At 50.6% G+C, this 67,871-nt stretch overlaps 3 protein-coding genes and 1 pseudogene across 3 annotated transcripts; 3 read left to right on the top strand and 1 right to left on the bottom strand.

The window, feature by feature from the left end:
• Positions 1-14,085: 14,085 nt before the first annotated feature.
• LOC133362063 (protein Wnt-5b-like) lies at positions 14,086-23,636 on the top strand (annotated as a pseudogene).
• Positions 23,637-26,443: 2,807 nt separating this feature from the next.
• LOC133362062 (cyclin-dependent kinase 4-like) lies at positions 26,444-33,613 on the top strand. The gene is made up of 8 exons (XM_061581029.1): positions 26,444-26,619; positions 28,993-29,282; positions 29,805-29,934; positions 30,423-30,596; positions 31,042-31,151; positions 32,244-32,294; positions 32,770-32,968; positions 33,321-33,613. The coding sequence occupies exons 2-8, from the start codon at positions 29,071-29,073 to the stop codon at positions 33,420-33,422; spliced, it is 978 nt and encodes a 325-aa protein (XP_061437013.1). The 5' UTR covers positions 26,444-26,619; positions 28,993-29,070; the 3' UTR covers positions 33,423-33,613.
• Positions 33,614-35,775: 2,162 nt separating this feature from the next.
• LOC133362061 (probable RNA-binding protein 46) lies at positions 35,776-37,215 on the bottom strand. Its single transcript, XM_061581026.1, has 2 exons — positions 36,481-37,215; positions 35,776-36,299 (listed from the first exon to the last, which is right to left on the bottom strand). Exons 1-2 carry the CDS (start codon positions 37,145-37,147, stop codon positions 35,776-35,778), a joined length of 1,191 nt encoding a protein of 396 aa, XP_061437010.1. The 5' UTR covers positions 37,148-37,215.
• A 13,726-nt stretch (positions 37,216-50,941) lies between these two features.
• On the top strand, positions 50,942-58,891 carry LOC133362060 (inward rectifier potassium channel 13-like). Its single transcript, XM_061581025.1, has 3 exons — positions 50,942-51,014; positions 53,616-54,235; positions 56,452-58,891. The coding sequence occupies exons 2-3, from the start codon at positions 53,698-53,700 to the stop codon at positions 56,997-56,999; spliced, it is 1,086 nt and encodes a 361-aa protein (XP_061437009.1). The 5' UTR covers positions 50,942-51,014; positions 53,616-53,697; the 3' UTR covers positions 57,000-58,891.
• The last annotated feature ends 8,980 nt before the right edge of the window (positions 58,892-67,871 follow it).

The raw sequence follows: 67,871 nt of genomic DNA, 5'->3' as shown, positions 1-67,871 counted from the left end.
ACAGACACACACGCACACATATATGCAGACACACATGCACGTACAGACACACGCACACACATACATGCAGACACACACCCACACGTACAGACACACGCACACATACATGCAGACACACACGCACGAGGGGGAGGGGGCTGGAGGGGAGGAGGCGTCTCACCGCTGCGGGATCTCCGTCTGCAGCTGCGACGCCTGCACCATCGCCTCCATCCACACGCGCATCCCCTCCGGCGAGTCGGCGCCAAAGCAGTAGGTGCGCATGCCGGCGTGCCGCGCCTGCCACACGAGTCAAGCGGCGCCCCCCCCCCCCCCCCAGGAAAGGTCATTTATGAAAGTGCGCGGAGGGAGGGAGGGGGGGCAAAACGACGTCGCCACGGTGGGCAAACGACGCAGCGTGGCCTTGCGAGCAAAGCGCAACGGCGATCGTTAGAACGGTCAGGACGTGTGGTGGCGGGGGGTGGATCTATCCAGTGTTTCTCAACGTCCACTTTGAGCGAAGCAGACGGCACGTGGCGATTACTGCGGTTAATACCGCACACACGCTAGACACGCCCCCCCGCTAGACACGCCCCCCGCTCGCCCAGCGTACCTTGAAGGCGAACTTGCGGTTGATTTTATCATCGGCTTCCACGGGATTCACCTGGAAGCTGGGCAGGGAGATGCTGCCCAAGACACCCTCCTCCTTGTCGTCTGCGCTCCACCACGGCGGGGGGCCACGGGGCGGGTGGGGGGAGGGCGGAGTCAGCGTGGGTGGGAGGGCGCGGGGCGGAACGTCGGACGTCGAGGCGAGCGGGCCCGCCCACCCGAGACGACTCGGGGTGACGAGGTGGTAAGGGATCGGGTTGGAGAGGTCAGGGGTCAGAGTGCACCGCTCACCTTTGTAGTAGAACAGGCAGAAGTCGGACAGCACGAACCAACGCTTCTTCCACAGCCTCATCCCCGCGCTGTCCTGCGGTGCCGACAGCCACAAAGCCGCTGCCTTAGGTCGAGACTCCTCTACGCGAGTCTGTGGGTCTCTGTGTGGTGAGTCTGTGGGTCTCTGTGTGGTGAGTCTGTGGGTTTCTGTGTGGTGAGTCTGTGGGTCTCTGTGTGGTGAGTCTGTGGGTCTCTGTGTGGTGAGTCTGTGGGTCTCTGTGTGGTGAGTCTGTGGGTCTCTGTGTGGTGAGTCTGTGGGTCTCTATGTGGTGAGTCTGTGGGTCTCTGTGTGGTGAGTCTGTGGGTCTCTATGTGAGTCTGTGGGTTTCTGTGTGAGTTTGTGGGTCTCTGTGTGGTGAGTCTGTGGGTCTCTGTGTGGTGAGTCTGTGGGTCTCTGTGTGATGAGTCTGTGGGTCTCTGTGTGGTGAGTCTGTGGGTCTCTGTGTGAGTCTGTGGGTCTCTTGGTGGTGAGTCTGTGGGTCTCTGTTTGCGAGTCTGTGGGTCTCTGTGTGCGAGTCTGTGGGTCTCTGTGTGGTGAGTCTGTGGGTCTCTTGGTGGTGAGTCTGTGGGTCTCTGTGTGATGAGTCTGTGGGTTTCTGTGTGGTGAATCTCTGTATGATGAGTCTGTGGGTCTCTGTGTGAGTCAGTGAATCCACCCCACCTGCTTGTGAAGCCAACCCCGGATCATGACGGGCGCGTTGGGGTTCCGCTGGATGGAGTGCGAGCGTTTGCCGAAGTTCTGCAGCTTCCTGGAGCCCTTGGCGTTCTGTGTCACACGCAGGAACGTTCCGTCACCACCACCACCACACGATCGCACGCGCACGTACACACACACCTACACACACCTACACACACACACACGTACGTACACACACACACACCTACACACACACCTACACACACACACACACGTACGTACACACACACACACCTACACACACACGCACACACGTACACACGCACACACACGTACCCACACACACGTACCCACACACACGTACACACACACCTACACACACACACGTACACACATACCTACACACACGCACACACGTACACACACACACGTACACACACACACGTACACACACACGCGTACACACGCACACACGTACCCACACACACACGTACACACGTACACACACACACACGTACACACACACACGTACCCACACACACGTACCCAAACACACACGTACACACACGTACACACACACACGTACCCACACACACGTACCCACACACACGTACACACACACACGTACCCACACACACGTACCCACACACACGTACCCACACACACGTACCCACACACACACGTACCCACACACACATGTACCCACACACGTACCCACACACACATGTACCCACACACGTACCCACACACACACATACCCACACACACGTACACACACACACGTACCCACACACACATGTACCCACACGTACCCACACACACACATACCCACACACACGTACACACACACACACATACCCACACACACATGTACCCACACACGTACCCACACACACGTACCCACACACACACGTACCCACACACACATGTACCCACACACACGTACACACACACACATACCCACACACACGTACCCACACACACACGTACCCACACACACATGTACCCACACACACGTACACACACACACGTACCCACACACACACGTACCCACACACACGTACACACACACGTACCCACACACACGTACCCACACACACCTGAGGCACGGGGCTGGGGGGGGCGCCCCCCCCGTCGTGCTCGCCCCCTGCCGGGTGGCCGGACATCGCGGTGGCGGTGGTGGAGCTCCTGCTGGACACGCTGAGTGGGCGCGCAGGCGCCGCGTCACAAGCCACCAGCACCAGCAGCGCCGCCTCCTCCTCCTCCCCTCTTTCTCCTTCTCCTCCGCCGCCTCCGCCCAGCTGATGCTGCTGCTGCTGATGATGATAGATCTGTTGTTGCTGTTGCGGCGGCAGCTGCTGCTGCTGCTGTTGTTGTTGCTGTTGTTGCTGTTGTTGTTGTTGCGGTGGTTGTGACGATTCGGATATCCTGGGGGAGAAGTAGCGTGACACGGACGTCAGCAGAGACCACACCAAGTTGATGCCGCGTGACAGGGCGGCGGATGGGTGGGCAGCCAACGAGCAGTCGGCCGAGTGAGTGGATGGGTGAGTGAGCAGGTCGGTGGACGAGTGGATGAGTGGGTGAATGGGTGTATGGGTGGGTGAGTGAGTGGGTGAGTTGGTGGATGAGTGAGTGGGTGGGTGAGTGGATGAGTGGGTGGATGAGTGAATGAGTGGGTGGATGAGTGAGTGGATGAGTGAGTGGATGAGTGAGTGGATGAGTGGGTGGATGAGTGGGTGAACGAGTGGGTGGATGAGTGAGTGAACAAGTGGATGGGTGAGTGAATGAACGAGTGAGTGGATGAGTGAGTGAACGAGTGGGTGGATGAGTGAGTTAATGAGTGGGTGGATGAGTGAGTGAACGAGTGGGTGAATAAGTGAGTGAATGAGTGGGTGGATGAGTGAGTGAACGAGTGGGTGGATGAGTGAGCGAATGAGTGGGTGGATGGGTGTATGGGTGGGTGTGTGGGTGAGTGGGTGGGTGAATGGGTGGATGGGTGAGTGAGCAGGTCGGTGGACGAGTGGGTGAATGGGTGGGTGGGTGAGTGGGTGGGTGGGTGAGTGGATGAGTGGGTGGATGAGTGAGTGAACGAGTGGATGGGTGAGTGAACCAGTGGGTGGGTGAGTGAGTGGATGAGTGGGTGGATGAGTGAGTGGATGAGTGAGTGAACGAGTGGGTGGATGAGTGAATGAATGAGTGGATGGATGAGTGAGTGAACGAGTGGGTGGATGAGTGAGTGAACGAGTGGGGATGAGTGGGGGGGGATGAGTGAGTGAACGAGTGGGTGGATGAGTGAGTGAATGAGTGGGTGGATGAGTGAGTGAATGAGTGGGTGGATGAGTGAGTGAACGAGTGGGTGGATGAGTGAGTGAACGAGTGGGTGGATGAGTGAGTGAACGAGTGGGTGGATGAGTGAGTGAACGAGTGGGTGGATGAGTGAGTGAACGAGTGGGTGGATGAGTGAGTGAACGAGTGGGTGGATGAGTGAGTGAACGAGTGGGTCAATGAGTAAACGAGTGGGTGAATGAGTGAGTGAACGAGTGGGCGGATGAGTGAGTGAACGAGTGGGTGGATGAGTGAGTGAACGAGTGGGTGGATGAGTGAGTGAACGAGTGGGTGGATGAGTGAGTGAACGAGTGGGTGGATGAGTGAGTGAACGAGTGGGTGGATGAGTGAGTGAACGAGTGGGTGGATGAGTGAGTGAACGAGTGGGTGGATGAGTGAGTGAACGAGTGGGTGGATGAGTGAGTGAACGAGTGGGTGGATGAGTGAACGAGTGGGTGAATGAGTGAGTGAATGACCGGTGTAAATTCCACGCTCCCATGGCAGACACCTTCCTCAGCAAGGGCAAGGGACTGCATGTCCCTCCTCTCCCCCGCCCTTGACGCACCGCTCCGCTCTTCTTCCTTCTCAAGGTGTCAACTTGCGTGGCCCGCCGCAGTATTTCACTGCCTCCCCGAGGTGGCCATTTGAAATATTCGCTTCGCTTGTTTTCACGGCATTTGTGAGATGGTGGGTGGGGGGTCCGTGCTGCCTCGGCTTTACACAGCTCTGTGTTTATATATTATATATATAATATATATACAGCTCTGTGTTTATATATTATATATATACACAGCTCTGTGTTTATATATTATATATAATATATACACAGCTCTGTGTTTATATATTATATATATACACAACTCTGTGTTTATTTATTATATATATAATATATATACAGCTCTGTGTTTATTTATATAATATATACACAGCTCTGTGTTTATTTATTATATATATAATATATATACAGCTCTGTTGATTTATTATATATATATAATATATACACAGCTCTGTGTTTATATATAATATACAGCTCTGTGTTATATATATATACACAGCTCTGTGTTTATATATAATATATACACAGCTCTGTGTTTATATATAATATATATACAGCTCTGTGTTTATATATAATATATACACAGCTCTGTGTTTATATATAATATATATACAGCTCTGTGTTTATATATAATATATACACAGCTCTGTGTTTATATATAATATATACACAGCTCTGTGTTTATATATAATATATATACAGCTCTGTGTTTATATATAATATATACACAGCTCTGTGTTTATATATAATATATATACAGCTCTGTGTTATATATAATATATACACAGCTCTGTGTTTATATATAATATACACAGCTCTGTGTTTATATATAATATATACACAGCTCTGTGTTTATATATAATATATACACAGCTCTGTGTTATATATAATATATACACAGCTCTGTGTTTATATATAATATATATACAGCTCTGTGTTTATATATAATATATACACAGCTCTGTGTTTATATATAATATATATACAGCTCTGTGTTTATATATAATATATACACAGCTCTGTGTTTATATATAATATACACAGCTCTGTGTTTATATATAATATATACACAGCTCTGTGTTTATATATATATATACACAGCTCTGTGTTTATATATAATATATACACAGCTCTGTGTTTATATATAATATATACACAGCTCTGTGTTTATTATATATATATATTACACAGCTCTGTGTTTATATATAATATATACACAGCTCTGTGTTTATATATAATATACACAGCTCTGTGTTTATATATAATATATACACAGCTCTGTGTTTATATATAATATACACAGCTCTGTGTTTATATAAAATATATACACAGCTCTGTGTTTATATATAATATATACACAGCTCTGTGTTTATATAAAATATATACACAGCTCTGTGTTTATATATAATATATACACAGCTCTGTGTTTATATATAATATATACACAGCTCTGTGTTTATATAAATATATACACAGCTCTGTGTTATATATAATATATACACAGCTCTGTGTTTATATATAATATATACACAGCTCTGTGTTTATATATAATATATACACAGCTCTGTGTTTATATAAAATATATACACAGCTCTGTGTTTATATATAATATATACACAGCTCTGTGTTTATATATAATATATACACAGCTCTGTGTTTATATATAATATATACACAGCTCTGTAGTTTATATAAATATATACACAGCTCTGTGTTTATATAAAATATATACACAGCTCTGTGTTTATATATAATATATACACAGCTCTGTGTTTATATATAATATATACACAGCTCTGTGTTTATATATAATATATACACAGCTCTGTGTTTATATATATATATATACACAGCTATGTGTTTATATATAATATATACACAGCTCTGTGTTTATATAAATATATACACAGCTCTGTGTTTATATATAATATATACACAGCTCTGTGTTTATATAAAATATATACACAGCTCTGTGTTTATATATAATATATACACAGCTCTGTGTTTATATAAATATATACACAGCTCTGTGTTTATATAAAATATATACACAGCTCTGTGTTTATATATAATAGACACAGCTCTGTGTTTATATATAATATATACACAGCTCTGTGTTTATATAAATATATACACAGCTCTGTGTTTATATAAATATATACACAGCTCTGTGTTTATATATAATATATACACAGCTCTGTGTTTATATATAATATATACACAGCTCTGTGTTTATAAAATATATACAAGCCTGTGTTATATAAAATATATACACAGCTCTGTGTTTATATATAATATATACACAGCTCTGTGTTTATATATAATATATACACAGCTCTGTGTTTATATAAAATATATACACAGCTCTGTGTTTATATAAAATATATACACAGCTCTGTGTTTATATATAATATATACACAGCTCTGTGTTTATATATAATATATACACAGCTCTGTGTTTATATATAATATATATACACAGCTCTGTGTTTATATATAATATATATACATCGGTAACCTACAGCCCCCTTGGTCCATCCACTGCTGGATGACGGTGGGTGCGCGGGTAGGGGGCGGGTGGGGGGGGGGCGGGTAGGGGGCGGGTAGTTGGGCGGGTGGGGGCGGGTAGGGGGTGGGTAGGTGGGCGGGTAGTTGGGCGGGTGGGGGGCGGGTAGGGGGCGGGTAGGGGGTGGGTAGGTGGGCGGGTAGTTGGGCGGGTGGGGGGCGGGTAGGGGGCGGGTAGTTGGGCGGGTAGGGGGCGTGGGGGGGAGGGTAGGGTGTGGGTAGGTGGGCGGGTGGGGGGGGTGGAGGGGGGGGGTGAGTGGGGTAGGCGCCACGTCACCGAGGACGATTATCCGGTCCGGTCCTGCGTCGGCTCAGCCTCAAAAGAGTTCCTCGACATGGCCGCTGGGGAGACAAAGGTGGCCGGGCGTGGTGCCGGCCACCCTGTCCCACGTGCGTCGTGCCGGCCTCTGTAGGCGCCGCTTCTCGCTGACGGCACTTGCCCCGACAGCCTGCTGAGGCTATAACACGGGGGCTGGAGGGGGGCTGATTTTCGTCTCTGTCGCGTTGTGTGGGAATGGCAAAAGGGCCGGGGGAATGGATGTCATGGAACTACTTCTGAATGTCACTTGCGCGTGGCCTTGCACGCGCCGCGGCTGGGATTTGGCCAAATATCTCGCGCGAGGCTCTCGGTCGTCCAAAGTCGATTCCGTGAAAGATTCGCAAAAGCTGCGTTTGGTCGTACAGGCTCGGTCCGGATGTCTTGTGACCTTCCCGCACTATTCACGCAGCCCGAACATCGTCGACAAGTGACAGTGGAACGCTGCCGACGAGAACGATCGCTGTTGTGCATCACAACAACAACAACGACGACGACGGTTGTGGAGTGTACACAGCAACAACAACAACAACAACGCAACAACCATCCTCACCTTTGGTGTTTAACGACTTGAAACTTCAACATTATCCTCGGTGTGGCCCAGTATCAACACCAGACAAAATTAGTTTGCACCTCGCTTCTCTACTCTTTGGTTCTGTAGGTGAAAATAAAACAAATTGTAATAAGAAAATAGAATAACATTTTTTAAATAAAAAATAGAATAAAATAGAATAATAAAATAGAATAATAAAATAATAAATATTAAATGAAAATAACAAAAATCGAGTTATTTTTATTATTTTATTAATCTAATAATCTAGAATTACCTCGCTTCTCGCTTCAAACGTCCACGCGAATCGCCGTCTTCATCCATCCAAAGCCATCACCTCCACCACCATCACCTCCACCACCATCACCTCCACCACCATCATCATCACGACACCAGAATGGTGAAGTTTGGTCAAACACAACTCGGCCAAATCGCCTCCTCGACGGGAGTCTCGTCTTGTTGGGATCGCTCGCGAAACGTCGAACTTCAGAGCGCAAGCGAAACGCCGGTGGATTTCGACCCTTGGGCGTTCTGCTCCACGCCCTGTCCGCTCCAAGCCCCGTTACGACTGCGCCTCTTCTGCTGAGTCACCGTGAAAGTTCCACAAGTCGCGATGACGCCCCCTCCACCCCGCACCCCCCAGTGGCTGTCACAACGAAACTCTTGAGCGCGCGGCAGTCGCGAGACACCGCCCACTGCTCCCTCCTCGAGACGAGCTCCCCGCCCCCCGCTGGGAGCTCAGCCGTCGTGTCAACACGGCTGGTCAATGATTCACTTGCTGGATACACACACACACTGATGATGTAACACACACACTGATGATGTAACACACACACTGATGATGTAACACACACACTGATGATGTGACACACACACTGATGATGTAACACACACACTGATGATGTGACACACACACACACGCACTGATGATGTGACACACACACTGATGATGTAACACACACACTGATGATGTGACACACACACACACACACTGATGATGTAACACACTGATGATGTGACACACACACTGATGATGTAACACACACACACTGATGATGTGACACACACACTGATGATGTAACACACTGATGATGTAACACACTGATGGTGTAACACACACACTGATGATGTAACACACTGATGATGTAACACACTGATGATGTAACACACACACTGATGATGTGACACACACACTGATGATGTAACACACACACACTGATGATGTAACACACTGATGATGTGACACACACACTGATGATGTGACACACACACTGATGATGTAACACACACACTGATGATGTGACACACACACACACACTGATGATGTGACACACACACTGATGATGTAACACACACACTGATGATGTAACACACACACTGATGATGTAACACACACACACTGATGATGTAACACACACACTGATGATGCAACACACACACACACTGATGATGTAACACACACACTGATGATGTGACACACACACACACACTGATGATGTGACACACACACTGATGATGTGACACACACACACTGATGATGTAACACACACACTGATGATGTAACACACACACACTGATGATGTAACACACACACTGATGATGTGACACACACACACACGCACTGATGATGTAACACACACACTGATGATGTGACACACACACTGATGATGTGACACACACACTGATGATGTGACACACACACTGATGATGTGACACACACACTGATGATGTGACACACACACTGATGATGTGACACACACACTGATGATGTGACACACGCACTGATGATGTAACACACACACTGATGATGTAACACACACACACTGATGAGACACAGAGAGACACGAGGTGAGACACAGAGAGACACGCGGTGAGACACAGAGAGACACACACAGACACAGAGAGACACACACAGAGACACAGAGACACACAGAGAGAGACAGAGAGACGCAGAGAGAGACACGCGGTGAGACAGAGAGACACAAAGAGACACACAGAGAGACACACACAGAGAAACAACAACAATCGCCATTCGCCACTAAGTGGCGGTGACGTCACCACGACGCTTGTGCCAGGCCATGTGCACCTTGAGGCCACGTGAAGTGTCGAACGCCCGCTGGCAGGAGGTCACGGGGCAGACCCACACACGTACACACACACACGTACACACACGCACACACACGTACACACACACATGCACACACACACACGTACACACACGCACACACGCACACGCAATTAGTTAAGCGGTGCAAATCAAACTGTGGTCCTTATCCGCTCTACCAATTCCACTGTGACCGGGGCATTGCTCGCCTATCCGAGCTACCAATTCTCACCTCCATTCAAAAATTTTGTTTAATGTGTTGCAACTTTTAAAACCTCGTTTTATAAACGATTATGACACCGCTATAACATTTGTCCCACGGTCAATCAATCACCACCACCATCACCACCATCACCACCACCATCACCACCATCACCACCACCATCACCATCATCACCACCACGATCATCACCATCACCACCATCACCACCATCACCACCACCATCATCACCATCACCACAATCATCACCACCATCACCACCATCATCACCACCAGCACCATCACCACCATCACCACCATCATCATCACCACCACCATCACCACCATCACCACCACCATCACCACCATCACCACCACCATCACCACCACCATCACCACAATCATCACCACCATCACCATCTCAACCATCACCAACACTACCATCACCACCATCATCACCATCACTACCATCACTACCACCATGACCACCACCATCACCACCATCACTACCACCACCATCACTACCACCATCACTACCACCACCACCACTACCATCACCATCATCACCACCATCACCACCACCACCACCATCACCACCACCACCACCATCACCACCACCACCACCATCACCACCATCATCACCATCATCATCACCACCATCATCACCATCACTACCATCACTACCACCATCACCACCATCACCACCATCACCATCACTACCACCACAACCATCACTACCACCATCATTACCACCACCACCACCATCATCACCACCATCACCACCATCACCATCATCACTACCATCACAACCACCACCATCACTACCACCACCACGATCACCACCATCACTACCACCACCACTACCTTCATCATCATCACCACCATCACAACCACCACCATCACTACCACCACCACGATCACCATCACCACCATCACCACCACCATCATCACCACCATCATCATCACCACCATCATCATCATCACCACCATTATCACCACCATCACCATCACCACCATCACCACCACCACCACCATCACCACCACCATCATCACCACCATCATCATCATCACCACCATCATCATCACCATCACCACCATCACCACCATCACCACCACCACCATCATCACCATCATCACCATCACCACCATCACCACCATCACCACTACCACCACCATCACCACCATCACTACCACCACCACCACCATCACTACCACCATCACTACCACCACCATCACCACCATCACTACTACCACCACCACTACCATCACCATAATCACCACCATCACCACCACCACCATCACCACCATCACCACCACCATCACCATCACCACCATCATCACCATCATCATCACCACCATCATCACCATCACTACCAATACTACCACCATCACCACCATCACCATCACTACCACCACAACCATCACTACCACCATCATTACCACCACCATCACCATCATCACTACCATCACAACCACCACCATCACTACCACCACCACGATCACCACCATCACTACCACCATCACTACCACCATCGCTACCACCACCACTACCATAACCATCATCACCACCATCACAACCACCACCATCACTACCACCACCACGATCACCATCACCACCACCATCATCACACAGACACACAGAGACACACACACACACAGACACACACAAACACAGACACACACAGAGACACACACAGACACACACACAGACACATGACGCTTGTGCCAGGCCATGTGCACCTTGAGGCCACGTGAAGTGTCGAACGCCCGCTGGCAGGAGGTCACGGGGCAGACCCAGCAGGTGCCACGGGTCGACTGACCGAGATGACGAAGAGGACTGGCTGATGCACCACCTGTGCCCCCTACTGTACCAACTTGCTGTGCTTTAGCCACCCGGCACTCCGCTCGTTGTTGTGAGCGTCGCTCCTCCACCCTCCGTTGTTGTTGGAGGGCGACTGCCTCCAACTGCCCAGTAGCGTCCTTCACGAGCCTCCTCTACTGAGGCCGATCTTGACACCACTGATACCGGTCATCGGCAAGTCCACTCAGCTCCACGTCCTCCTGTACCACATCACTCCATCTCTTCTCTAACCCGTGCCGCGCCCGTTTAGCCCCCTCGATCCGGCCGAACAAAAGCTGTTTAGGCATGCGGTGGCTGGGCATGCGGGCTACATGACCCAGCCAACGCAGCCTTGCCTCCCTGAGGAGCTCACCGATGGGACTTTGCCCAGATCTTTCAAGGATTTGTGAGCTCCTCACACAATCCAGCCTGCTTAAACCCAGGATGGATCGTAGGCAGGCCAGCCTAAATGTTTCCAACTGGCGAAGATGCTCCATTAGGGGTGTCCACGTTTTGCAAGCGTAGAGAAGGGATGGAATGACTGTGGCCGAGAAGACCTGAAGCTTCGTGCGGAGCGACAGACCAGGTAGCTTCCACACAGCGTTACGCAACCGATGAAAAGATATTGCCGCTCGACTGATTCGGAGTGAGACCTCTGCTGCTAAACCGGAGCCGGTCATGAGAAACTCTCCAGTCTCTCCACAACTGCCCCATCACCGATTGTGAGTTGTGGGGGTGGAGTATCCGATGGTACAAAATACCCTGGCAGGTGCTTCGTTTTGGTGGTTGCCTGCCAGCAACGGGGAGTGCTTGTGAACTGAGCAAAGTAAATAAAAGGACCGATTCCCATAGCCGCCTCCCGAGTGTTGTTACACAAGGTAAGAGTCCCAGGGTCTCGCTAGCCGGCCCTCAGTCTTCCACTGGCTCTTCTGGCCTCAACTCGTGGCCACAACTCACTCCCTTGGCTCCTGCTGCCTTTCATACGTCTCCCACCCGAGGGGCGGGGTCCCGTGGGATCCCAGGACACCCGTTGGGAGGGGTGCGGGGGATTAAGACGCCCCACAGCCCCCTGCAGGTAAGTGGTGGCTGCTAGCCGGGGTGTGCATTCCTTACATAACACCATTACATGCTGTTTTGATTTAAAGCTTTCGTGACTGCAGGGAAATGTTTTATTGTTTTATATTTATATTATATTTTGTTTATATATATTATTTCCCTTCTACGTGCCTTTATTATTTATATTATTTTATTATTTCCCTTCTATGCGTCTTTATTATTTATATTATTTTATTATTTCCCTTCTACTAGACTTTATACTTTTTTATTTTATTATTTCCCTTCTATGCGACTTTATTATAAATATTATTTTATTATTTCCCTTCTACGTGACTTAATCATTTATATTATTTTATTATTTCCTTTCTACGTGACTTTATCATAAATATTATTTTATTATTTCCCTTCTACTTGACTTTACCGAAAGAACCAAGAATATATATATACCATTACATGCTGTATAAAAGGCAAAGTCGTGTGTGTGTGTGTCTGTTCAAAATGTTTAGCGTACTTCCCGAAATGCAACACACTGGAAATTTGCCATGCGGGTACTTTGCAGACTGTACACCATGCACACTTTATAAAAATACACTTTTGTTTTTTTGGGGGAAAAAGAGGGGCGCGCAATAATGCATCGATTTTTTGCACAGCAAGTGAGCTGTGACGTCACATACCTGTCATGTCACCCAAATGCGCGGCTGGGGAGGGGAGATAAAATAAATAATAAACTCGGCTACAAACTTTGAAGTTGCCACGTGTCTAGCTCCCATACTGTACACAAAGTCAAACGTTTAAAATTAAACTTTGTATTTTGGGGGGTGACCACGAGGTGTGTGACGTCACCCGCATACAGGAAATGGCGAGAATCGATATCTGATGAGCGTTTGTGGTATCGATTCAACGGGAATAGGCCGATTCTAAAGGAATCTACGACCTTCGATTCCTTCTCACGATTTAAAGAATCGAATCTTGGCGCGCGCGCGTGCGTAAGTTTTAATTTTCACAGCGCTCGTTGGGGTTTTATTTTTAATTAGCGAGGTAATTATCAACGTTTTATTTTCATTTGTATATGTTGTGTTTTTAAGTTTTAACAAGTTTATAAATAGATTTTTTCCCCCTGCAGGAGGGAGCTGTCTCTACCTGACTGGTCACATTCAATGCGTGTCGTGGTGATGATGCCGGTCGGCTACAGAGCTCACCAGAGTGACAACCCCAGTCGGAGTTCATCACGATCACGGTGGCTAGGAGACAGAGGTGGGACAAAGTCATTGTTATGCAAGTCCAAGTCGAGTCTGAAGTCATCAAATTCATGACTCGAGTCTGACTCGAGTCCAAGTCACATGACTCGAGTCCACACCTCTGCTAGGAGATGTTCACTCCCTCGCCTGGTGGACAAGTGGTCGTGGGCTCGATCCCGTGTACAAAGCGAGGGAGTCAACATCTCCCAGCCACCGTGACGATGATGAGCGTGAGACTTGAAAACTAGAAATATACAGCAGCAGCAGGCATCGTCAGGGTCGGGATCAAACCCACGACCTCCTGCATACCAGGCGAGGTAGTCAACATCTCATAGCCACCGTGACGATGAGAGAGAGAGACGCAAACTCCAAATATATGGCAGCAGGTATCATCAGGGTCGGGATCAAACCCACGACCTGCATACCAGGCGAGGGAGTTAACATCGTTTCCACCGGTTCACTTCTGCACAGCGCCGATGGCCATGAGGATGAGGAGGAGCTGTTCCTGGCCGGGTCTCTGCGCCTGTCGAGGCTTCGTCTTCGCACAGCTGTGGGCAGTCTCGGCCGCTTCCTGGTGGTAACCGCTGGCCGCTGTCTTCCTCCTCACGGCTGCGATGAGCGCAAGTTTCTAAGTTCATTGGTTTCTGAGCGGCCTCCTGACCGTCTTGTATTTTACACACCCCGTACAGTCGTTCAACACCTAGTAGCGGCAGGGCTTTCGCGACCAATGTCATCCACAATAGAGACGTTTTTGGTGTTAGATCGCGTAAATATATAAATGTTCTTTGGTTCTTTCGGTAAAGTCGCGTAGGTAGAAATAAAATAAACTGAAACAAATCACGACGTTTCGATCGCAACACAAGCGAACTTCGTCGGGGGGGGGGGTGACAACCAGAGCGAGACAATGCTGAAGTCGGCGGGAGAGCTGCCGTGGCAAGAGGTTATATAGTAGTGTAATGTGAGGATGTATCCGGCTCACTGACGTATCACAACTCGTCACGGTGATTGGCTCTGCCGGTCCTGGTTTACAGCCAATGGGGGGAAGCCTGGGGCCATGGCCCTGACGTGATGGAAAGGTGACAGCTGCAAGTAGATGATTGGTTCTGCTGGCTTTGGCCTCAGCCAATGGGGAGACGAGTCAGGGGCGTGGCCCTGACGTGATGGAAAGGTGACAGCTGCAAGTAGATGATTGGCCCTGCTGGCTTTGGCCACAGCCAATGGGGAGACGAGTCAGGGGCGTGGTCCCGGGAGCCTACGAGGGAGCCTGGAATATTCCACGGAGGCTAACCAGGATTGGTGGAAACGTACCACGTGACCCGAGTATTAAATAGGGGGGGAGAGGAACGGCACGTGGTCAGAACGGGAACGAACGGAGGAAGGGGGCCACGCGGGAGCGGGGCTCCGGGTTGCCACGTGGTCCAGGCTGCCACGTGGTCCAGGCTGCCACGTGGTCCAGGCTGCCACGTGGCAGTGCGTCTCTCTGTCTGTCCCTCTCACGCTGCCTGTCAGCAGTGTGAAGGGAAGCTGTAATGCAAGTTGAATAAAAGACGGATTCTAGAAGTCGCCTCAACGACTTTTATTACATAGGTAAGAGAGGGGGGAGGAGGAAAGGGGGGAGAGAGATAGGGGGGGTGGTAGGGTGAGGGGGGGGGGCGCGTGAGTGCTAGGGAAAGAGGACGTGAGGCTGTGGGGGGGGGGGGGTGTGGGCGGGGCTGGCAGTAAACCGGCAGGTACGATGGAAACAACAACAAGTGAAGGCATTACCTGGTTGATAACATCCTTGCAATGATTGTTCAATTTGTATCCATCTTCTCGGTTTAAGTTTTGTCTATGTTTATATATCTGGATGGCTTCATGCACAAACCTTTCATAGTAGCCCGAAGGTTTGCAGAGTAGCTTGGTCTCGGAAAAAACAATATCACGCGAGCCCACGGCGTTATAGCAATGGTCAGCTACGGCAGAGGTATTGGTTCTGCCGTGTTTCAGATCTGCCTTGTGTTCGCGAACACGGTCCGAGACATGACGTTTTGTTTCCCCAATGTAACTGCTACCGCAGGGCATTGCATGTCAAGAATGACCTCCTTCACAGATGGGATTAGATCACGTATTTTGGTATTTTGACCTGCATACCAGGCGAGGTAGTCAACATCCCCTGGCCACCGTGACTCCCCCCCACCCCCCCGTCCCTTGCAGGTTGCTGCCCCTGTGGACCCCGCTCTTCGACCGCTCCGACTCTCCGCTGCTGTGCACCGCGGCGCCGGGTCTCTCCCCCGGACAGCGCAGCCTGTGCCGGCGGCACTCGAACCACGCAGAGGAGGTGGCCAATGGCGTCCAGCTGGCGCTCGATGAGTGTCGGCACCAGCTGCAGGCCTGGCGGTGGAACTGCACCACGCCCGGCGCCGAGGACACTCTGGGCCCCGTGGCTCAATCTGGTAAGGGGATCGTCAGGCCGGGTCGGAGCGAGCGTCGGAGCCTCTGCCGGCAACATAAAGGTTTAAAATAGCATGGGCGGGGCAGCTGATGTCAGTGATGGTGGTAGTCGTGGGCAACGACGGCGCTGGTGGTGGGTTTCCACCAATCGGAGGGCTGCCTCGCTTTACTCGCCACCATCCGACACGGCCACTTAGCGAGGTCTAGTGTCGTGTAAGCAGAACGTGGCCAATCCCCTTGTTTCAGACTGAAGTAGAATGTCTCCACAATGCTGGCTGTCGCCCAGAGGTCACAAACGGATATCGGGTACCCGGTTGCGACCTCTGCTGTCACCTGATGACGCTAGTTGTTGTTGTTGTTGTTGTGGTGGTTGTTGTGGTTGTTGTTTTCCCAGCGAAACATCACAATACTCGAATTGTAAATGTTGCAGTGAGTTTACTCTTCAACACACAGCAACCGGTCAGTGCTGTACTAGTGCAATGAGACAAAAACGTGCAGAGTGCTTCTTATTCATTTCTCACACTTGGGCACAAACACTGGGCGATATATATAGACACGTTTCTACGTGGCTACACACAGCCGACCTTTCTAGACAGCCCCATCGTCGGCGTCTAGCTACACGTAGCGATGACGACGACGACGATGACGATTGGAGCTGTGCAGAGGATCGGCCAGGATCCCGCGACAGCTCCGAACCTTCGGTTACGTCCCCCCTACCACACACTTCCCGGCGTGGCTAGGCCCCGACTCCGGCCATGCCCCCTTCTAGAACCTTCTAGCAAGTTCCCGGAGCTTCCCTACTGACCCCGCCTGTTACCTTGAACCCGTGGTTGGTTATTATATTACGCGCCCATACTCGTGATTACCCGTCCTGGCCCACAGGTGGCGCCCTGTCGTCGCACTCGTAACGAATTCGCCACGTTCTGTTTTTCGTGCCAAATCCTTAACCTATGGGATGCGTCGGCGGGAGTGGCGGTTCTAATGACGTGACGTTTCTATTTCGGCAACGGTCTACACTAGAAAATAGACAGTCGATCAAATTGTTTTGTCGGCGGGGCTGATTGGGCTCTTCGGGGTGGTCGGTGTGGGGGGGGCTCCAGGCTCGCGCGAGGCCGCCTTCGTCTCCGCCCTGATCGCCGCCGGAGTTGTCCACGCGGTGGCGCGCGCCTGCCGCCAGGGGGCGCTGCCGGGCAGCTGCGACTGCGTCGATGCGGCCGCGGCAAGTCTGCCGCGTGGCGCCCAGCCGGGCTGCGGGGACGACGTCAAATACGGATACCGGTTCGCCAGGAAGTTTGTGGACGAGAGCGAGCACGATCGCAGGCGGCATGGAGGAGGAGGGGAGTCTCGGCTGGAGCTCGTCCAGATGAATTTGCACAATAACAAGGCCGGCCGGCTGGTGAGTCGGCAAATGGGTAGATGTGTAGACGAAAATTTAAAAATTAACCCGTAAAAACAACGTTTTTCACTATAAATCCTTTATATGTGTGGCGGCTAGAGTCCTCTCGTCCTCTGGCTTGAGATGGCTGCCACCTATGGGTCAGATGATTGTCTGCCAGTATTAAGCAATTGGTAATTAAATATTTAATTTGTTTTCCCTAAACAGTGTAAAATTTTGGAAAAAAAAATTCACGAACATTAATTGTCTCGCACAACGAGTCTGTGTGCAAAATGTCAGCTCGATTGGATCACGGGAAGTGGGTTAAAAAACGACCGAAAGATTTGCACGGTCGTAAGCAAGCAAGCAAGCATGCAAGCGAACTTAATATAAAGGATTTAAAAATCGCCCTGTTGGGCACGCTGAGGAGAGGCTTGCGCAGACCCAATGTGGTTTTAGGCCAGGGTGGCCCCGTCTGCTACAGCAGAGGTGTAGGGAATTCCAACAAGACCTACATCTCTGCTTTATTGACCTGGTCAAGGCCTATGATACCATCAGTAGGTCTGGGTTGTGGGTTTTTATTTGTGCTTTCAGTGTCCTTGACTCATGATGGTGAGCGGGCCTGGGAAAAGCTGCGTGGCGATGTTCTCTGGCTCCCACATAACTTAAAAAATTATTTTTGACCATGTAGTTCGTGAAGCCTTCCATGGCTGTAACGGGAGAATTTCCATCGGGTAGAGTGGGAGGGTGATCGACGCCCGGGTGCGGTCAAGGGATGGCTCCCTATTGCTCAACCACGTTATGTATGCCGATGATCTGGTGATTGCTGCTCACTCGGAGGAGGAGATGGAGACGCTGCTGCTGAGACTGGAGCGTGCCACTAAGAGGTGGGGCCTTACCATCAGCCCCACCAAAACTAAGCACCTGCCTGGGTAGTTTGTACCATTGGACACTCCACCCCCACAACTCCCAATTGGTGATAGGGTAGTTGTGGAGAGAGTGGAGAGTTTCCCATACTTGGGCAGTGGTACATTGGCCAGTCATCTCCGTCAGTCGACCCATGACACCTGGGTCTGTCCCATGACCTCCTGCCAACGGGCATTCGACACTTCACGTGGGCTTAATGTGCACATGGCTTGGCACAGGCGCCGTGGTGACATCACCGCCACTTATTGGCGAATGGCGTTTGGTAGTGATGATTGTGGTGGTGACGATGATGATGGTGGTGGTGGTGCTACAGGCTGTGTACAATCTGGCGTACACGCAGTGAAAGTGCCACGGGTTGACTGGCGCCTGCACGCTCAAGATCTGCTGGCCACAGCTCGCAGACTTTCGCAAAGTTGGAAACTTTCTCAAGGTGAGCTCACGACTGCATGGGACTGCACCCTGAGGAGGGGTGGGGGTGGGTGGGGTGAGGTGGGTGAGTGGAGGTGGGGTGAGTGTGGGGTGAGTGTGGGTGGGTGAGTGTGGGTGGGGTGAGGTGGGTGAGTGTGGGGTGAGTGTGGGTGGGTGAGTGTGGGTGGGGTGGGTGAGTGTGGGGTGAGTGTGGGTGGGGTGAGGTGGGTGGGGTGAGTGTGGGTGGGGTGACTGTGATGTGGGTGGGGTGGGTGGGTGAGTGTGGGTGGGGTGAGTGTGGGTGGGTGAGTGTGGGTGGGGTGAGTGTGGGTGGGGTGAGTGTGATGTGTGGGTGGGGTGAGTGTGGGTGGGGTGAGTGTGATGTGTGGGTGGGGTGAGTGTGGGTGGGGTGAGTGTGATGTGTGGGTGGGGTGAGTGTGGGTGGGGTGAGTGTGATGTGTGGGTGGGGTGAGTGTGGGTGGGGTGAGTGTGGGTGGGGTGAGTGTGATGTGTGGGTGGGGTGAGTGTGGGTGGGGTGAGGTGGGTGAGTGTGGGGTGAGTGTGGGTGGGGTGAGGTGGGTGGGGTGAGTGGAGGTGAGTGTGCGTGGGGTGAGTGTGGGTGGGTGTGGGGTGAGTGTGGGGTGAGGTGGGTGGGGTGAGTGGAGGGGAGGTGAGTGTGGGTGGGGGTGAGGTGGGTGAGTGTGGGGTGAGTGTGGGTGGGGTGAGGTGGGTGGGGTGAGTGTGGGTGGGGTGAGTGTGGGCGAGTGTGGGGTGAGTGTGGGTGGGGTGAGGTGGGTGAGTGTGGGTGGGGTGAGGTGGGTGAGGTGGGGTGAGTGTGGTGGGGTGAGGTGGGTGAGTGTGGGGTGAGTGTGGGTGGGGTGAGGTGGGTGAGTGTGGGGTGAGTGTGGGTGGGGTGAGTGTGATGTGTGGGTGGGGTGAGTGTTGGTGGGGTGAGTGTGAGGTGGGGTGAGTGTGGGTGGGGTGAGGTGGGTGAGTGTGGGGTGAGTGTGGGTGGGGTGAGGTGGGTGAGTGTGGGGTGAGTGTGGGTGGGGTGAGGTGGGTGAGTGTGGGGTGAGTGTGGGTGGGGTGAGGTGGGTGAGTGTGGGGTGAGTGTGGGTGGAGTGAGTGTGATGTGTGGGTGGGGTGAGTGTGGGTGGGGTGAGTGTGAGGTGGGGTGAGTGTGGGTGGGGTGAGTGTGGGGTGAGTGTGAGTGTGGGTGGGGTGAGTGTGAGGTGGGGTGAGTGTGAGGTGGGGTGAGTGTGGGTGGGGTGAGTGTGAGGTGTGGGTGAGTGTGAGGTGGGTGGGGTGAGTGTGGGTGGGGTGAGTTTGGGTGGGGTGAGTGTGAGGTGTGGGTGAGTGTGAGGTGGGTGGGGTGCGTGTGAGGTGTGGGTGAGTGTGAGGTGGGTGGGGTGAGTGTGATGTGTGTGTGGGGTGAGTGTGAGGTGGGTGGGGTGAGTGTGATGTGTGTGTGGGGTGAGTGTGAGGTGGGTGGGGTGAGTGTGATGTGTGTGTGGGGTGAGTGTGAGGTGGGTGGGGTGAGTGTGATGTGTGTGTGGGGTGAGTGCGGGTGGGTGGGGTGAGTGTGATGTGTGAGCTGAGTGTGGGGTGAGTGTGAGGTGCGAGTGATGAGGCTGAATCAATGGGAGGGTTACAGACGTGGGGGGGGGGGGGGGGAGGTCCCTAGCAGCTCAGGGTGCTGCCCGCATTCACTCAACCTTCACCACCTCCACCACCACCACCACCTCCACCACCACCACCTCCACCTCCACCACCACCACCACCTCCACCACCACCACCATCACCATCACCACCACCTCCACCACCACCATCACCACCTCCATCACCACCACCATCACCACCACCACCACCCCCATCACCACCACCACCACCAGCACCACCACCACCACCACCTCTACCACCACCTCCACCACCACAACCTCCACCACCACCACCACAGCTAAATAAAACACGGCGGATCCTCTTCCTCCTCCTCACCCCCTGACGACGACGGTGACGATGGCGGCTGCAGGAAAAGTACGACGCAAGTTCCGCCGTGCGGCTGGTGACCCACAACTGGATTGCTCGTTCCGGGGGCGGCGGCGGCGGCGGTGCCGGTGCCGTTACCGGTGGCCGCGAAAGCGGCAAAGCGGCCCGCTGGCCGCGCCTGCACCTGGAGCCGGTGGACGAGGCGTTCGTGGCGCCCACTCCGAGCGAGCTGGTGCACGTGCACGGCAGCCCCGACTACTGCGAGCGCGACGATGCCCGCGGCGTTCCCGGCACGGTGGGGCGGCGGTGCGACTTGCGCTCCAACGGCACCGGGGATTGCTCGATCATGTGTTGCGGCAGAGGGTACAACACCGTCCGAGGTGTGACCTCCCCCCCCCCCACCGTCGCCGCGACCCGAAAATAAACTCAAACTATTCGTTAAGAAGCTTCTTGGTTCTTTCGGTAAAGTCACGTAGAAGGGAAGTAATAAATAATAAAAATAAAACATAATAAAATTATTCTCACGACGTTTCGGCCACAACGCAAGCAGCCGTCCTCAGGTGAAGACCAGGTCCGTCGAGGCGACAGCGTCTGAATGAAGCAGCACACAGACGCTGTCGCCTCGACAGATGTGTTTTTCACCTGAGGACGGCTGCTTGCGTTGTGGCCGAAACGTCGTGAGAATAATTTTATTATGTTTTATTTTTATTATTTTATTACTTCCCTTCTACGTGACTTTACCAAAAGAACCAAGAAGATGAATCCCTGCAGTCACGAAAGCTTTAAATCGAAATTTATTCATTAAGAAGCTACGAAACTATTTTATGTTTGACCAGGCAAGTTCCGCCGAGCTGCGTAGATCCAGCCACAGACGATAGGTCGACCAAGTGGCTCGTCGCGTAGAAACGCACAGCGTCCAAATACTCTTAAATCGCCTGATTTTCAACGTGGAGGGAGAAGCGGAGGACCCGGAGACAAATCCACGTGACCTACGGGCAGAGAGAGACACGCAAATGCAGCATCAGCGGGCATTGTCAGAGTTGGGATCGAACCCACGACCTCCTGCACAACAAGCGAGGGAGTTAACATCTCCTAGCCACCGTGATGATGATGAGAGAGAGAGAGACGCAGACTCCAAATATACAGCAGCAGCAGGCATCGTCAGGGTCAGTGCAATGTCTCATATCCTACACTACTTAACTAGGACAAGCGTGCACTACTTGTGCTCGGATAACGACAGACACCCTCTCTTTCCACACTGTCCCTGTACTACTATACACTATCACTCTTGACTTAAAGCTTTCGTGACAGCAGGATTTAATATTCTTTGGGTCTTTCGGTAAAGTCACGTAGATAGGTGAAAAAAAATCACTAAAATAAACCAAACGGTCGCTTGTGTTGCGATCGAAACGTCGTAGTTTTTTGTTACTTTTATTATTTTTTTAGGCCATCTACGTGGCTTTAGCGAAAGACCCCAAGGATACTATTCTTCGCTCCGTTACACTACTATGCTATACAGTACACTATACACTACACTACTATACACTACACTATACACTACACTATACACTACACTATACACTACACTATACACTACACTACACTATACACTACACTATACACTACACTATACACTACGCTATACACTACACTACACTATACACTACACTATACACTATACTATACACTACACTATACACTACTACACTACACTATACACTACACTATACACTACTATACACTACACTATACACTACACTACACTATACACTACACTACACTATACACTATACTATACACTACACTATACAGTACACCACGCAATGAAATAAAAAATGCATTTCTTTAGAACTGCTTTCTGTGAATCTTAGGTCGCTCTAAGGGATATCTACGGAAGTTGCCAACGTCTACGGAGAGAAGTGCACGGAGACTTTTGTCACCTCGCGACGGCGATTGCAGAATCGCGATAAAAACCTCGTGGGCAAAACGACAATGTCCGACGTTTTGCACTCTCGCCTCTGCTGTGTTCCCCTCCCAGTGACGGTGGAGAAGCGGTGCAGATGCAAGTTCCGGTGGTGCTGCTCCGTCAAGTGCGAGCGGTGCCCGCAGACCGTTGACCAACTCTCTTGCAAGTAGACAAGTAGACTGCAGCCGCAAGCTGCCGGGGTGGCCTCGGCTGGAGATCGACTCCAGTCGGGGTTCAGCCGAGTCCTGCCGGGTTCGGTGATCCATTCAAAGTTGTGAGGGTGCCAGCACCACGGCATCCAGCACTACACTATACACTACACTATACACTACACTATACACTACACTATACACTACACTATACACTACACTATACACTACACTACACTATACCTACTATACACACAATACACTACTATACACTACACTATACACTGCACTATACACTACACTATACACTACACTATACACTACACTATACACTACACTATACACTTACAGACTACTAACCTACACTCTACACTGCACTATACACTACACTATACACTACTATACACTACACATACACTGCACTATACACTACACTATACACTACACTAACACTACTATACACTACACTAACACTGCACTATACACTACACTATACACTACACTATACACTACACTATACACTACACTACACACTACTTACACTACACTATACACTACACACACACTACACTACACACTACACTATACACTACACTATGCACTACACTATACACTACATATACACTACACTATACACTACACTACTATACACTACACTATACACTACACTATACACTCTAACACTACACTACTATACAACAACATACTATACACTACACTACTATACACTACACTACTATACACTACACTATACACTACTATACACTACACTATACACTACACTATACACTACACTATACACTACACTACTATACACTACACTACATTATACACTACACTACTATACACTACACTACTATACACTACACTATACACTACTCTACACTACTCTACACTACACTACTATACACTACACTACTATACACTATATACACTACACTGCTCTCTATATGTTACATGTTGATATACATGACATCTTGATGTGACGTGAGGCAGACAACGATGCTAGTACCTGCCTCCATTCCCGTTCTGTATCGGCCAAGAGTTTTCGTAGCTGTGAATTAAAAGTGTTTTGCATGTTCCGTCAAACAAAATCCTCAGGTTTCTATCTCATCGTTTTGATATCGCGATGGATTCAAAGTTGACGTCACTCGGGTAACGACGGCGGTCAACTGCACCGGTGCCGCGGTTTGGGTTGGGCTGTAGCAGGATGGAATTAATCCGTGACAGAATGAATGACGCATTCAAGTTCAAGTACTAGGTGTAGCCCTGTGAGCCATTCGGCTCTTGAATCGGGTGCAACCGCAACAAACAAAAAAATAAAAATGAACAAAAAACATCTTCAAGTGAATATGTGACTAAGTGCAAACAGAAAATCCAAGAAAAGACAGCAACATATTGCAGAAAAAGCACCGTACACCAACGCTGTCTGCAAAAATCCCAGTGGGATGCAAGTCAAACAACCAACAACAACAACCACAAGACAACTTAGATCAAGGCCATCAGTCTAACTCTGTACTACAACAAACAACAACAACCACAAGACAACTTAGATCAAGCCCATCAGTCTAACTCTGTACTACAACAAACAAACAAACAACAACAACAACCACAAGACAACTTAGATTAAGGCCATCAGTCTAACTCTACTACAACAAACAACAACAACAACCACAAGACAACTTAGATCAAGGCCATCAGTCAAACTCTGTACTACAACAAACAACCAACAACAACAACCACAAGACAACTTAGATTAAGGCCATCAGTCAAACTCTGTACTACAACAAACAACAACAACAACAACCACAAGACAACTTAGATCAAGGCCATCAGTCTAACTCTGTACTACAACAAACAAACAACAACAACCACAAGACAACTTAGATCAAGGCCATCAGTCTAACTCGGTTAATGCCGGGGAGGAAGCCAACCGGAGTCAATGGGACGGCCTAATATGGGGGTCTTTGTCGATCCACAAATCTCTTTAGATCGAGAAATCTCGGTGCCATCCACAAATCGTCAGTTTCTCGTTCAGAAATCACGTGGCGGGAGTCACTTTTAACGATAAAACATTTGTATTTCAAATATCACTGCTTGATCCACGCTCCATCGCATAGACCAACACACTCTAAATGTCAGAGCTCAATCACTGCTCGCTCCTGGGCCTCCCCTAGGTCGACTCAGCATCAATCGAGAGCCTGGTGCGGTGTGTAGCAGTGAACATCGCCACGGGAGAGACACAGGCGGCTGGGCGTGGTGCTTGGCCACCCCCCCCTCTCGTGTCCCCCACTCGCGAGCAGCTCTTGTCTGCTGGGGGGGGGTACAGGGGGGTACGGGGGGTGTACGGGGGGGGGTACATCACTTACACACACACTGAACTCTGCACGTATAAAGTACTGTGCATATATATAGACATTTTTGATTTAAAGATTTCGTGACTGCAGGGATTCATGTTCTTGCTTCTTTCGGTAAACTCACGTAGAAGGGAGATACACAATACAATATAAAACAATAAAAATTAATTAAATTAAATCGCGACTTTTTCGCGGGCAACACACACGGACGGAAGCTTGCGTTGCCTCCGAAACGTCGAGATTTAATTTAAATTTCAAATTTTTTCACCTCCGTGACTTTACCGAAAAAAACACAGAGTATGCGCATATACTCTTTGCTTATTTCTATTTTCTATTTAAAATCTTCACCCACGTGACTTTACCGAAAGAAGCAAAGGATATGGACCCTATCAGTCACGAAAAACTTCAAATCGACTGCTGCACATACAGAACTGTGGCCAGTGTTGAGTCTATGGGCAGCGCCTATCAGCTCTACGGAATTTAGCCTCGCTGCCACGTGGTCGCCTATCCGCGCTACGTTTTCTAAACGCGCCCTGCTAAAGCCACGCGTTCCCACCAGCGGACCGTCTCCCGCCCTTGTTGTGGTAGCGGCGCGAAACGTCGGACCACCACCACCACCACACGAGTCAATAGCTTTGTGTGTCACCTCCTCGCCACGACGGAGTAGAGAGCTCAAGACCCCCCACCACCCAGACAGACGTCTACGGAGCGAACCACGAGGTGAGTGAGTGAGTGCAGCCCTAGGCCACATTGCCCGGCCTGGTTGGCCTGGGATTGGGCTGGGCTGATACCCCCCCACCACCATCCCCTGTGGTCTTTGTGGAACAGTTGAGGGGTCTAAACTGTGTTGGTCAATCCGCCCGTGGAATGTAACATTCATGTAAATGTCTAAGTCGAGATCATTTAATCAGAATCCGTGGGCGTCACTGTGACTAGGTCGATGTTAACTCCTTCGCCTGGTCTACAGGAGGTCGTGGGTTCGATCGCGACCCTGTAGAGATGTTGACTACCTCGCCTGGTCTACAGGAGGTCGTGGGTTCGATCTTGCCCCTGTAGAGATGTTAACTACCTCGCCTGGTCTACAGGAGGTCGTGGGTTCGATCATGACCCTGTAGAGATGTTAACTCCTTCGCCTGGTCTACAGGAGGTCGTGGATTCGATCGCGACCCTGTAGAGATGTTGACTACCTCGCCTGGTCTACAGGAGGTCGTGGGTTTCGATCGCGACCCTGTAGAGATGTTGACTACCTCGCCTGGTCTACAGGAGGTCGTGGGTTCGATCGCGACCCTGTAGAGATATTGACTACTTCGCCTGGTCTACAGGAGGTCGTGGGTTCGATCGCGACCCTGTAGAGATGTTGACTACTTCGCCTGGTCTACAGGAGGTCGTGGGTTTCGATAATGCCCCTGTAGAGATGTTAACTACCTCGCCTGGTCTACAGGAGATCGTGGGTTCGATCGCGACCCTGTAGAGATGTTGACTACCTCGCCTGGTCTACAGGAGGTCGTGGGTTCGATCATGCCCCTGTAGAGATGTTAACTACTTCGCCTGGTCTACAGGAGGTCGTGGGTTCGATCATGCCCCTGTAGAGATGTTAACTATTTCGCCTGGTCCACAGGAGGTCGTGAGTTCGATCGCGACCCTGTAGAGATATTGACTACCTCGCCTGGTCTACAGGAGGTCGTGGGTTCCATCATGTCCCTGTAGAGATGTTGACTACCTCGCCTGGTCTACAGGAGGTCGTGAGTTCGATCGCGACCCTGTAGAGATGTTAACTACCTCGCCTGGTCTACAGAAGGTCGTGGGTTCGATCCCAACCATGACGCCCCTCTATCAAGTTCATGTATTACGTGTAGCCCTGTGAGCCATTCGGCTCTTGAATCTGGTGCAACCGCAACAAACAAAAAACAAAAACATGAACAAGAAAACATCTTAAAGTGAATATGTGACTAAGTGCAAACAGAAAATCTAAGAAAAGACCAAAATATTGCAGAAAAAGTACCGTTACACCAACGCCATGTGCAAAAATCCCAGTAGGATGCAAGTCAAACAACAACAACCACAAGACAACTTAGATTAAGGCCATCAGTCTAACTCTGTACATCAACAAACATGGCAACCAAAAAAAACGGGCCGAACGAAATCTGTTTAGGCATGCGGTGGCTGGGCATGCGGGTTACATGACCCAGCCAACGCAGCCTTGCCTGCCGGAGGAGCTCACCAATAGGACTTTGTCCAGATCTTTCAAGGATTTGTGAGCTCCACACACAATCCAGCCTGGTTATCCGAGGATGGATCGTAGACAGGCCAGCCTAAATGTTTCTAACCGGTTAAGATGGATCATAGACAGGCCAGCCTAAATGTTTAGGCTGGTCTGTCTAGAATTTCCCTTGGGTGATCATCTCTGCCTGGTGCCTTTCCTGGTCTCGACTCTGGATCTCCTTCAGGACTTCCTCAACAGATGGCACCTCAGCCAGTCACTCACAGGGGGTGACTTCTTCCAATATTTGAGGCACCGCAGCCTCAGCACTGTCATCCCCACTTTGTGCCATGATGTTTTCCTGCTGAGGGATTTCCCCTCCCCCAGGACCTCACAGAAATGCTCAGCAAATCTGCAAACCTGTTCCTGGGGATCTGAGATTGGATCACCATTCTTTCCCCTAATTACGGTGATAGGTGTGGCACTACAATTTACGTTTTTGATGGAATTAAACAGCGATGTCTGATCACGGGCTACTGAGGCAGATTCCATCTCCTCAGAAACCCGCGACCACCACCCATCATTGCAGCGCCTCACGGCTCTCAGAACCTCCGAGCGAAGGCTGCGGTAAGCCTCCTCATTCTCTGACGTGGAATGCCGTAGACTATGAGAGTGGGCCTGTCGCTTTTTCTCAGCCAGCCTGAAGACCTCTGTCAGCCAGGGTCTCTGGGGAGGTCTGAACCGCATACCCAAAGCAGCCATTGCAGCTGCATGAGCCACAGTCATTAACCTCGCCCATTTACCCTCTATGTGTATCTGTGACCTCTGTGACAATTCTCTCTCTCTCTATCTCTCTTGCGTCTCTGTGTGATCGCTGCTGCTGCTGCTGCTAGCGGCGGCGTCCTTCCGGCAGCAGAGGACATCCACGTGACCGGCGGCGTCTGCGTTCGAAGCGTTTGGGGGCGGCGGGGATGGAGCAGCAGTACGAGTCCGTGGCCGAGTTGGGCGCTGGGGTCTACGGGGCCGCGACGACTTTGAAGGCTCGCGACCTCCGGGACCAGGGCCGCTTTGTGGTGCTGCTCAAGGGCCTGCGCCTGCAGACAGGCGGGGGCCCGGAGGAAGATGCCTGGCAGCTGCTGCAGCTACAGCTGCTCACGAAGCTGGAGCACCCCAACGTGGTGAGGTGGGTGTCTCTCCCACCCCTCGCGCCGCGTCACAATCCCTCGCAATCGTCGCCGCGTCAGCCTCCAATCCTCCACGGTCATCGTGTCTTGGTGTCACTCGCCTTACGTTGTCGCCATCTCCACCGTGGATGGAGTTGGAGCACCCCAACGTGGTGAGGTGGGTGTCTCTCCCACCCCTCGCGCCGCGTCACAATCCCTCGCAATCGTCGCCGCGTCAGCCTCCAATCCTCCACGGTCATCGTGTCTTGGTGTCACTCGCCTTACGTTGTCGCCATCTCCACCGTGGATGGAGTTGGAGCACCCCAACGTGGTGAGGTGGGTGTCTCTCCCACCCCTCGCGCCGCGTCACGATCCCTCGCAATCGTCGCCACGTCAGCCTCCATCCTCCAATTGTCCACGGTCATCGTGTCTTGAAAAGATTAGGAGACAGATCGTCGTCGTCGTCGTCGTCGTCGTCAAACCGAGATGACTTCTGCGCTCTCTTGCTCTGATGTCTCCGACCCCCGACCGGCCTGCCCCAGGCTGCTGGACGTCTTTGTGGATATTCGTGACGAGGGCGGCGCGCGTCACGCCGTGGTCTGTGAGCTCGTAGACCAGGATCTGTCCACCTACCTGGGGAAGTCGCCCCACACACCGTCCCACCACATCAAGGTGCCACCGCCAGCACCACCACCACCCACCCCGTCACTCCCTACCCCACCCCCAAAAGGCAACACCACTCTCAGAGTCTCTGTGTATCTCTATGGGTCTCTGTGTGTCTCTGTGAGTCTCTATGAGTCTCTGTGTGTCTCTGTGTCTCTATGAGTCTCTGAGTCTCTATGAGTCTCTATGAGTCTCTGTGTGTCTCTGTGTATCTCTGAGTCTCTATGAGTCTACCAGTCTCTGTGTATCTCGCACGCACGTTGCCAGCCGAGCCTCGGAGCGGCTAACGAGTTTACACTCCCCCCCCCCCTCCTTGTGTCGTGACCTTGTGCCGTGCCCTTGCGCCGTGACCTTGTGCCGTGACCTTGCGCCGTGACCTTGTGCCGTGCCCTTGTGCCGTGACCTTGTGCTGTGACCTTGCGCCGTGACCTTGTGCCGTGACCTTGCGCCGTGACCTTGTGCCGTGACCTTGTGCCGTGACCTTGCGCCGTGCCCAGGAGGTGACGCGCCAGCTGCTGTGTGGGCTGCGCTACCTGCACGGCCACGGCCTGGAGCACCGCGAGCTCACGCCACGCAGCGTCCTGGTGACGGCCTCGGGGCGCGTCAAGCTCGCCGGCTGGGGGCTCGGACGCTTCCTCTTGGACGGCGCGAGCACGGCTCTCACCCCGGCGGTGAGTAGAGAGAGTGAGAGAGAGAGGTCTTCTTGGTTCTTTCGGTAAAGTCGTCACGTAGAAGGGAAGTAATAAAATAATATAAATAAAACATAATAAAATAATTCTCACGACGTTTCGGCCACAACGCAAGCAGCCGTCCTCAGGTGAAGACCAGGTCTGTCGAGGAGACAGCGTCTGAATCTGTCTTCCGGCCAACACCGGCGACGATTATCTTAACCGGTCCCGGGCCTCCCCTAGGTTGACTCAGCCTCAAAAGAGTACCCGGTGCGGTGCGCGGTAAACATCGCCACCGGGTAGACAAAGGCGGCCGGGTGCGGTGCTGGCCACCCACCCCCTCGTGTGCCGGCCGTCATAGGCGCTGCTACTCGCTAAGGGCACTTGCCCCTACGGTGTGTGAAGGCTACACGGGGGATCTTTGTCTTTGTGTGTGCCGCTGCTGTAGGTGTCCCCGTCGTGGTACCGCGCCCCGGAGCTGCTGCTGCGGGTGACCTGCGGCCCGGCCGCCGACCTGTGGAGCGTCGGCTGCATCTTTGCTGAGATGTTTACACGCAGGTGCTCCTTGAGCACCGCCACCCGCACACCCACACACCTAGCAACCACACCCACCTAGCAACCACACCCACCTAGCAACCACACCCACCTAGCAACCCCACCCACCTAGCAACCCACCCAACCCACCTAGCAACCCACCCACCTAGCAACCCACCCCACCACCTAGCAACCCCACCCGCCCACCTAGCAACCCACCCACCCACCTAGCAACCCACCCACCCACCTAGCAACCACCCGCCCACCTAGCAACCCACCCACCACCTAGCACCCACCCACCAAACCACACACCCAGCCACCCACACCACCCACCCACCCACCAATCCACCCACCCAGCCACCCACCAACCCACACACCCACCCACCTATCAACCCACCAAACACCCACCCACCCACCTATCAACCCACCCACCCACCAATCCACCAAACCACCCAGCCACCCACACACCCACCCACCTATCAACCCACCCACCAAACCACCCACCCACCCACCCACTCACTCACCACCCACCCACCACACCCACCCACCCCACACACCCACCCACCTATCAACCCACCCACCAATCCACAAAACCACCCACCAGCCACACAGCCACCCACCTATCAATCCACCCACCCACCAAACCACCCACACAGCCACCCACCCACCTCTCCCGCACGCAATGTCACCACAGGCCTGGCAGGGTGGCGTCGCCATGGCGCCCGTGCCAGGATAGGTGCCCCCGTGGGTCCGACCGAACACCATGCCACCTCTCCCCCATTGAATTGGTGTTGTTGTTATTATGATGATGTGTCTTTCCGACAGACCTGTTCTTCTGAACACCACCAGGCTTGGCAGCGTATATTTAAGTATTTAAGTATATATTTAAATATATACGCTGACAAGCCTGGTGGTGCTCATTCAGACGCCGTCTTTCCGACAGACTTGCTCTTCACCCGAGGACGGCTGCTTGCGTTGTGGCCGAAACGTCGTGAGAATTGTATTTTATTGCGTTTTATTATTTTATGATTTCCCTTCTACGTGACTTTACCGAAAGAAGCAAAAGGTTCTAAGCGACGTCGCATCAGGTGACCTCCTTGTCTCCCCTCAACGCAGGCCTCTCTTCCCCGGAGGCTCCGATGTCGATCAGCTGACGAAGATATTCGGGTGAGTAGCTCGTGGCGAGCGTGCCGTGGGGAGCGGCGCGGGGGCCAATAGACGCCATCTCATTTGTTAGCGGAGAGCAACGTGGGGTGGAGGAGGGGGGGGGGAGGTGGGGGGAGGGGGAGAGGGAAGGGGGAGGAGGGGGAGGAGGGAGGGGAGGAGGGGGGGGAAGGGGGAGGAGAAGAAGGGGGGGGAGGAGGAGGAGGGGGAAGGGGGAGGAGGAGGGAGGAGGGGGAAGGAGGGGGGGGGAGGGGGAAGGGGGAGGAGAAGAAGGAGGAGGGGGGGCAGGAGTATTTGGCTGTTGATGTAAATTCCACAACAGCCACTCCGTTGCGCAATCATTGATGAAAGTGGGTTGATAGTCAACAGCCGAATTCTCACCGTCACCTCCGCCGCTACCCCCCCCTTACCCCCCCTCTTACCCTCCCCCCTACCCCCCCCTTACCCCCCCCCTCCCCCCGCGTCCCCCATGTCCCAGTCTGCTGGGCGTGCCGAGCCTGGAGGAGTGGCTGCTCGGAGCCTCCCTGCCGCACGGCGACTTTGCCGCGCAAACTCAGCTCGGTGGTCGCCACTCCTACGGTCTCCACGCTGCCCCGCGGGCCCTGGTCGACTCCACGCCGGAGATGGGGCTGGAGGTCGCGCCGGGCAACGAGAATGTGGCGATGGCGCTGCTGCTGGTGAGACGCGGGCGGATTGTACGCGACGGCAATTGTCGCGCTTCGACGGGGATTACCGTTGAGCGGGCAATAACGCATCGCCTCTCGTCTCTGTGTGTCTCTCTGTGTCTCTCTGTGTCTCTCTGTGTCTCTCTGTGTGTCTGTGTCTCTCTGTGTGTCTGTGTCTCTCTGTGTCTCTGTGTCTCTCTGTGTCTCTGTGTGTCTCTCTGTGTCTCTCTGTCTGTGTCTCTCTGTGTCTCTCTGTGTCTCTGTGTCTCTCTGTGTCTCTGTGTCTCTGTGTGTCTCTCTGTGTCTCTCTGTGTCTCTCTGTGTCTCTCCACGCCCTCCGCACGCACGGCCGTGCCTCCCGCAGGAGCTGCTGACCTTCAGCCCCCGCAAGCGCATCTCTGCGTCTGTCGCCCTCTTCCATCCGTACTTCTCTGAGGCCGCAGGCGTGGCCACGGGCGAGGCCTAAGGAGTAGGCCCTGGGGCAAGGCCTAAGGAGTAGGCCCCGGGGCGAGGCCTAAGGAGTTTGCGTCCTTTTTTGTTGCCCCCACCTTAAGAGGGTCGCTTGTGTTGCGCCCGAAACGTCGTCATTCGATTTGTTTTAATGTTTCGCCGACGTGACTTTACCGAATAAAAAAGCTAAAGGGTAATAAAAGTTAACTCTGAAGCAGCAAAAGAATGGCGAGGTACCTCTTTGTTGTTGTTGTTGTTGTCGTCGTCGTGTTGTTGTTGTTGTTTTCACAAATGTGCAGCGGGCGACTTATTGAGAGCACACTCTCTCGCGTAACGCGGCTGCACACTGGCGATCCTGACACGCAGCCCCATCTCCGGCCTCGCCACGCCAGCTGCCCGTCCTGCCGAATATCCGTCACGAGGTCGGCCACGAAGAGATGATGCCGGCGAGCAGCGACGCAGCCAGCACCCACGGCGGCACGAACCGCCGGTCCATCATCCCTCATATCCGCCAAGCGCCACCTCTGGCCACGCCCCCTTTCCAGAACCCTCCAGCCGCTTCCCAGAGGAGCTTCTTGACCGACTCCGCCTTCATCTTCACCCCAGATACGCCCCCCCACCCCCCATATAATGAGGCATTGCGTAATGCACCCATGACCGTAATCACCACTCCAGGCCGACAGGTGTCACCCTATAGTTATAGGTTATTTAAATCCTTTATACTGGTAGGAACGAAGTGAACCAGCCTACAATAGATTATATCGTCCGTCCGATGTCCGATTAGGTGTAGCAACATCGCCCCCTACTGCAAACACTTGGCAGGACCCTACAAAAACCTTTAGACTCAGTGAGGCTTTCCTGGCTAAACAAGTGTAACATTCCCTTATAATTCCCTGAGATAGCTTTTAATGAAAACATTTAAATTACAAATTAACTCACAGCGGCCTAAAGCCTACAGCTAGGCCTAAAGCCTAGAACTAGGCCTCAAACTCTCCCTTCGTATCGTACCCCCGCCATTTCATTTTATTATAGCCATTCATTTGTTCGTTCCTACCAGCCCACCCCGCAGGGACCTGTTCTAAACGGAATCAGCACATCAAATTAAATCCGCAGAGGAGGGGAAGACGGGTCCCAAGCATGCGACACTCACAACCATCAGTGGCAGATACTTGGCCGAGAGAGTCGAGAGAGAGAGGGAAGAGACTTTTCAGGACTTTATTTCCGCTAAAACATTAACAAAAAACCATTACGGGGAAAAAAACACACGTAAATTGTAAATCGATAAAACATCAAACTCTTTAACAGCTGTGTGTGCACGAACTACACGTGGCACAGGGATAGAGGCTGTGCAAACGAGGCGGTGCACGGACATCTCCGTGTGTAGCAAAGTCGCTACGTGAGTGGGTGAGTGTGTGAACAGATGAGTGGGTGAGTGTGTGTGTGAACAGGTGAGTGAGCGAGTGGGTGTGTGAGGTGAGTGGGTGAGGTGAGTGTGTGAGGTGAGTGGGTGAGCGAGTGTGTGGGTGGGTGAGTGGGTGAGCGAGTGAGTGGGTGTGTGAGTGGGTGAGCGAGTGTGTGGGTGGGTGAGTGGGTGAGCGAGTGTGTGGGTGGGTGGGTTAGTGGGTGTGTGAGTGGGGTGAGCGAGTGTGTGGGTGGGTGGATTAGTGGGTGTGTGAGTGGGTGAGCGAGTGTGTGGGTGGGTGAGTGGGTTTTTCTATTTGATGAATCAAAATGCGATGTGAAAAAAATATTTTTTTTCTCCCCGACATTTTCAAAACGAAATGGCGTTGACGCGTCAAACACCTGAAATCATTTTTTTTTTTTACGGATTCAGTTGTCGGTTTTCATTAAAGTGTAATGACAGGGTCACGCCTGGTGGGGTCACGGGGTCACACCTGGTGACGTCACGGGGTCACGCCTGGCGAGGTCACGGGGTCACGCCTGGTGACATCACGGGGTCACGCCTGGCGAGGTCACGGGGTCACGCCTGGTGACGTCACGGGGTCACGCCTGGTGATGTCACGGGGTCACACCTGGCGGGGTCACGGGGTCACGCCTGGTGACGTCACGGGGTCACACCTGGTGATGTCACGGGGTCACACCTGGGGGGGTCACGGGGTCACGCCTGGTGACGTCACGGGGTCACACCTGGCGAGGTCACGGGGTCACGCCCGCTGGCCTGGGAAGGGATTCACGGGTACGGCCACAGAGGCAACAACCGATCAACGTGAGCACGTCGAGGTGAGCGGGCGGGCAACTTGCGGTTTGACGGTGAACACGGCAGAGCGGACGTGAGCTTCAGAGCGAACGCCGAGCGGGTGGGATGCCGTCCGCGGCCTGACGAACGCCGCCGCGACGGCCACGCGGCACTACGGGTGCGTGCCGCTCGTCGGCAGGCGCGCGGCGACCGGCTGCCGGGGCGCGGGGAAGTCGCCGGGATACGCCGGGAGGTTCCGGACGGGGCAGCCGGGAGGCAGCGTGGCGGCGGGGACCGGGCCCCCCCTCAGGGGGTTGGCGTCGCCGAGGATTTCGTAGAGAAGGCCGCTGGCCACTTCGCGAGCTCCTTCCGCGCTGGAGCTCAGCACCGCGGGGAAGAAGCCGCTGCCTTCCCGCATCATCCCGGGAACGGAGACCTTGTACAAGAGGCCCATGGGCCTGCCGGGCTCCGAGTGAGCGTGCAGTTCGAAGGTCGCGTGGCCCACGCCGGCGCTCCGTAGCAGCGCCTGCAAACGCGTCTCCCACGACAAGACGGCCGTCTCCGGCAGCTCGTCCAGACCGATTGGCGTGGGCCACGGGTGGTGAGGTGCCCGCCAGAGCAGCGTGTGCGCCGCCCAGCCCACAAACAGGTTGTGCGGGGCCTTGTCGGAGACGGCGCACTCCGGCGGCGGGAGGCCTGGGACTGCCGCCACCTCCTCCTCGTCTTCCATTGCCTCCTCCTCCCCCACCTCCTCCTCCCCCACCCTCCTCCACCTCCTCCTCCACCGCCTCCTCCCCCCCCCCTCCTCATCTTCAGTTGCCACCCGCCTCCTCCCCCCCTTCCTCGTCGTCTTCCGTTGCCACCACCACCACCGCCGCGGCAGCAGCAGCAGCAGCCGCCGCCCCCGGGTCTCGCTGCGGGATGGCCCAGTCCACGTGGATGTCTCGGCCCCACAGCCGGAAGGAGTACGGCAGCAGCACCCTGCGGGCCATGCAGGCCGCGCGGTGGCTCTCGTATTCGACGAACGCGAAGCCTCGGCTGTGGCTCCTGTCGTGGCGACAGAAGCGCATCTGGACGTCCACGACGCCCTCCGTGACGTCGCTCATTGCCGCCATCACCTCGGCCCGCGTCCTAACCTTCGGCAGCCCCGCCAAGAAGAGGCGGCGATTGTCGACGCTCACGTGAACCGCGATCCGTTGCCCGGGCGGATCTCCGACTTGTGGAGTCTCCTGACGGCGTCCGCGGCTTGCGATGCGCGTCGCGAAGGTGGCGAAGGCGTAGCCGCGGTTCTCTCCGTGGTACGTCATCATGAGGCGCAGCTGGTACAGCCGCCCCACCGCCTCCAGCACGGGCACCAGCTCGTCCTCGTACAGGTCGCGCGGGATCCTCGCCAGGAACACCTCGCAGCCGCGGGCGGGAGGGGGGCCCTGCCAGTCGGGCGGCGGTCCCAGCTTCCTCTGTCCGTTCTCCTGGACGATGTTGTAGCCCGTGCGCAACACGAGGTCCAGCAGGTCCCTCTCCACGCAGCTCATGATGTCGAGCATCGGCGCTTTGTCCACGGCGGCGGTGACGACGGGGCAGCGGCTTGGGGCCCGTTGGAGCCCTTGACACTCACCGGCGCAGAAGCCTCGTGCCGACAAAGCCACGGCGGGGGGCGGAATCAACTCGTGAAAAGGCGGGAACTCGCTCGGGCCAAGCTACAGGCCCAGCAGTGGAGAGAGGAAGAGAGAGTGGAGAGACGGATGGGAGAGAGAGCTACCTTTGTAAACTCGGAAATCACAATAAAATAGAAACCCAAGAAACTGTGTCTTGACCTTTGAACCGCCCTGTATAATGACCCCTCACCCCCAGTAGACGACCTGGTACCCCTCCTCACTCATCCACTCACTGACCCATCCACGCACCTCACACAGCCAGTCACTCACACACTCACCCACCCACTCACCCGCACACCCAGTCGCTCACACACTCACCTCACACACTCACCCACCCACTCGCTCACACACTCACCCACCCACTCACCCGCACACCCACTCGCTCACACACTCACCCACCCACTCACCGCACACCCACTCGCTCACACACTCACCTCACACACTCACCCACCCACTCACCCGCACACCCACTCGCTCACACACTCACCTCACACACTCACCCACCCACTCGCTCACACACTCACCCACCCACTCACCCGCACACCCACTCGCTCACACACTCACCCACCCACTCACCCGCACACCCACTCGCTCACACACTCACCCACCCACTCACCCGCACACCCACTCGCTCACACACTCACCTCACACACTCACCCACCCACTCACCCGCACATCCACTCGCTCACACACTCACCCACCCACTCACCCGCTCACCCACTCGCTCACACACTCACCCACCCACCCACTCGCTCACACACCCACCCACTCACCCACCCGCACACCCACTCGCTCACACACTCGCTCACACACTCACCCACCCACTCACCCACCCACTCACCCGCCACACCCACTCGCTCACTCACTCACCTCACACACTCACCTCACACACTCACCCGCACACTCACCCGCACACTCACCCGCACACTCACCCGCACACTCACCCGCACACTCACCCGCACACACACTCGCTCACACACTCACCCACCCACTCACCTGCACACACACTCACCTCACACACTCACCCACCCACTCACCCACACACCCACTCGCTCACACACTCTCCCACCCACTCACCCACTCACTGATGATGAGAGAGAGAGAGACACGCAGACTCCAAATATACAACAGTAGGCGTCGCCAGGGCCGGGATCGAACCCACGACCTCCTGCATACCAGGCGAGGTAGTTAACATCTCCTAGCCACCGTGATGATGATGAGAGAGACACACAAACTCCAAATATACAGCAAGAATCTTCAGTATCGGGATCAAACCCACGACCTCCTGCATACCAGGCGAGGTAGTTAACATCTCCTAGCCACCGTGATGATGATGAGAGAGACACAAACTCCAAATATACAGCAAGAATCTTCAGTATCGGGATCAAACCCACGACCTCCTGCATACCAGGCGAGGGAGTTAACATCTCCTAGCCACCGTGATGATGAGAGAGAGACACAAACTCCAACTCCAAATTAAGTTTGAATGTTTGCGTGTCGTTAAAACCGGCCATCAGCCGACAGCCAATTCGCAAGGTTTATCACGTGACATACCGTGCCAATCTGTCACTGGAGCAGCACTAACCGGTTGTGTGTTGGAGTGTCTGTGTGTACACACTGTGTGTGTCTGTGTGTGTGTGTGTCTGTGTGTACACTGTGTGTGTGTGTTGGAGTGTCTGTGTGTACACACTGTGTGTCTGTGTGTGTGTGTACACTGTGTGTACACACTGTGTGTGTCTGTGTGTGTGTGTACACTGTGTGTCTGTGTGTACACTGTGTGTCTGTGTGTACACTGTGTATGTGTGTCTGTGTGTGCACTGTGTGTGTGTACACACTGTGTGTGTCTGTGTGTCTGTGTCTGTTTGTCTGTGTGTGTGTACACTGTGTGTGTGTGTGTACAATGTGTGTGTGTGTGTACACTCTGTGTGTGTACACTGTGTGTGTGTACAATGTGTGTGTACAATGTGTGTGTGTGTGTACACTGTGTGTGTGTGTGTACAGTGTGTGTGTACAGTGTGTGTGTACAGTGTGTGTGTGTACACTGTGTGTGTGTACAGTGTGTGTGTACACTGTGTGTGTACAGTGTGTGTGTACACTGTGTGTGTGTACAATGTGTGTGTGTACACTGTGTGTGTGTAGTGTGTGTACACTGTGTGTGTGTACACTGTGTGTGTACAATGTGTGTGTGTGTACACTGTATGTGTACACTGTGTGTGTGTGTACACTGTGTGTGTGTGTGTTCACCACGCCCGGCGGACCCGTTATTCGATCCCGACTCCTGCCGGGGGAGGCGCTCCGGGCGCGGCGGGTCCGCTAGGAAAACTCGGGATGGCCCGAGGCCGACTAGGCCGCAGTCTTCCCTCCCCTCTGTTCTAGATGGTGACGGTGTTGCTGATGTTGTTGTTGATGTTGCTGATGCTGATGATGTTGTTGTTGTTGATGTTGTTGTTGATGTTGCTGATGTTGTTGATGATGTTGTTGATGTTGATGCTGATGTTGTTGTTGTCGATGCTGATGATGTTGTTGTTGTTGATGTTGTTGTTGATGTTGCTGATGTTGTTGATGATGTTGTTGATGCTGATGTTGTTGTTGTCGATGCTGATGATGATGTTGTTGATGATGTTGTTGATGCTGATGATGTTGTTGTTTTTGCTGCTGATGATGATGATGTTGCTGATGTTGTTGTTGTTGTTGATGCTGATGATGTTGTTGTTGATGTTGATGCTGTTGTTGTTGTTGATGCTGATGATGTTGATGTTGATGCTGTTGGTGTTGATGCTGTTGATGTTGTTGTTGTTGATGCTGATGATGTTGTTGATGTTGCTGATGATGTTGTTGTTGATGCTGCTGATGATGATGTTGTTGCTGCTGATGCTAGGGGTGGTGATGATGTTGCTGATGATGGTGTAGATGATGTTATTAATGATGTTGCTGATGATGTTGCTGCTGCTGATGTTGTTGTTGTTGATGCTGATGATGCTGCTGCTGATGTTGATGTTGTTGTATATGATGGTGTAAATGATGTTTATTGATAATGTTGATGATCGCAAACATCAACATAATTTATTAATTTATTCAGTTAGGGTAGCCTCTCATTGTGGGAGGGGAGGGTCTTGTACCCCAGAAGTGACGTCATGTCATCTGCTGCCGCGTGACGTCACGAGGTAACAGGAAGCTGGAGGTCCGCGTGTGAACTGAAATCCGAGGTGAGAAATTTTCATCGTTGTGGTTGTTGTTGTTGTGGTTGTTGTTGTGGTTGTTGTTGTTTACCAAGCTAGAGCCTCGCTCTCTCTCTCGTAGGGATGTCACTAGAGCAGCAGCAGCTTGTGAATCGATGTCCAAGTTGGAACTTTACAACGCGGGGCCTAGACACGCGGGGCCTTGCCTCCTGCCCTCGCCTGGTCGCGTTTGCTTTAATTCCCTCCCTTAAGTTTAATTTGTCTTCACGCGGCTCGCTACTTTGTCACTTTGGTTTACTGTAGATATTAACGCAGTTTTTGTTTAGTTTTTTTTACCAGCCCAAGCCCGCTTGAGCTGCTGTACCGCTCTTGTTTACAGAAGCTACCTGCCCACAGCAACAACAAGGTGGGTGGGTGGGGTTTTGTCAACGCGTGTGTCTCAATGTTTTGACTTAAAACTTTCGTAACTGCAGCAATTCGTATTCTTGGTTCTTTCTGTAAAGTCACAGAGATAGAAAATAAAATAACAGATCAAAATATTAAATTAAATAAAAAATTGAAAATAAAGAAAAAAAACCCACGACGTTTTGACCGCAACACAAGTGGTTTTTGTTTAATTTCTAGATTTGAAGCTTTCGTGACTGCAAGGATTCATATTCTTAGGTTTTTTCGGTAAAGTCACCAGGTAGGTAAAAACATTAAAATTAATAAAAGTAAAATAAAATAAAGATCACGACGTTGTGTTGCCTCCGAAACGTCGTGATCTTTATTTTATTTGACTTTTATTAATTTTAATGTTTTTACCTACCTGGTGACTTTACCGAAAAAACCTAAGAATATTTATTTAATTTCATTATCTGTTATTTGTATTTGCTATCTACGTGACTTTAGAACCAAGACTACGTGTGTCAATGTCTGTCAAACACGCTGAGCGCGTGCTGATGTTGACTCTAAATGTGGAGGGGACAACCCCTGCTGCTGTTGACCATGGCAGTGTGTGTGCCAGAGTCAAGTCTGTTCACTCTGTTGAACACGCACGTTATATCAAAACAATATTACATCTTCTGGGTTCTTTCGGTAAAGTCACGTAGAAGGGAAATAATAAAATAATAAAACATAATAAAATAATTCTCACGACGTTTCGGCCACAACGCAAGCAGCCGTCCTCAGGTGAAAACCAGGTCTGACAGACCTGGTTTTCTGACAGACCTGTTTTCACCTGAGGACGGCTGCTTGCGTTGTGGCCGAAACGTCGTGAGAATTATTTTATTATGTTTTATTTTATATTATTTTATTACTTCCCTTCTACGTGACTTTACCGACAGAACCAAGAAAATCTATTAACTCTATTGAACACGGAGGTTATATCACAACAATTGTTTGTTTTTGGTTTCCTCTGGAACTCTTTATAAGAATGGAAAAGTCAAGAAGTTGACACAGCACACACGTGCAGCAGCTGAAGTCAGATCTGCTCATCTCAGCATTCAGGACATCTAAGCCTGGCTGGCTTCACACCGCTAAGTTGCGATTGAACATTAATTTATGCATTTCTGCATAACACAAATAGGATTGTTTTCAACACCCTTTGCAATGTCAGCCGAATTTAGCTCTTATAAATATCTATTTTGTAACCAGACAGCCAAAATTGTGTGCTCGGAATTTTGGGTTAACATTCATTAAGAAGATACGAGGGCTTCCAGGCATATTTATGACCATTCACCCTCTCATTGTGTGCCATAACAGCCCGTGTGATGAATTTGGGAAACTTTTTCACTATATCATGAATATCTATGAATAAGTATAGACGTGTAAGTCACGTGTTACTATGTAAATATGCATTCCTCTGTGTCTCGATACTGATGTGTAGATGGTGTGGATATTCTTTTTCTGTCTGCAGCTGTCGCTTCCTCTGCAGAATTGGTCTGATGGAGCAAAGGCACTCGGCGCAGCTCGGTGCGACAAGGCATCAATGCGACCGGTGTGCATACAGCACGGATCGTCCTGCAAATTTGACACGGCACCAGAGAACTCACACAGGAGAGAAACCCTTCAAGTGCAGTGTGTGTGGGAAGGCGTTTGCACAGTCATCTACTCTTGTAACACACCAGAGAACACACACGGGAAAGAAACCCTTCAAGTGCAGTGTGTGTGGGAAGACGTTTGCAAAGTCATCTACTCTTGTAACACACCAGAGAACACACACGGGAGAGAAACCCTTCAAGTGCAGTGTGTGTGGGAAGGCGTTTGCACAGTCATCTACTCTTGTAGCACACCAGAGAACACACACGGGAAAGAAACCCTTCAAGTGCAGTGTGTGTGGGAAGACGTTTGCAAAGTCATCTACTCTTGTAGCACACCAGAGAACACACACGGGAGAGAAATCCTTCAAGTGCAGTGTGTGTGGGAAGGCGTTTTCACTTTCATCTACTCTTGTAAAACACCAGAGAACACACACGGGAGAGAAACCCTTCAAGTGCAGTGTGTGTGGGAAGGCGTTTACACTTTCATCTACTCTTGTAGCACACCAGAGAACACACACGGGAAATAAACCCTTCAAGTGCAGTGTGTGTGGGAAGACGTTTGCAAAGTCATCTACTCTTGTAGCACACCAGAGAACACACACGGGAGAGAAACCCTACAAGTGCAGTGTGTGTGGGAAGGCGTTTGCACTTTCATCTACTCTTGTAAAACACCAGAGAACACACACGGGAGAGAAACCCTTCAAGTGCAGTGTGTGTGGGAAGACGTTTGCAAAGTCATCTACTCTTGTAACACACCAGAGAACACACACGGGAGAGAAACCCTTCAAGTGCAGTGTGTGTGGGAAGGCGTTTTCAGATTCATCTACTCTTGTAAAACACAAGAGAACACACACGGGAGAGAAACCCTTCAAGTGCAGTGTGTGTGGGAAGGCGTTTTCAAATTCATCTACTCTTGTAAAACACAAGAGAACTCACACGGGAGAGAACCCCGTCAAGTGCAGTGTGTGTGGGAAGGCGTTTGCACAGTCATCTGCTCTTGTAGAACACCAGAGAACACACACGGGAGAGAAACCCTTCAAGTGCAGTGTGTGTGGGATAGCGTTTGCACAGTCAGCACATCTTCATGTACACCAGAGAACACACAAGCATCAGAAGATCCACCAGGAGTGGAGTCTGAAATCAGCTTGTGAAAGTCAAAGTTCTGCAATGAGCCCATCCCTCATCAAACAAGAACCGGACGACAATCCCAGCTTGGACACTTTGAAAGGTATCGAGGTGAAATGTGAAGAAGTGATGGTGAAGAGCAAAGAAGTGAAGGTAAAATGTGAAGATGAAGATTCAACTCCAAAATGTGACCTTCACATCGATGGAGGCAACGTGAAGCAGGAGGAGAATTCTGACTGTGAGGCAGAGCGAGGCAACTCCCAGCAGTTTGTGGAAGTGGAGGTGTGGGTGGCCTCCGAGACAATACAAAGTCAAATGGAGACCCGGTAGATGTTTAAGCCAGAGACGATGTCGCTCCAATAGATGCACCTTTGTCACAGGCCTTTAATGACAAGAATGTGAAGTTGAACACTCAGTTCCTAGGTTCAACCTGCAGGGTAAGGGTGGCCAGTCTTTGTGGACCTGTGTGTTGGGTTGATCTCTGACCAGCAGAGAGCCAATAAGCTCCCAAGCATTCACGATGTTATAATTGCTTTTACATGGTGCTTAATCCGCTCAGCAACTCTGAGTTTTGTATCGTACCTCGTCTCAAACATTCTAAGAGCACCCCAAGTGGCAGCTGCCCCTGTGTGGCACACGGTGGTGGCCCTGCACCGGCCTGCGTGTGGACAAGAGCCTGTCAGTAGGGGGCGATGGTTGATGTGTAATCTCAGTTGTGGAGTTTGTCGGTAATGTTTAGAATTTGCTACATTTTTGACCCAGACGCCAACTTGCAAAGGCCTACTCGTTTTGAATTGTACAATTGTGTGTTTCACATCCACTGTTCAGTAGAGGGTGCATTCTTTAAATAGCTCCTTGTTAATAAGATGTTATCTAAACTAAATTATTCAATTTTGGAAGAACGTAATCAACCAGGTAGGGTGTTGACTTGTGTTGGCTGACTCTTGTGTTGTGTTGCATTATATTTCTAAGTTCACTGTTTGTTTTCTAATTCACTTGTTGTACCTGACGATGGTTGCTTGTGTTCCAATCGAAACGTCGTATTCTATAAAATTTCGTTCTACGTGACTTTACTGAAAGAACCAGAGAATAAGATGTTATCTGATGCAGTATATTTCACTGCAGTTATTCAATTTTGTGCATATGCCTGTCAATAATTTAGAATGAATACTTGTCTGATTGTGTGCGTACATGTAACACACTGTATGTACACAATGCACACACAGTGTACACACACAGTGTACACACACTGTACACACAGTGTACACACACACAGTGTACACACACAGTGTACACACACGCACAGTGCACACACAGTGTACACACACGCACAGTGTACACACACGCAGTGTACACACACCCACAGTGTACACACACACACTGTGTACACACACAGTATACACACACACAGTGTACACACACACACAGTGTACACACACACACAGTGTACACACACAGTCTACACACAGTGTACACACACACACAGTGTACACACACACACAGTGTACACACACAGTCTACACACACAGTGTACACACAGTGTACACACACACACAGTGTACACACACACAGTGTACACACACCCAAGGGGTCTCTGTTCAAGAGATGGAGCAATGGAAAATGGATCTAAATCAACTTAAACTCCAACCCCGCTCTGTGACGTCACCACTCAGCATTACGTCATCCGCGTGAAACGCCAGGGGAGGTGTACCTTGCTAGTGACGTCATGTCACCAAGGATGTCACCCCCCTCCCCCCCGTCCACCGCGCTCTTGAACGTGACGTCACCTCCGCCTCGGTCACTGCAGAGATCGTTCCAGTTGCCAATCCTTATTTGGGCAAAGCCACGCCCAGTGACTGGCGGCTCATTAACATAAAGAGTTCGTTAAAGACGTCACCAGTATATTGCGACGGTCTCATTAACATAATTTATTCATACGTACCCAGGAAGTGACGTCATGTCACCTACTACCGCGTGACGTCACGAGGTCACAGGAAGCTGTCGCTCCGCGCGTGCAGTGAAATCCGAGGTGAGAAATTCTCATCGTGGTGGTTGTTGTTGTTGTGGTTGTTGTTGTGGTTGTTGTTGTTGTTGTTTACCAAGGTAGAGCCTCGCTCTCTCTCTCGTAGGGATGCCAATAGAGCAGCAGCAGCAGCTTGTGAATCGATGTCCAAGTTGGAACTTTACAACGCGGGGCCTAGACACGCGGGGCCTTGCCTCCTGCCCTCGCCTGGTCGCGTTTGCTTTAATTCCCTCCCTTAAGTTTAATTTGTCTTCACGCGGCTCGCTACTTTGTCACTTTGGTTTATTGTAGATATTAACGCAGTTTTTTTTTTCGTTTTTTTACCAGCCCATGCCCGCCTGAGCTGCTGTACCGCTCTTGTTTACAGAAGCTACCTGCCCACAACAACAAGGTGGGTTTTGTCAACGTGTGTCTCGGTGTTTTGACTTAAAACTTTCGTGACTGCAGCAATTCATATTCTTGGTTATTTCGGTGAAGTCACGGAGATTAAAAAGAATAACAGATAATAATGTTAAATAAAATTTAAAAATTGCAAATAAAGAATAAACCCACGACGTTTCGATCGCCACACAAGTGGTATTTTTTAAATTTAATTTCATGATCTGTTATTTGTATTTCCTATCTACGTGACTTTACCGAAAGAACCAAGACTCCGTGTGTCAATGTCTGTCTGTCAAAGACGCTGAATGTGGAGGGAAAAACCGGGCAGTGTGTGACAGTGTAAAGTATATTAACTCTGATGAACACGGAGGTTGTAACAAAACAATAGTTTATTTTAGTTTTCCTCTGGAACTCTTTATAAGAGTGGAAACAGGAAGTTAGCACAGCACACACACGTGCAGCAGCTGACGTCAGATCTGTTCATCCCATCATTCAAGGACATGTGAGCCTGGCTTCACACCGCTAAGTTGCGATTGAACAACATTCCTGCTGCTGCGGAGGGAGCTGGTAGGAACGTTGGGTTGCTCGGTCAATGGCCTGCAGGGTCAACGGCGGCGTGGTGTATTCCGCAAATATGCCGACTGTGAGGGCGGGCACAAGCCGGCGTGAGTAGGTTAAACGTTGAGTTTTATAAGGGCACCACGGGGTGACCAGCCCCTCTCCACCCAGCCCCACCCCTCCCACCCCCCACCCAGCCCCACCCCTCCCACCCCCCACCCAGCCCTACCCAGCCCCTCCCCACCCTCTCCACCCAGCCCCTCCCTTCACGACGGACACAACAATCCCCTGTGGGCTGGTGTAACCAGGAGGTTCCTACCAGTATTAATTTACGCATTTCTGCATAACACAAATAGGATTGTTTTCAACACCCTTTGCTATGTCAGCCGAATTTAGCTTTCATAAATATTTCTTTTGTAGCCAGACAGCTGAAATTGTTTGCTCAGAGCTTTGGGTTAACATTCATTTTGAAGATACTAGGGCTTCCAGGCATGTTTGTGACCATTCACCCTCTCATTGTGTGCCATAACAGCCCGTGTGATGAACTTGGTAAACTTTTTCACTATATCATGCATATCTATGAATAAGTATAGACGTGTAAGTCACGTGTGACTGTGTATATATGCATTCCGCTGTGCCTCGATACTGACGTGTAGATGGTGTGGATATTCTTTTTTTCTGTCTGCAGCTGTCGCTTCCTCTGTAGAATTGGTCTGATGGAGCAAAGGCACTCGGCGCAGCTCGGTGCGACAAGGCATCAATGCGACCGGTGTGCATACAGCACGGATCATACTGGACATTTGACACGGCACCAGAGAACTCACACAGGAGAGAAACCCTTCAAGTGCAGTGTGTGTGGGAGGGCGTTTGCACAGTCATCAAATCTTGTAATACACCAGAGAACTCACACGGGAGAGAAACCCTTCAAGTGCAGTGTGTGTGGGAGGGCGTTTTCACAGTCATCTGATCTTGTAATACACCAGAGAACTCACACGGGAGAGAAACCATTCAGGTGCACTCCGTGTGGGAAGGCGTTTGCACAGTCATCTACTCTTGTAAAACACCAGAGAACACACACGGGAGAGAAACCCTTCAAATGCAGTGTGTGTGGGAAGGCGTTTGCACATTCATCTGCTCTTGTAGAACACCAGAGAACACACACGGGAGAGAAACCCTTCAAGTGCACTGTGTGTGGGAAGGCGTTTGCACGTTCATCTGCTCTTGTAGAACACCAGAGAACACACACGGGAGAGAAACCCTTCAAGTGCACTGTGTGTGGGAAGGCGTTTGCACAGTCATCAAATCTTCATACACACCAGAGAAGACACAAGCATCAGAAGATCCACCAGGAGTGGAGTCTGAAATCAGCTTGTGAAAGTCAACGTGCTGCAATGAGCCCATCTGTCATCAAACAAGAACCGGAAGAAAATCCCAGCTTGGACACTTTTAGAGAAATCAAGGTGGAATATGAAGAGGTGAAGGTGAAATGTGAAGAAGTGATGGTGAAGAGCGAAGAAGTGAAGGTAAAATGTGAAGATGAAGATTCAACTTTAAAATGGGACCTTCACATCGATGGAGGCAATGTGAAGCAGGAGGATAATTCTGACTGTGAGGCAGAGCGAGGCAACTCCCAGCAGTTTGTGGAAGTGGAGGTGTGGGTGGACTTCCTCCGAGACAACACGAAGTCAAATGGAGACCCGGTAGATGTTTAAGCCAGAGACAATGTCGCTCCAATAGATGCACCTTTGTCACAGGCCTTTAATGACAAGAATGTGAAGTTGAACACTCAGTTCCTAGGTTCAACCTGCAGGGTAAGAGCGGCCAGTCTTTGTGGACCTGTGTCTTGGGTAGATCTCTAACCAGGAGCGAGAGCCAATAAGCTCCCAAGCATTCACTATGTTCTCATCATAATTGCATTTACATGGTGCTTGCTTAAACGCCTCTGGCAACTCTGAGTTTTAAATCGTATCTCGTCTCAAACACTCGAAACATCCCCAAGTGGCAGCTGCCCCTGTGTGGCACAAGGTGGTGGCCCTGCACCGGCCTGCGTGTGGACAAGAGCCTGTCTGGGGGGCGATGGTTGATGTGGCATCTCAGTTGTGGAGTTTGTAGGTAATGTTTAGAATTTGCTACATTTTTACCCAGATGCCAGCATGCAATGGCCGACTCGTTTTGAATGGTGCATTAGTATGTTGTACATACACTGTTAAGCAGACGGTGCGTATTTTTTTAAATTAGCTTCTTGTTAATAGGATGTAAACTAATAAAGCATATTTCAGTGCAGTCATTCAATTTTGTTCTTATGCCTGTCAATAATTTAGACTGAATACTTGTCTGATGGTGTGCGTACATGTAACCTTTTGTCTATAAGGGTCAAACATTGAATAAGTGATGTTATGACACAGTGTGTGTTTTGCAAGTAACCTGTACAGATAACTCAGGTGAGACTCATTGTGCTTGTGATACAGGTCAAAGGGTATTTTTGTGTTTTCAGGAAGCATCTCCCTCTGGAGCAGCAACTCATTGTCTTTGAAATAGCGAGCACGCTCGGATCATTCATCAGTTACAAGGCATACCACTTAAAAGTTACACGTAGAGGAGATAGATTCTCTACAACACGAATTATAATTTTGTATTATGTGTTGACGTAGATTTTGTCGAATTAGAATAAGAAATGCTCCTTGCTGATTAACGTCTGGATGTTCACAACCATGGGGTTGAAGCAAGCCTGACCGCCTGCAGCCCCCTCACGACCATTCACGGCCTTGGGCCAGGAAAGTCACGAAAAAATTGCACACGAACGACGCATCCACGCAAACTCCCGATGCTCCGTTTTAAAGTTTGAAAATGAAACAACTTTGAATTGTATTATGTTTTGAATTTGATGATTGTGTTTATTCATTAAAAGCTTGTTATTTTACATCTGGAAGACTTCATTGAAAACGACATTTAGTGTGAATTTTCTCTCGTCGTGAAGTAGATGGCCTTGCCGGGGTTCTGTTTGATGCGGACTTTCAACTGGTTGGGGTCGCGGGGTTGAGATGAGGCGACACAGAGCTGCTGGCCGTGCCAGAAGACCGCCGTCTGCAGATCGATTCCAACGCGATCGAACGTCTGTCCCTGCGCCTCCGTCGTTCATGCAGGGGGCGCGTAGGTTTGCATCGCCCCCTGCATGAAAGCGATGGAAAGTGCAGCGTTCGTCACAGATAAATGAAGTCGTGTGCTTGTATATTTACGTATAAATTGTACACCACAACCGGTCCACAGTTGACTTGCACTGAATGCTGCAGTAATTATATTTTGTGTAAAACATTCCTTTGTTTCGCGGAGACACTGTTAAATGAAAGACGTCTTGTCTGCTGATCTTGTTCATATCTGTGTACATCGATATCCCACACTGCTTGCACTACACACCACACAGGGAAATAGAAACTAGAACGACTTCCGGGGATGGGCAAAGATCGAGGAATCTCTGTCAATGGAGCGAGTTCAGTGTGTTCGATTCAACATCTCTCAGTCCCTCTGTGTCTCTGTTCGCCTCTGTGTGTCTCTCTCTGCCTCTCTCTGTGTCTATGTCGTCTCTCTCTGTCTCTGTGTTCCTCTTGTCTGTGTCTGTCTGCCTGTCTTGTCTGTCTGTGTGTGTCTGTCTATCAGCGTCTGTCCCACCGCAGTCAACGACTGTCAGTAGCAGCAGGCGCCCGTTCAACTCCCACGACTACACGCCACTCAAACTTGCTCCCAACACACAGATTGTAGGGGCAAGTGCTGTTAGCGAGCACCTATTAAGGGTGGGACGGCACACGAGGGAGTGGGTGGCCAGCACCACGCCCGGCCGCCTTTGTCTCCCCAGTGCTGGCGATGTTGACACACCGCACCGGGTACTCGTTTGAGGCTGAGTCGACGTAGGGGAGGCTCAGGACCGGCTCAGAAAGTGGCCACTGGCGGCGTTGGCCACGAGCGGGAATGGAACTCGGCTGGTCGGTGCGGAGCGCAGCGCTCACCACGTCACTGCCAACAACGACAAACTTGAACTCTGACCCCGCTCTCTGACGTCACCGCGCAGCGTGACCTCATCGGCGACAAACGCCAGGGGGCGGTGTGCCTCGCAAGTGACGTCATGTCACCCACTCCCGACCGCTAAGCTCTTGGGCGTGACGTCACCTCCGTCCCAGTGCCAATCCTTATTTGGGCAAAGCCACGCCCGGTGACTGGGGGCTCATTAACATAATTTATTTAAGTTACAGAGCCGCTCGTTGCGGGAGGGGAGTATTCACTTTAAGATGTTTCTAGTGCGTGTTCATGTTTCCTGTTTGTTGCCGTTGCACCCGATTCAAGAGCCGAATGGCTCCCGGGGCGACACCGAAAACTTGAACTTGAATCCCGGAAGTGACGTCACGGCCTGTGCCGCGTGACGTCACGAGGCAGCAGCAGCAGCTGCTCCTGCCGCCTCGTGTGAACTGCAACCCGAGGTGAGAAATTCTCATCGCGGTTGTGGTGGTGGTGGTTGTGGTGGTGGTGGTTGTTGTGGTGGTGGTTGTGGTGGTGATGGTGATGGTGGTGGGGGTGGTGGTTGTGGTGGTGATGGTTGTTGTGGTGGTTGTTGTGGTGGTGGTTGTGGTGGTGGTGGTTGTGGTGGTGGTTGTGATGGTGGTGGTTGTGGTGGTGGTTGTAGTGGTGGTGGTTGTAGTGGTGGTGGTTGTGGTGGTGGTGGTTGTGGTTGTGGTGGTTGTGGTGATGGTGGTTGTGATGGTGGTGGTTGTGGTGGTGATGGTGATGGTGGTGGGGTTGGTGGTTGTGGTGGTGATGGTTGTTGTGGTGGTTGTTGTGGTGGTGGTTGTGGTGGTGGTGGTTGTGGTGGTGGTTGTGATGGTGGTGGTTGTGGTGGTGGTTGTAGTGGTGGTGGTTGTTGTGGTGGTGGTTGTGGTTGTGGTGGTTGTGGTGATGGTGGTTGTGATGGTGGTGGTTGTGGTGGTGATGGTGATGGTGGTGGGGTTGGTGGTTGTGGTGGTGATGGTTGTTGTGGTGGTTGTTGTGGTGGTGGTTGTGGTGGTGGTTGTGGTGATGGTGGGGGTTGTGGTGATGGTGGGGGTGGTGGTGGTGGTTGTGGTGGTGGTGATGGTGGTGGTTGTGGTGGTGGTTGTGGTGGTGGTTGTGGTGGTTGTGATGGTGGTTGTGATGGTGGTGGTTGTGGTGGTTGTGGTGGTGGTGGTTGTGGTGGTTGTGGTGATGGTGGTGGTTGTGGTGGTGGTGGTGATGGTGGTGGTTGTGGTGGTTGTGATGGTGGTGGTTGTGGTGGTGGTTGTGATGGTGGTTGTGGTGGTTGTGATGGTGGTGGTTGTGGTGGTTGTGATGGTGGTGGTTGTGGTGGTAGTTGTGATGGTAGTGGTTGTTGTGGTGGTTGTTGTGATGGTTGTGATGGTTGTGATGGTGGTGGTGGTGGTTGTGGTGGTGGTTGTGATGGTGGTTGTGGTGGTAGTGCTTGTGGTGGTGGTTGTTGTGGTGGTGGTTGTGGTGGTTGTGGTGGTGATGATGGGGGTGGTGGTGGTGGTTGTTGTGGTGGTGGTTGTGGTGGTGGTGGTTGTGGGATCTTTGTCTGTGTCTACCTTCATAGGTGCTGCTACTCGCTACTAACAGCACTTGCCCCTGCAGTCTGTAGAGGCTACACGGGGGATCTTTGTCTGTGTCTACCTTCATAGGTGCTGCTGCTACTCGCTACCATCACCACAACCATCATCACCACCACCATCATCACCATCATCATCACCATCACCATCATCACCATCATCGTCACCATCACCATCATCACCATCATCACCATCGCCACCAGGGTACATCGCCATCGTCATCATCATCACCATCATCACCACCAGGGTACAATCACCATTGTCACCATCATCACCATCATCGTCACCATCATCACCATCGCCACCATCACCACCATCATCACCATCATCACCATCGTCACCATCATCACCATCATCACCATCATCATCACCATCGTCACCACCAGGGTACCATCTCCACCACCAGGGTACAATCACCATCGCCACCAGGGTACATCGCCATCATCACCATCATCACCATCATCACCATCATCATCACCACCAGGGTACAATCACCATCATCACCATCGCCACCATCACCACCATCACCACCATCGCCACCAGGGTACAATCACCATCACCACCATTATTACCATCATCATCATCACCATCGCAACGAGGGTACAATCACCATCGTCACCATCATCGTCACCATCACCATCGTCACCATCACCACCATCATCATCGTCACCATCATCACCATCGCCACCAGGGTACAATCACCATCGTCACCATCATCGTCACCATCACCACCATCATCACCATCATCATCGCCACCAGGGTACAATCACCATCATCACCATCATCGTCACCATCACCACCATCGCCACCAGGATACATCGCCATCGTCACCATCATCGTCACCATCACCACCATCGCCACCATCATCACCATAGTCAACATCACCATCATCACCATCATCGTCACCATCATCACCATAGTCAACATCACCATCATCACCATCATCGTCACCATCATCACCATCATCGTCGATGTGTCTCTGTGTCTCTCCCCGTGTCTCTGTGTCTCAGCGTGTCTCTGTGTGTCTCTGTGTCTCTCCGTGTCTGTGTGTCTCTGTGTCGCAGCGTGTCTCCCCGTGTCTCTGTGTCACACCGTGTCTCTGTGTCTCTCCGTGTCTGTGTGTCTCTGTGTCGCAGCGTGTCTCCCCGTGTCTCTGTGTCTCTGTGTCTCTGTGTCACACCGTGTCTCTGTGTCTCAGCGTGTCTCCCCGTGTCTCTGTGTCTCAGCGTGTCTCCCCGTGTCTAAATTCCTCTTGATATGCAGATTCCTTTGTCAAGGCGCCCCTTCCCCCCTCCAACCCAGCTTAAATATACGCTGCCAAGCCTGGTGGTGTTTCATTCAGACGCCGTCTTCCCGACAGACCTGTTCTTCACCTGAGGACGGCTGCTTGCGTTGTGGCCGAAACGTCGTGAGAATTGTATTTTATTATGTTAAATTTGTCGCCAGGGCGTGCAACCTAGACGGGGCACTGACACCACAGCGAGCCAGACTCGCAGTGCAGGCAAAGCCGAGAAGACCCCCGACCCGGATGAGAAGCAGCGAGTCGGTGACTCGACCCAGTCGCCTGCGGCGCCTGTGTCCCTGGCCGTGGAGGCCGGCCCCGGCTCCCCCCTCCCCAGGCGGACACCGGCCCCACGGCGTCCCCGGGGGGGGCGGCGGCGGCCGTCTGATCGGCCGGGACGGCTCGAGCCGCCGGCGCTGGGCTCCGCGGGGTCCCCGCGCCGCGCTGCGCCGCCTCGGCGACCTGTGGACGTGGCTGCTGGAGCTGCGCTGGGGGTTGGTGCTGCTCGCGTTCGCCGCCAGCTTCACGCTCTCGTGGCTCCTGTTCGGCCTCGCCTGGTACGCGCTGGCGCTGCTGCACGGCGACCTGGGCCCCCCGCCCCCCTCGGGCGCCGTGTGCGTGCGGCGGCTCACGGGGCTGCTCGCCGCATTCTCGTTCGCCCTGGAGACGCAGCTGACCGTGGGCTACGGGGCCATGCACCCCGACCCCGAGGCGTGCCCCGCGGCCGCCGCGCTGCTGGGCACGCACATGGTGCTGGGACTCATGCTGGACGCGTTCATGACCGGTGAGAGAGGCAGTGTGTGTTAGTGTGTGTTAGTGTGTGTGTGTGTTAGTGTGTGTGTGTGTTAGTGTGTGTGTGTTAGTGTGTGTTAGTGTGTGTGTTAGTGTGTTAGTGTGTGTTAGAGTGTGTTAGTGTGTGTTAGTGTGTGTTAGTGTGTGTGTTAGAGACAGTGTGTGTGTGTTAGTGTGTGTGTGTTAGTGTGTGTGTTAGTGTGTGAGAGACAGTGCGTGTGTGTGTTAGTGTGTGTGTGTTCGAGACAGTGTGTGTGTGTTAGAGATAGTGTGTAAACACCACCACCACCACACCACGTGTGTAAACACCACCACCACCACACCACGTGTGTGAACATCCCCACCACCACTCCACGTGTGTGAACATCGCCACCACACCACGTGTGTGAACATCACCACCACCACTCCACGTGTGTGAATATCGCCACCGAGGAGACGGAGGCTGACGGGTGTGGTGCTGGCCATCCATCCCTTCGTGCTCCTCCTTCGTATGTGCTCGCAAACAGCACTCGCCCCACAAGTTGACTACGGTTACACCGAGGACATTTGTCTCAGCGTGCGTGTGAGCGAGTGAGACGCGGCGGTGTGAGCGGGAGGAGGGAGTGTGGCACAGACAGAGTTGCCGTCGTTTTGCTGCCCATACTCCGCTACCGTGGTGGTTTTACTGCCACCGCGACCCGCACCGTTGGGGGTTGCGTGGCTATAATCGCACTCCTCCGTGGCTTCCGAATTCCAGCGTCCATCGCAGGCACGGGCTCCCACAGTCTCTCGCACGCTCCCTCACATTCGCGCGGGATGCAGTCCTCTGATGAAGCTTTCCTGCCAACGTTCAAAGCGCTCCTCTGTCAGCCGTGTGTGTGGCCCCGTGGAGCGGGGGGCGGCTGCTGAGCCGATCCCAGCGGGACTCCTTGCGCGCACGTTGCCACTCGGGACCTCTCCTGGAGATGAGCGACACAGTTGATGTGAGGGTTGGCCAGAAATGAGCATCTTGACCTCAAGCTTCCGTGACTGTAGCAATTAATAAGCTTGGGTCTACGGGACGTTTCATCTTGTGTTGCGATCGAAGCGTCGTCGTTTTTTGTTGTTTTTTGTTATTTTCTTTGAGCCTATCTACGTGACTTTACCCATTGACCCAAGAATATCAATGAGCACGATGTGATTTGAAGCTTTCGTGACTGCTGGAATCCACACCCCTTTGGTTCTTTCGGTAAAGTCAACACAAGCGGCCGTCCTCGGGCGGGAAACATATAATCCAGCAGTGGATCTGAGCTAGTTCACGTTGATTACCTCGAGTGACCCGACCAGCAATGGCCGCCCATTGTAATCTGCGTGCATTCGTTACTTTCCCCTCTTCGCACGCGAAGGGCTCGCGGCGTGTGACGTCGTCGCATCTATCCCTCCAAGGAACGAAACGGGACGGATTTCTCGACAAATCTTGGCCGTCCACTCGACGACGCTAGTTTGTAATTACTGGCGAAGCGTCACACTCCCCTTGTAAATGTTGTGGCTTTGCTCTCCTCCTCCTCCCCGTGGATTCGGCGTCCGGAGCAGCCCCCCCCCCCCCCCCGCCCGTGGCTAGAGCCGTGCCCGGACACGTGGGGGGCTCCTCTGAGTTTCCGCGCCACGTGGCCGCCGGATTCATGGGGGTTGGCGGGGGGGGGGGGGGGGGAAGTAAAACGCCCGTTTCAATGCTAGTGATGCGAGGATAGACGCAGGTCACCTACAACGCGCACAACAGGCACTCGGCCTCTGTGCATTAGGCAGAAACCGTCCACGGTTCCTGTAGAACTGCTTTGTGGTCCGCTTTTCTTAGGGTCACTATCAGAATACATTTGGATAAACCTCATCAAGAGGTCACCGTCTCCCAAGTTTGTGAGCGACCTACGACGGGAGTGCGAGTCCCCAACGGCTTCTCGGTCTCGTGGTTTGGCACCGAGAGCGCCCTCGGGGGTAGTGGTCAAGTTGTGACGTTTGACAAGTGAAACTAAGCGGTGCTCGCGAGAGTGGAGATGATGAGAAACTGAGCGGAGACGAAAGCTTCAGGTCGGTGTTGAGCACAATCGCAGTTTGGCTTCATTGGGTGAATGCGGCCCCCCTCAGCCCAACATCCCGACGTAGCGGGACCCTCCCGGGTCTCTTGGGACGCGCTGTGCGCGCGACAATTATTAATTGACCCCGGCGGCCGAGCCGCCCCCGTGCCGCCCCCAGGAGCGTTCGTGGCCAAGATGGCGCGGCCCAAGCCGCACACGGGCACCATCCGCTTCAGCGACGTGGCGGTGGTGTGTTGGGGGGGCTGCGGCGGGGAGCGACGCCGCCGCCGCCTCGCGTTCCGCGTCGCCAACCTGCGCCCGTCGGCGCTGCTGGACGTGGCCGTGTCGGCCGTGCTCTACCGCTCGCGGCCGGGCCGGCCTCTCCGCCAGAGCGCCGTCGACTTCTGGCCGGACCAGCTGGGGGCCCGGCCCTGGCCCTACTTCCTCTTCCCGCTGACCTTCCACCACGAGCTGGGCCCCGACAGCCCCCTGCTGCCACTGCTGCTGCGAGAGCCGAGGTGGCCGGACGAGCACGTGGAGCTCGCCTTGTTCCTGCAGGCCACCTGCGAGGGCTCGGGCACCGTCTGCCGTCAGAGGACCTCGTACCTGAGGTCGGAGGTCCTGGCCGGTCGGCTGTTTGCGCCGATCGACGTCGATGTGGAGCGCGGCGTCGTGGACCTGTCTTTGTTCGACGTGACGGTGGCGGAGGTGGAGAGTGGTGTGTAGTGGATGCTCGCGGAGTCTCGGCGACGACACGAGTCGACGCGGTATAAAGGGGGACTGGCACCGCTTGATCCGGCTACGAATCCAATCGCCTCCGCCATCGCCATCATCGGTGCGAGGAGTCGCCTCTCATCGTTGACAAGGCAGCTTCGCTACTGCGCGCAGAATAGCAGCACGTGGCACAGTGAAATCACTCGGGGATGTTAAGAGCAAAGTTCAAAATTACTCCAGCGGTTGTCTGCTAATGAACTGGCCCAAAGCGAAGCACTAACTGCGTACAAGTGGCATTTGCTGTGTACCTTGTGTGTTGCTTAAATGAATGTGATCTGTAGGTTTCGTCGCGACTGACCGAGTGCCCACGTGCGATCGTGGCACCTGTGGCTCGCCCTGAAATGCAATTAAAGTCTCGAGGGTTGTCCAGTCCAACCTTGCTGCTTCCTCGCGTCGTGCAGAGCCACCTTGCTGCCAATCCACTCTCGAGCGGGGGATCTTCAGCCACATTTTCCAGAGCCACGTAAAAGAAAGCTGACATGTGCTGGCGGGTCATGTAACATGTGTGTGCTTGTGACCACTAATCTGTATGTCTATAGCTCTCCAAACTCTACCGCTTATTCATCTCACACGAGCCATCAACAAACTATACACTACACTATACACTACACTATACACTACACTATACACTACAATACACTACTATACATTACCATACATTACTATACACTACACTATACACTACTATACACTACTATACACTACACTATACACTACTATACACTACACTATACACTACACTACTATACACTACACTATACACTACACTATACACTACACTATACACTACACCAGCGGTCGGGAACCTATGGCTCGCGAGCCATATATGGCTCTTCCGGTGACGGCATATGGCTCCCAGACAATTTTGAGTTGAAAAAAATAATAATAATTTTAAAAAATCAGTTTGGAACTGATTTTTAAATACTTGTGATATTGCTTAATAATACTGTGTCATTTTAAAGTAAACAGAAATTAGTTTTGAAGATAAATTTCACGGGTCACGGGCCCTGTGACCCGTGACCCGTGGGTCGGGTCGGGAACCAATGGCTCGCGAGCATGTGACGGGTTATTGTAAAGGTGTAGAAATCCATTTGATCAGATAGCCAACTAGTTTATCCGCTTCAACCCTTGTAACGGAAAAGATGGCGAAAATAAAAAAGACAATGATTACCGTGCATTCCAGGCTGCGTGGGCAGAGGAATTTGCATTTGTGGAGAGAGCAGGATCTGCGGTATGTCTAATATGCAATGATAAAATTGCATTGATGAAACGGTCAAATATAAAGCGGCACTTCGATACGCACCATGCTTCATTTGCATCGAAATATCCAGCGGGGGACAGCAGGAAAAAGGCATGCGAAGAGCTACAGCGGAGAGTGCAGACGAGTCAGCAGCAACTACGTGTGTGGACCAAGCAAGGTGACGGGAATTCCGCTAGCTTTGCGGGTGCTTTGGCAATAGTAAGGAATGGAAAGCCATTCACAGATGGCGAGTATGCCAAAACATTCATGCTTGATGTGGCCAATGAACTGTTTGATGACTTCCCAAATAAAGACAAGATAATCAAACGAATAAAAGACATGCCTCTGTCAGCAAGAACTGTTCACGATCGTAGCATCATGATGGCAAATCAAGTCGAGGAAACACAAATTAAGGACATAAACGCCGGGACATACTTTTCTCTCGCGTTAGATGAGTCAACAGACGTTAGCCATCTATCTGAGTTCAGTATAATTGCCAGGTATGCTGCAGGTGACACACTGCGTGAGGAAAGCTTGGCTGTTTTGCCAATGAAAGGGACAACAAGAGGAGAGGATTTATTCACGTCTTTCATGGAGTTTGCTAAATAAAAAAAACTACCGATGGATAAACTTATTTCTGTCTGTACTGATGGTGCACCCTGTATGTTGGGGAAGAACAAAGGATTTGTAGTGATTCTCCGTGAACATGAAAAGAGAGCCATCCTAAGTTTGATTTTAAGAATATCTTTTAACTGTTGAATTCCTATTGGGAAATAATTTGCCTAGTTCCTTTCCTGTTTGAGCAAGCGTATTAATAAAGATGTCGATACGAGTGTAATAATCCTTCTGAGATGGCTTCGGAATCGGTCCTCTTTATTTTCACCACAATACACTTTACTCACACACGCTCCGTTGCTGGCAGACAACAGAGAGCGGGCAGACTTCACACCAGTTCCCACCGCGCACGTGGCACCCAGAGCCCCCGTACGCGCGTGGCATCTCGCTCTGCTCGTTCCCCAGTCTGCTCTCGATCGTTCTCTCTCACTCCCTCTTAATCCCTCCGTCACGTGGTCCCCCCGGCCAATCCTTCATGGACAGCCTCGACCATTCTCGATGGTTCCCTGTCAATCCCGGGACCACGCCTCTCATCCGGCTTCCCATTAGCTGGGGCCCCGAATGGCTGGGCCAATCACTCCTGATGACATGCCGTGATCACGCCGGGGCCATGCTCCCTATCTCAACCCTTATTGGCTACAAAGCAGGATTGGCAAGCCAATCCCCACGTGAACCCTCTATGGCTGTTATTACACGAGTATTAACGTGAGTTTTCTTGCAAATTAATAAAGACCTGATTTGTTTTTGAAGATGACTGATCGTACGTTATTGCTACCATGTTTCCTTTAAAAAACACGGACGAGTTGACATACACACACGAGTGTGCATCCAAACACGACTGTATATACAGCGGTGTGCATTCACACACGAGTGTGCATGTGTTTCTACGAGTTTTAACGTTAATATACTTGCAGAACAATAAAGACCTGACATGTTAAAGATGACTAATCGTCCCTTATTGCTACAATGTTCATAGCGAACACGTGTGGAGGCGAGTTTCAGGTGAAGCATCTCCATCACACAAGTTTACCCTTACCTGGCAGCATCGTGGCAGTCCGCTGGTCACACTCATGACGTCACACTCACGAGCTGTAGGGGCCAGTGAGACTTCCCAAATCTGACTGTTGACTGATGAAGCTAGTTTTAATTACAGACGAAAGGTCGTACTCACATTGTAAATGTTGTGGCTTGGCTCTCCAACACACCGGTGTGCTGTACTAGTGACTAATATGCATGTTCTGTTTACGTGACAACCCTAACTAGTTGGCTTTGTCGGGTGGTAGTGGGTTTCAACGACACATTTGTATATTTAAGCGATCTAACCCAAAAAACCTTTAATATGGACATTATAATAAACCACGCTTACAAGCTAAACCATTCAGATGATTATTCAAAGTTCATGGCAGAGTTTTTTAATATAAAACACTCGTTTTCTAGAAGCACCCCGCTCAACACGATTGTCATTAAATATATTTATAAAACAAAGTCAGTACAGTATAAACTTGCACATTTTATTCCAAATCAAGCTCGAGATCACCAATTTTTGATATTTCAGGCTCTATGTCGCTTTATAATCCTCTAAACTTGCAGCAGTTTAGAGGACATTGGGGGGTGGTATGTACATGTTGTTAGTTTGCACATTTACAATGGCCTGTAAACTGTGATCAATTTATCGACTATGAATATAAGTATAAAATGTTGCAATGCTGATGGAGATATTCTAAGAGGTGCATGCTTTATAGCGTGGTGACTTGATTTTATGGATATTTTTAAGGACTCTTGTTGATGGTGTGTCTAAACAACGAAGGTTATTTGTTATATTCGATCAATTAAAACGGTTACAATTGCTCTGGATACCCATCTGGATGGTATAGTTTGTAAGTGTTGTTTATTATTATAACCATCATCAGTCTATAGCAGTGTGTATTTACACTGATGTGTATGTACAGTGATGTGTGTGTTTTTATTTACCACGTGTTCTCACGGTAAGTGCATTGAATGTGGAGGGGTTACCAGCCCATCGCAACAGTCCGGAGACCTCGTGGGCCTCTGTGATGTCTATGAGCCTTCCCTCTCGGACATTGCTCACATTGACCACAGCTTTACCGCCCTGCACCGCTGATGAGGTAGGGGGTTGTTTTTACAGAACTTTACTCGTGGGCAGGGGAATGCCAAACAACAGGGAGTGTGATAATTGGTTCTTTACCCTTCTATCTGGCAACAAAACTGACACCTTTTTGCAAGGAGTCATGTTTGCATAGACCGCAATACCTGCAGTCATAAATACAAACAAAAGACATAACTCTGATAATGTGCACTGTCCTTGAAGTTGATTGGTCCACACCCGAGACAGCTTTCCTTCGAGCCTAGTCTCATACGGGTTGGACCAGATGACGCCGCTCGTGGTGCTAAATGAATGAAAACAGCGCCACTGAGCAGACAGAGCCCCGCCCCTACAGCTCGTGCGTGTGACGTCATGAGTGTGACGTGGTGAGTGTGACCAGCGGACTGCCACGATGCTGCCAGGTAAGGGTCAACTTGTGTGATGGAGATGCTTCACCTGAAACTCGCCTCCACACGTGTTCGCTAAGAACATTGTAGCAATAAGGGACGATCAGTCATCTTTAACCTATCAGGTCTTTATTGTTCTGTAATTATATTGCCGTTAAAACTCGTAGAAACACATGCACACTCGTGTGTGAATGCACACCGCTGTATATACAGTCTTGTTTGGATGTACACTCGTGTGTGTATGTCTACTCGTCCGTGTTTTTTAAAGGAAACATGGTCGCAATAACGTACGATCAGTCATCTTTAAAAACAATTCAGGTCTTTATTAATCTGCAAGAAAATTCACGTTAATACTCGTATCGACATCTTTATTAATACGCAGGCTCAAACAGGAAAGGAACTAGGCAAATTATTTCCCAATAGGAATTCAACAGTTAAAAGATATTCTTAAAATCAAACACGTAAACGTCGATTTCCCCTTTGACGTCCTTTTCGACTGAAGCCATTCGTCCAGAAGTCCAAGCCATCAAACACAAGAACAACGAACGTGCAATCCACGCACACTCTGAAACCTATTACTTTAAGTTATTTTATTTATTACACAATGATAAAAAAATAAAGAACGTGTTTAAAATATTTAGCAAAGTTGTAATCACAGTATTTCTCCAACTTTAGCTCAACACTTAACCACTTGTTGATGCACGGCGTGTCGATGTCCCTGTAACCCGTCTCAAGAGATCGCCAGGCTGGTCTCGCAGGAGAAGGGTAATCTGCAGAGCGAGGAGTTGCGCGTCTATCCTCAGTGAAATTCCTCTCGAAATGGTCTTGAGGTCTGATTTCAAGCCCCTTATAACTCCCCTCTAGCATACAAATCCTTTGTTCTCGTCCTGGCCTATCATGGACTTTGCATTCAAGTGTTAATTTATACATTAACAATCCGCATATGTAGCAACATAGCTTAGCCAATCTGGCCATTGTAATTTAACCCTAATACATATGTACATTATACTGCGTAATTGTACACTTCTGTTTGAATAATTACATACATCTCCATGCATAATTCCGTGCTTCCTGTGAATTTGCTAATATTCACCCGACAATGCCCTCTAAACTGCTGCAGGTTAAACAACGACGTACAGTCTGAAGTATCAAAATGCTGTCCAGTTTGATTTTGACTAAGAGGTGCAAATGTATACTGTACTGACTTTGTTTTATAAATACATTTAAGGACACTCGTGTTGATCAGGGTGCTTCTAGAAAGCGGTAGGACAAACACCTCAGCCGTGGCAGATCACTGTTACAATTCAGTGGGCTCACATGACATTGACTTCTCCAAGACAGAGGTTATCTGCAAGCCATCTGGCTACCATGAGAGATTCGTTCATGAGGCGATCCACATATACAAACACAGAGACAATTTCAACCGAGAAGATGGATTCTGGCTCAGCAATCATTGGAAGGATGTACTAAACCATTTCGGATTTTAACTGATTGTTGTTCACGTTTACGGTGACTTTCAGACCGCAGTCCACTCACTGGCATTGACTGTGTATCTTGTGTTCTCCACAGGGAATGCATTATTTGCTCCGCTGCGGGTCTCCTACCACCGCTCTCCCATTGACATATTTCATTGCTTCTACATACTATTAACATTCCCTCCCTTTGTGAATGCTACCCCTACCCCCTCCCTTTGATGCTGCTAATCCTGCATAATTCATGGGCATATTATGACTTTGAAACCCCCCCGCCCACCTCCTACGCATTTCCCATAAATGTGCGAAATTCCTCTTGATATGCAAATTATTTTGTCAAGGCGCTCTTCTTCCACCTCCAACCCAGCTTATATACGCTCCAAGCTGGGCAGTGTTTCAATGACACCAGCACACAAGTGGTGGGTGGGGTCGTGTGGAATGATGTTGCATTGATGAAAGACGAAGTCCTCGACTTTGCATTTTATGAACTTTAAATTCAATTGTTGTTTTTGGAATTTACAATCTGCATATCTAGCAACAGAGCTTTGATAATGTTGCCATTGAGCTGAAGCCCGAATACATATATTCATCTCACCGCATAATTCGCATTCATTGGCTAATATTCACCCTGCAATGTCCTGAAAAATGCTGCCAGTTAAAATACGTTACCAGGGAAATGCAGTATTAAAATTGTGATTTGGACTTTGAGGTGCAAATGTATACTGTACTGTCTTTGTTTTATAAAAAAAATATTTAAGTACTTGTGTTGATATGAGCGCGTCAGAACAATCAAGGTGATTTGTTTAATTGAATCCACGAAAATTATTACGATTACTGTCATACACTTTTATTGATAATCGAAATGGTATCGCTTGTAAGCGTGTGTGAATTTACACTGCTGTGTAAGTACACTTGACTTTGACTCGTGTGTGTGTGTAAACGTGTTTGTTGTAAGCATTGTACAGTTAACGAACGCTCAGATATCTTTAAAAAAATCCGATTACTATTCATCTGCAAAAAAATACATTTACTTTAATATTGCTGTGCATGTACACTCGCGTGTGTATGTACACTGCATTGTATGTCTGTATGTACACCCCTGCATATGCACACTCGTGTGTGCATGTCTACTCGCCCGTGGTTTTAAGGAAGGATATGGTAGCAATAACGTACGATCAGTCATTTTTAAAAACTAATCAGGTTTTTATTAATCTGCTAGAATAATGACGTTAAAACTCTATCGAAATCTTTATTAATATTAATTTGGTCAAACAGTAATGGAACGAATTATTTTACTTTCATTTAATTTAATAGTTTAAAATATTCTCAAAATCAAACACGCAAACGTCGATTGATCATTCCCCATTGACGTCATTATCGATTGAAGCTTTTCATCCTGAAGTCAAAGCCATCAAACACAGGAACAACGAACCTGAAATCTATGTACATCCTTAAAACGATGATCTGCAGTACTTTTTATTAAACAATGAGGAAAATGATTATTTTTTTATATTGAGCAAAGTTATCATCACAGTCTTTCTCCAACTTTAGCTCAACAAAATCACTTAACAACGAGAGTAAAATCAGGAATTGAACCACCTCACAACCACTGCGCATCACACCACATCAACAAGTAGTCCGAGATGACTACGAAGCACCACCTTCACATGCCAAAGTCTGGAATAAACAAGACAGCACGCTCACACCATTTGCTGTGAGAAGATTACAACACATGCCACCTTCCGGCATAAGCACCAGCCGTTTAACAGCCCCGATGATCCAACTACCAGACGAAGCAATGCATCTATCGATGTATACAATTGTTGCCATCCTGAAGTAAGCGAACACTTCTGGAACTTAAAAGGAAGACTTTCATCTGAACACATTATAGAGCATTCACATCACTCTAGCTCGGAGTACTGGAAATCACCGACTCCCCGCTCGTGGTGCTCAATGAATGAAAACAGCGCCACTGAGCAGACAGAGCCCCGCCCCTACAGCTCGTGCGTGTGACGTCATGAGTGTGACGTGGTGAGTGTGACCAGCGGACTGCCACGATGCTGCCAGGTAAGGGTCAACTTGTGTGATGGAGATGCTTCACCTGAAACTCGCCTCCACACGTGTTCGCTATGAACATTGTAGCAATAAGCGACGATCAGTCATCTTTAACCTATCAGGTCTTTATTGTTCTGCAAGTATATTAACGTTAAGACTCGTAGAAACACATGCACACTCGTGTGTGAATGCACACCGCTGTATATACAGTCTTGTTTGGATGCACACTCGTGTATGTATGTCTACTCGTCCGTGTTTTTTTAAGGAAGAATATGGTTGAAATAACGTAGATCAGTCATCTTTAAAAACAATTCAGGTCTTTATTAATCTGAAATAAAATTCACGTTAAAACTCGTATTGAAATCTTTATTAATACGCATGCTCAAACAGGAAGGGACTAGGCAAATTATTTCCCAATAGGAATTCAACATTTAAAACATATTCTTAAAATCTAACATGTAAACGTCGATTTCTCCATTGACGTCCTTTTCGACTGAAGCCATTCGTCCAGAAGTCCAAGCCATCAAACACAAGAACAACGAACGTGCAATCCACGCACACTCTGAAACCTTTTTTAAGTTATTTTATTTATTACACAATGATAAGAAAAATAAAGAACGTGTTTAAAATTATCTCAACAAAACCACTTAACCACGAGAGAGAAATTAGAAATTGAACCACCACACAACCACTGCGCTTCACAACACATCAACAAGTAGTTCGATAGGACTACAAAGCACCACCTGAACGTGACGAAGTCTAGAATGAACGTTAACACGCAATTAGCTGTGAGAAGATGACATGGCACCTTCTACCATAAACACCACACATTTACCAGTCACGATGATACAACCACCAGACGAAGCAACGCATCTATAGAAGTATAACATTGTTGTCATCCTGAAATAAGTGAACACTTATGCAACTTTAAAGGAAGACTTCCATCTGAACACATCATAGAGCATTCACAACATCACTCTAGCTCGGAGTACTGGAAATCACCGAAAAAACATATCTAAGAGACACGAATATACACAGCAGGGCAACAGGTAACAGATGTACTCAATACGTTTGAGTCTTCAGCCACTCCACTACATCCAGCCATCTCTCCGGATCCAACTTCATGGGGTCGAAAGTGGAATTGTCGTCAGCGCTAATTACATCCGCTACATCTAGCCATCTCTCAGGATCCAACTGCATGGGGTCGAAAGCGGAATTGTCAGGAATCATTACATCCACTACATTCAGCCATCTCTCAGGATCCACCTGCATAGGTTCGAAAGATGTATTTTTTCAGGACTCATTGCAGCACTCTGCATTTCACTTTTTTATTTAACTTCCCTATTATTGCAGATTTTCTGGTCTGTTTTCTGGTGAATCTCAAGAGTTGATTTCAGTGAAAATGCCTTCCCACACAGAGCAATTGAACGGCTTCTCGCCCGTATGTGTTTTCTGGTGAGTGTTAAGATTTGATTTCTGTGAAAATTTCTTCCCACACACAGAGCACTTGAATGGCTTCGCGCCCGTGTGTGTTTTCTGGTGTCTGTTTAGAGGTGATTTCTCCGCAAATGCCTTCCCACACACAGAGCACTTGAATGGCTTCTCGCCCGTGTGTGTTTTCTGGTGAGTGTTAAGATTTGATTTCTGTGAAAATGCCTTCCCACACACAGAGCACTTGAATGGCTTCGCGCCCGTGTGTGTCTTCTGGTGAGTGTTAAGATATGATTTCCGTGCAAATGCCTTCCCACACATAGAGCAATTGAACAGCTTCTCGCCCGTGTGTGTGTGGCGATGTGGAGAGTTCATCTGCTCCATGTGACTGCTTCTTCAGAGCAGAGTAACAGTCGCGGGTGTTGTTGAGAGTTAAAGGCGCCCTTTAAGCTGCGTGGAGGTCTTGCTCAAATCGCTAACCGACACACAGTGAAGTCTCGTAAGTCGGGCTACACGCGACTACCAGTTTATCCACTAACGAAGACACTTACTTGTTGATGCACGGCGTGTCGATGTCCCTGTAACCCGTCTCAAGAGATCGCCAGGCTGGGTCTCGCAGGAGAAGGGTCATCTGCAGAGCGAGGAGTTGCGCGTCTATCCTCAGTGAAATTCCTCTCGAAATGGTCTTGAGGTCTGATTTTAAGCCCCTGATAACTCCCCTCTCGCATTCAAATCCTTTGTTCTCGTCCTGGCCTATCATGGACTTTGCATTCAATTGTTAATTTACACATTAACAATCCGCATATGTAGCAACATAGCTTAGCGAATCTGGCCATTGTAATTTAACCGTAATACATATGTACATTATACTGCGTAATTGTACACTTCTGTTTGAATAATTACATACATCTCCATGCATAATTCCGTGCTTCCTGTGAATTTGCTAATATTCACCCGACAATGTCCTCTAAACTGCTGCCGTAAACAACGACGTACAGTCTGAAGTATCAAAATGCTGTTGTCCAGTTTGATTTTGACTAAGAGGTGCAAATGTATACTGTGCTGACTTTGTTTTATAAATACATTTAAGGACACTCGTGTTGATCAGGGTGCTTCTAGAAAACGGTAGGACAAACACCTCAGCCGTGGCAGATCACTGTTACAATTCAGTGGGCTCACATGACATTGACTTCTCCAAGACAGAGGTGCTCTGCAAGCCATCTGGCTACCATGAGAGATTCGTTCATGAGGCGATCAACATATACAAACACAGAGACAGTTTCAACCGAGAAGATGGATTCTGGCTCAGCAATCATTGGAAGGACGTAATAAACCATTTCGGATCTTAACTGATTGTTGTTCACGTTTACGGTGACTTTCAGACCGCAGTCCACTCACTGGCATTGACTGTGTATCTTGTGTTCTCCACAGGGAATGCATTATTTGCTCCGCTGCGGGTCTCCTGCCACCGCTCTCATTGACATGTTTCATTGCTTCTAC

Source organism: Lethenteron reissneri, unplaced genomic scaffold (genome assembly GCF_015708825.2).
Source record: "Lethenteron reissneri isolate LAM-NWPU_2019-01 unplaced genomic scaffold, ASM1570882v1 scaffold_1354, whole genome shotgun sequence".
In the NCBI taxonomy this organism is placed as follows: domain Eukaryota; kingdom Metazoa; phylum Chordata; class Hyperoartia; order Petromyzontiformes; family Petromyzontidae; genus Lethenteron; species Lethenteron reissneri.
Note: the sequence above shows the minus strand (reverse complement) of the source record. Positions and strands in the feature narration are given on the sequence as shown.

Bases quoted from the DNA above. Each gene is read 5' to 3' on its own strand.
- LOC133362062 (XM_061581029.1), top strand. From the start codon at position 29,071: ATGGAGCAGCAGTACGAGTCCGTGGCCGAGTTGGGCGCTGGGGTCTAC. The intron at 30,597-31,041 runs GTGAGTAGAGAG...CCGCTGCTGTAG, and splicing joins GCACGGCTCTCACCCCGGCG to GTGTCCCCGTCGTGGTACCG. The intron at 32,969-33,320 runs GTGAGACGCGGG...TGCCTCCCGCAG, and splicing joins TGGCGATGGCGCTGCTGCTG to GAGCTGCTGACCTTCAGCCC.
- LOC133362061 (XM_061581026.1), bottom strand. From the start codon at position 37,147: ATGCTCGACATCATGAGCTGCGTGGAGAGGGACCTGCTGGACCTCGTG. The intron at 36,300-36,480 runs CGGCGGTGGTGG...CGGCAGTCCCAG, and splicing joins GGCTGCTGCTGCTGCTGCCG to GCCTCCCGCCGCCGGAGTGC.
- LOC133362060 (XM_061581025.1), top strand. From the start codon at position 53,698: ATGAGAAGCAGCGAGTCGGTGACTCGACCCAGTCGCCTGCGGCGCCTG. The intron at 54,236-56,451 runs GTGAGAGAGGCA...TGCCGCCCCCAG, and splicing joins GCTGGACGCGTTCATGACCG to GAGCGTTCGTGGCCAAGATG.